The 72089-nt window shown below is 37.9% G+C and overlaps 1 protein-coding gene across 1 annotated transcript; it reads left to right on the top strand.

The window, feature by feature from the left end:
* The first annotated feature begins 44938 nt into the window (after positions 1–44938).
* Positions 44939–69965, top strand: LOC118842137 (ovomucoid-like). Its single transcript, XM_036749762.1, has 6 exons — positions 44939–45013; positions 47912–47948; positions 51771–51894; positions 60337–60379; positions 65664–65773; positions 69920–69965. The coding sequence occupies exons 1-6, from the start codon at positions 44939–44941 to the stop codon at positions 69963–69965; spliced, it is 435 nt and encodes a 144-aa protein (XP_036605657.1).
* Positions 69966–72089: the final 2124 nt, after the last annotated feature.

The following is a 72089-nucleotide window of genomic DNA, read 5'->3' as shown; positions in this document are numbered from 1 at the left end:
CAAAAGTCAAGTAATTGGCTGGGAAAACAAGCAAACAGTGGAAAAAACCTCAAACTATAGAATCTTACTTTGTTGACAAAGAAGATCAAAATATACAACCAGAAGAAGACAACAAAGTCAAAGCTCCTACATCCACAGACTCTAAGAAAAAAAATATGAATTCATTGCTGGCCATTGAAGAGCTCAAAAAAGAGTTTGAAAATCAAGTAAGAGAAGCAGAGGAAAAAACTAGAAGAGAAATGAGAGTGATACAAGAAAATCATGAAAAACAAGTCAACAATTTGCTAAAGGAGACCCCCAAAATGCTGAAGAAAATAACACCTCAAAAATACAATGACCCAAATGGCAAAAGAGGTCCAAAAAGCCAATGAGGAGAAGAATGCCTTAAAAGCAGTATCATCCAAGTAGAAAAAGAGGTCCAAAAGGTCACTGAAGAAAACAATTCCTTAAAAATTAGAATGGAGCAAATGGAAGCTAATGACTTTATGAGAAATCAAGAAATTGTGAAACAGAACCAAAAGAATGAAAAAAAATAGAAGATAATGTGAAATATATCATTGAAAAAAAAAGTTGATCTGAAAAATAAATCCAGGACAGATAATTTAAAAATTATTGAACTAGCTGAAAGATATGATCAAAAAAGAGCCTAGACATGATCTTTCAAGAAATTATCACATAAAACTGGTATTCTAGAACCACAGGGTAAAATAGAAATGGAAAGAATACACCAATCACCTATTGAAAAAGATCCCAGGGTGGAGCCAAGATAGCATCTGGAAAGCAGGGACTTGCTTGAGTTCTCCCCCAAATCCCTCCAAACACCTGTAAAAAATACCTCTGAACAAATTCTAGAGCTGCAGAAACCACAAAATAGCAGAGGGAAACAGGTTCTGGGAGTGGAACGCAGCTCAGCATGTTCTGTGCTAGGACAGACCAGACCCAGAGTCAGCCAGCCGGAACAGGCGTTCAGGCCATGAATCAGTGAGCTGTGTCAGTTAGCAGATTTCTCAACCCACAAACACCAAAGAGCAGGTTAGAGGGAAACTGCAGGATCAAGTTCAGAGCAGGTCAGCCACCAGCCCTGGGGGTGGCAGAGGTGGTGCAGCAGTGGCCGTGGCAGCAGCAGGAAGCTCCTGAGGCTGCTTCCAGAGCTACATCATCAGATGCTTCCCAATCCATGGCTCACACAAAGGGAGGAATCTAGCAGGAGATCAGAGTGGGAATGGAAGGAGCACTTTATGGGCACAAAGGCAGATTCTCTTGCTGTGCCCTGCTTGCATCTGTATTGCAGTCCTTGTTGGTGGTTATTGGAGAAGGAGGATCACCATTTGATAGAGCCTGGGGTGATGGTGGAGTAGAAGCAGCTCTGAAAACAGCAGTTCTTGGAACCTAAAGCTTGGGACAAAGTACTCTCTATTCTACAAGCAGTCATATCCTGACAAAAAGCTCAAGGGACAAGTAGTTGGCTGGGAATGTGAATAGGCAGCAAAAGTGAACTCAGACTCAAGTGTGGACTCAGACTCAAACTCTAGATTCCTTTTTTGGCGACAAAGAAGATCTAAAAATACAGCCAGAAGAAGTCAATAAAGTCAAAGAGCCGATTTCAAAAGCCTCCAAGAAAATATGAATTGCTCTCAGGCCATGGAAGAGCTCAAAAAGAATTTGGAAAAGCAAATAAGAGAAGTGAAGGAAAAACTTGGAAGAGAGAAGAGAGAGATACAAGAAAACCATGAAAAACAAGTCAATGACTTGTTAAAGGAGACCCCAAAAAATAGAAGAAAATAACAGCTTAAAGAATAGACTAACCCAAATGGCAAAAGAGCTTCAAAAAGCCAATAAGGAGAAGAATGCCTTGAAAAGCATAATTAGACAAATAGAAAAGGAGGTCCAAAAGAGCACTAAAGAAAAAATCACCTTAAAAATTATATTGGAACAAGTGGAAACTAGTGACTTTATGAGAAATCAAGATATTATAAAATAGAACCAAAGGAATGAAAAAATGGAAGACAATGTGAAATATCTCACTGGGAAAACCACTGACCTGGAGAATAGATCCAGGACACATAATTTAAAAATTAATGGATTACTTGAAAGCCATGATCAAAAAAAAGAGCCTAGATATTATCTATCAAGAAATTATCAAGGAAAAATGCCCTGATATTCTAGAACTAGAGGGTAAAATACAAATTGAAAGAATCCACCAATTGCCTCCTGAAAAAGAACCTAAAAAGAAAACTCCTAGAAATATTGTTGCCAAATTCCAGAGTTTCCAGGTCAAGGAGAAAATATTGCAATCAGCCAGAAAGAAAAAAATTGAGTATTGTAGAAACACGATCAAAATAATACAAGATCTAGCAGTTTCTACATTAAGGGATCGAAGGACTTGGATTATGATATTCCAAAGGTCAGTGGAGCTAGGATTAAAACCAAGAATCACTTACCCAGCAAAACTGAGTATAATGCTCCAAGACAAAATATGGATTTTCAATAAAACAGAGGACTTTCGAGCTTTCTCAGTGAAAAGACCCTAGCCGAACAGAAAATTTGACTTTCAAAAACAAGACTCAAGAGAAGCATGAAAAGGTAAACAAGAAAGAAAATTCATAAGGGACTTACTAAAGTTGAATTGTTATGTTTACATTCCTACATGGAAAGATGATGTGTGTAATTCATGAGACCTTTCTCAGTATTAGGGGAGTTGAAAGGAATATAGACAGAGGGCACAGGATGAGTTGAATATGAAGGGATGATATCTTAAAAAAAACGAAATAAATTTAAGGGGTGAGAGAGGAATATATTGAGAGAAGGAGAAAGGGAGAGATAGAATGGGGTAAAATATCTCATTTAAAAGTGGCCAGAAAAAGCAGTTCTTTTGGAAGGGAAGAGGGGGCAGGTGAGGGGGAATGAGTGACTCTTACTCTCACCAGATTCAACCTGAGGAAGGAATAGCATACACACTCAATTGGGTATCTTACCCCACATGAAAGAAGGAGGAAGGGGATGAAAGAGAGGGGATGATGGAAGAGAGGGTAGATAGGGACAAGAGGTAATCAAAAGCATGCTCTTTTGAAAAGGGACAGGGTCAAGGGAAAAAATTGAATAAAGGGGGACAGGATAGGATGGAAGGAAATATAGTTAGCTTTTCACAACATGAGCATTGTGGAAGTGTTTTACATAATGATGCATGTGTGATCTATGTTGAATTTCTTGCCTTCCTAGGGACGGTGGGTGGGAAGGGAAGAGGGGAGAGAATTTTGAACTCAAAGTTTTAAAAGCAGATGCTTAAAAACATTGTTTTTTGCATACAACTGGGAAACAAGATATATAGGGAATGGGACATAGAAATCTATCCTGCCCTCCAAAAATTAAGGGGACAGGGGATGGGGGGTGAGGGTGATGAGAGAAGGGAGGGCTGACTGGGGAATGAGGCAATCAGAATATATGTCATCTTGAAATGGGAGGGATGGTAGAAATGGGGAGAAAATTTGTAACTCAAAATCTTGTGGAAATCAATGCTGAAGACTAAAATATTAAATAAAATGATAAAATAAAATAAAGAAAAAATAAAAAAGATCCCAAAAGGAAAACCCTTAGGAATATTCTAGCCAAATTCTAGCATCCCCAGATCAAGGATAAAATATTACAAGCAGCCAGAAAGAAATAATTCGAGTATTGTGGAAAAATAATCAGGATAACACAAGATCTCATGGCTTCTACATTAAGGGATTGTAGGGCTTAGAACATGATATTCTGGAGGTCAAAGGAGCTAAGATTAAAACCAAAAATCACCTACCCAGCAAAAGAGAGTATAATACTTCAGGAGAAAAATGGACATTCAATATTATAGAGGAGGTTCAAGCATTCTTGGTGAAAAGACCAGAGCTGAACAGGAAATTCCACTTTCAAATAGAAGAATCAAGAGAAGCATGAAAAGGTAAACAAGAAAGAGAAGCATGAAAAGGTAAATAAGGGACTTATTAAAATTGAGCTGTTTACATTCCTAAGTGTAAAGATGATATTTGTAACCCACGAGACCTTTCTCAGTATTAGGGTTGTTGAAGGGAATGTATACCAATATCTATATCTATATCTATATCTATATCTATATCTATATCTATATCTATATCTATATCTATATCTATGTCTATGTCTGAGTGTCTGTGTGTCTGTGTGTGTGTATGGACAGAGGGCACAGGGCGAGTTTAATACGAGGGGATGATGTCTAAAAAATAAAATTAAATGATGAGAGAGGAATATCATGGGAGAAGGATAAATGGAGAGATAGAATATGGTAAATTATCTCACATAAAAGAGGCAAGAAAAAAACTGTTACAATGGGACAGAAGAGAGGGGAGGTGAAAAGGAATGAATCAATCTTACTCTCATCAGATTTGCCTTGAGGAGGGAATAACATACACACTCAATTGGGTATCATCTTTCAGGAAAGCAGGGGAGAAGGGGTAAGAGTGGTAGATTATAGAAGGGAGGGCAGATTGGAGTAGGGAGTAGTCAGAAGCAAACACTTTTCAAAATGTACAGGGACAAAGGAGAAAATAGAATAAATAGGGGTGAGGTAAATGAAGAGAAATATAGTTAGTCCTTCACAAGATGACTATTATGGAAATGTTTTGCATAACTATATATCTATGTATATCCTAAATTGAATTGCTTGCCTTCTCAATGAGGGTGGTTGGGAGGGAAGAAGGGAGAGAATCTGGAACTTAAAGTTTTAAAAACAAATGTTGAAAATGGTTTGTACATGCAACTGGGAAATAAGATAGACAGGCAATGGGGTATAGAAATATATCTTGCCCTACAAGAAAGTGAGAAGGAAGGGGATGAGGTGGGGTCGGTGATAGAAGGGAGAGCAAACTGGAGAAAGGGGTAATCAGAATGCATGCCATCTTGGGGTATGGGTAGGGCAGAGATGGGGAGAAATTTTCGAACTCAAAATCTTGTGGAAACGAATGGTGAAAACTAAAAATTAGTTAATTAATTAAGTACAATTTTTTAAAAATGGAAAAAAAAATAAAAAGTGGTGGATCATTGGAATAGGTTAGGTACACAAGATGCAGTAGTCAACAACTATAGCAATCTACCCTATGTTAAACCCAGAGAATCCAGATTCTGGGCTAAGAATTCATTATTTCACAAAAACTGGGCATCAACCAATATCTTACACTGTATACAAAAATAAAGTCAAAATGGGTTCATGATTTAGGAATAAAGACTGATACTGTAAGCAGTTTGGGAGAGCAAGGGATAGTTTACCTATCAGATTTATGGGAAAGGAAAGAATTCATGACACAACAAGAGACAGAGAGCATTACAAAATGCAAAATGGATCATTTTGACTATCTTAAATTGAAAAGTTTTTGTGTAAAAAAGCCAAAGCAGCAAAGACTAGGAGGATAGCAGAAAACTGGGTGAAAATCTTAACTAACGGCATCTCTATTAAAGTGCTCATTTCTAAAATATATAGGGAACTGAGCCAAATTTATAGGAATACAAATCATTCCCCAATTGAGAAATGGTCAAAGGATACAAACAGGCAGTTTTCAGAGGAAGAAATTAGAGATATCTATAGGCATATGAAAAAATGCTCTAAATCACTACTGATTGGAAAAATGCAAATCAAAACATCTCTTAAGTACCACAACTCTCCTGTCAGATTGGCTAACATGACAAAACAGGAAAATGATCAATGCTGGAGAGGATGTGGGAAAATTGGAACACTGTTACATTGTTGGTGGAGTTGTGAACTAATCCAGCTATTCTGGAGAGCAATTTGGATTTATACCCAAAGAGCTATAAAATGTGCATACCCTTTGACCCAGCAATACCATGTCTAGGGCTGTATTCCAAAGAGATCACACAAGTGGAAAAGGGACATGTATGTAGAAAAATATGCAATATGTATAGCAGATCTTTTTGTGGTAGCAAAGAATTGGAAATCAAGAGGATGCCCATCAATTGTGGAATGACTAAACATGCTGTGGTATATGAATGTAATGGAATAGTATTGTGCTATAAGAAATGGGGAAGATGCAGACTTCATAATAAACTGGAAGGACCTACATGATATAATGCTGAGTGAGTGGAGCAGAACCTGGAGAACATTGTACACAACCACAGATTATGTAATGACTAACTTTGATAGACTTGGTTCTTCTCAGCAACACAAGGTTCACAGACAATTCCAAAAGATTCATGATGGAAAGAGCTATTTTCATCCAGAGAAAGAACTATGAAGTCTGAATGCAGATTGAGGCAAACTATTTGCTCTCTTTCTTTTTTCCTCTCTTATTTTTATTTTTTTTTGGTTTTGTTTCTCCTTTTTCATTGTTCATTCTATTTGTCATAATTCTTCTTTACAACTTGACTATTGTGTAAATAAGTTTAATGCAAAGCTATATATAGAAGATATATCAGATTCCATGCCAATTTGGGGGGAAGGGGGAAGGGGAGGGAGGGCAAGAAAATCTGGAACTCAAAAACATGCTGAACTGAGTGTTGTAAACTAAAAATAAAAAATCTTAATTTAAAAAAAAATATTAAAATTGTTTTTACGTGTAACTGGGGAAAAACAAAATACTAAATAAATAAAAATAAATACAAAATATCATTGTGAAGAAAGAAATATTCTGCATGATAGAAAATACACTCAAATGCTACAATCTATATAAATTTAATAACTGAATATTATAGCTAAAATATAAGTTAATTTTTCCTATCACATTGTGAGAACATCTTTTGCTTTTTATACCAGAAAGACCTAAATTTCAACAATAGAAATTGAAAGGAAGGATATATATGTGTATGTACATGTACATATATATGGATAGGTTTATGTACATGTATATGGATATAGACATATAGATATATATCTTTGTGTAAATGTATATCTATATCTATATATCTGTGTATGTGTGTATAGACACACACACATATTTGCAGAATACGATGCAACATTCCACTCGCAACTCACTTTTTTACAAATATTTCTTTGCAAAGAAATGTACATTCTCTCCCATACATACATTAACTGGTGATAGAGAAGAGGAAGTTCAATCTATTTATTCTCTCTGATAAGTGACAGAGCTTCTGTTATGTGCCTCATATAGCTGTATGGGCACCAGCACCAAAGGCTGGAAATGGAAATTTTGGAATTCCAAGTGATAGCAGCAACAGCTAACCAACCATAAAAAAAGATTGACTTAAAATGCCCTTTGATAACTGCATGGCTTTAATGGTTATTTTTTTGGTAGCGAGGAGGAGGGAAGCAATTGGTTTTAAGTGACTTACCCAGGTTCACACAGCTAGTAAGTATCTAAGGTTGGGTTTGAACTCAGGTACTACCTAACTCCAGGGCCACTGCTTTATCCATTGTCCAAGTAGCTTCCCTCTTAGTCCTTTATATGTGTTATTTCCTTTGATCCTCACAACAACCCTGTGAGGTAGGTGCCATTATTATCCTGCCTTTACAGATGAGGAACCTGAGGATAAGAGGTCAAATGCTTCCCAAGATTTGCAACATTTGTAAGTGTTTGAGCAGGATACAAACTTGGGGCTTCCTGACTCCAAACTTGATCCTGTGTCCAGTCACATCTTCTTCGGGTTATCCAATCAGTACCTGGAAGTTAGGCAAAGCAACCATACCATTTATAGCAAGCTTAGGGTCATAGTTATAGTGAGAACCAAGGAAAACTATCATCTAATTCAGTCTGCAAGTTGAGGTTGAGTAAGGTTAAGTGACTTACTTCAAAACCACCTAACTGGTGATTGGAAGAGGTGGGATGTGACCAACACTACTCTGATTCTAGATATAGTTTTTTTTAATTAGTATGATGGAATTATAATTGTGAAAGAACATGTGATGATATTTAGATTAAGTAACCTTGTTTTTTGTTTGTTTGGTTTTTTTTGGAGGGAGGAAGGCAGGGCAATTGGGTTTAAGTGACTTGCCCAAGGTCACACAGCTAGTAAGTGTGTCAAGTGTCTGAGTCCAGATTTGAACTCAGGTCCTCCTGACTCCAGGATCATCACTCTACTCACTGGGCCATCTAGCTGCCACTATAACCTTGTTTTAATTTATTTATTTTGTCAAAAGATTATTTGTGTGCACATTTTAAATCATACAGAGTTTGTTTACTGAGTGATCTGTGGTCATTGTAAGATGAGGTCAACATAAGGGAGATCTATCCTCCTTGCAGAGTTTTTGCCACAAGAGAACCTGAGTAGAAAGGGGCAAGGAATAACCAATTGGGTACTTATGTTAGTAGAATCCCTAAAACAAATATCTAGTGGCAGAGAAAAAAAATGAACAATGCTAACTAAGCAGCAAACATTTGTTGATTGATGGACGGTTTCTCTTAAATAATTTTTCCTTTTGCAGATCCTTCAGTTCTTTTGTTCAATATATACTCTGCATTAATAACTAAATCACAAACATGATGGTCCCAGAGCTTGGGCAAGCACCAAGTTCAGACATGAAGCCCTGCTATTAATGGACTTTTTGTCACTAGACCACCTTGCCTCACTATTACTGTTTTGTTTCGTTGTTGCTGCTGTGCCTCCCCACTGTTCCTACACTACACTGTTTCTTTATCTAGCCACAAAGATAAAGATCAAGGTTTGCCACCACAAAAAGAGCTGTTAAAAATATTTTTGGATGCATGCATACTTTTCCCATTTGTTTGATCTCTTTGGGATAAAAATCTAGAAGTGGAATTGCTGGGTCAAATGGTATGCACAGTTTTATCGCCCTTTGGGCATAGTTTCAAATTGCTCTCCAGACTGATCTGATCAGTTCACAAGTCCACCAACAATGCATTAGTATTCCAGTTTTCTCACATCTTCTCCAGCATTTATCATTTTCATGTTTTGTCATATTAGTAAGTCAGATAGGTGTGATCTGATACATAAGTTATTTTGGTTTGCATTTCTGTAATCAATAGTTGGTTAGCACATTTTTTCACATGGCTATACATAGCTTTAGTTTCTTCATCTGAAAATTGCCTTCTCATATCCCATATCCTTTGACCATTTATAACTTGGGGAATGACTTGTATTCTTACAAATTTGACTCAGTTCTCAATGTTTTAGAAATGAGGCCTTTATCAGAGATGTTGATTGTAAAAATTCTTTCCCAGTTTTCTGCATTCCCCCAATCTTGATTACATTGGCTTTCTTTGTGCAAAAACTTTTCAATATAATGTAATCAAAATTATCCATTTTGCATTTCATAATGTTCTCTGTCTCTTGTTTAGTCATAAATGTTTCTGTTCTCCATAAATCTGACAGGTTAACTATTCCTTGCTCTCCTAGTTTGCTTATATCAGCCTTTATATCTAAATAGCATAGCCATTTTGACTTTATTGTGCTATACAGTGTATGATGTCGATCTGTGTCTAGTTTCTGACATACTATTTTCCTGTTTTCCCAGCAGTTTTTGTCAAATAATGAGTTCTTATCCCAGAAGCTGGGGTCTTTGGTAGACTACTATAGCTACTGACTACTGTGTCTTGTGTACCTAATTTATTCCACTGGTCCAGCACTCTATTTCTTAGGCAGTACCAAGTAGTTTTGATGATTGTTGCTTTATGATATAATTTAAGATCTGATATGGCTAAGCCACTGTAATGCCAAGCAGGAGGTGGGGGGTGGGACTTTTTGCTGTTTTTGTTTGAGTTCTTCTCAGCACGAAGGCCATCAAGTATTTTTGATTGAGCCTTGCCTTTGTTTCAGTTGAAAGTCTTTGATTGAATTGGGAGTCTTTGAGAACCTTCTTAAGTCACAAGAAAGCCTAAGTCACATGAGTTTGAGTCACACAATAGTGATGTCCTATGACCCTGAAGATGTGTATATATACTCTGAGGTCAGCATTTTGCTTGGGGCTCTTACTCAGTGGAAGAATGTCATATGATTTGACCAGATGAGATTCTGGGTAGCCATTGTTAAGGATCCCCCTGCTTTGAAAACCAAGATGTTGGTGCCTCTTTCTGGTAACTATGTATGTAATGGCCTGGTCAGACATCTAGAGGCCTGTCTCTTGATTTCTCTGTGTTATTTGCTCTGTTTATGTAATTTCTACTTGTAATTTCTGTTTGTGTTTTCCCTGAGTTTCAGAATCCTGTCTTTTCCCCCTGAACTAAGTGAATGATATATGTATGTTTAAAGAGAGATTGTAAACCCTTTAAAGTTGCTTTCCTTAGAAAAGCAGATCAAAGAACCTGTGCTAGGAGCCCTTCTTGGTGCTGGTGTTATTGTTCTAAACAGCCACAGTAGCTGCAAGTAACATTGTTGTTACAGCAACCTTCCCTTCCATTCCTTTTCATTAATTCCCTTGATATTATGAACATTTTGTTTTCATGGATGAATTTTGTTATTATTTTTGCTAGCTCTATAAAATTCTGCTTTGGTGGTTGTATTAGTATGGCACTGAATAAGTAAATTAATTTAAACAAAATGGTAATTTTTATTATATTAGCTGGGCCTAACCATGAGCAACTGATGTTTTTCCATTTATTTAGATCTGACTTTATTAGTGTGAAAAGTGTTTCATAATTATGTTCATACAGGCCCTGGGTTTGTCTTGGCTGGTAGACTCCAAAATATTTTATAGTATCTACAGTAACTTTAAAAGGAATTTTTCTTTCTTTCTCTTGCTGTTGGGCTTTGTTAGTATGATATAGGAATGCCACAGATTTATGTGGGTTTATTTTATATCCTGCGACTTTGCTAAAGTTATTTATTATTTCAAGTAATTTTTTACTTGATTCTCTAGGATTCTCTAAGTAAATCATCATATCATGTACAAAGAGTGATAACTTAGTTTATTCTTTGTGTATTCTAATGCCTTCAATTTTTTTTCTTCTGTTATTGCTAAAACTAGCATTTTTAGTACTAAATTGAATAATAGGGGTGATAATGTACATCCTTGTTTCACCCTCAATCGTATTAGAAATGCATCTAGCTTATCTCTATTATATATAATGCTTGCTGATGGTTTTAGTTAGATTCTGCTTATTTTAAGGAAGTCTCTGGTTATTCCTATGCTTTCTAGTGTTTTTATTAGGAATGGGCGTTGTATTTTGTCAATAGCTTTTTCTGCATCTATTGAGATAATCATATGGTTTCTGCTAGGTTTGTTGTTGATCTGATCAATTATGCTGATAGTTTTCTGTAGCCAGAATGGACTTCGTTTTCTTTGAATGACTCAGCTTGCCTCGTTGAGCTTCCCTGGACACTGGGGCTTGCTCTTCCAGGGCAGGAGGCCCAGCAACCATGCCAGGGATCGGAGAGCTTCCTGTGTGATGAGTCGTGGGGCTGCCTGAGGGGAGGTGTGTTAACGTGGTCTACGCTAGGGGAAGGGGCCAAGTCAAGAACCAATCGGCCCTGGTCGTTCAGGCAGCGCTTGATGATGTCAAAAACTCTATAAGAGGGGAGAGGACAGCTTGAAGATCCTCTCTTCCTTTTCCAGTTGGAGCCAGAGACGCCTACAGCCGAAGCTGAGCTGCCGGTAGCAGAGCTGACTAGAGGCTAGTGGGTAATCTTCTTACCGTAGAGGGGAAGCATGTATACGATTTTGCCTTATACCATCTCACTTCTCTGTGGCCTCCTGGTTACCCTTGTAAGGCGGACTTATTGGGCCTGGAAGCTTTTGATGAAAATATCAAAATGGGGATGCTGGTTTGTGGGCTTGTTATTGTGGAGTGTAAATATATGCTTTAGTTCTCCTGCCTTCTGCCTGGAGAATTCCTTATATCCTGCAGTTCCGGACCTTTTAGGCACATATGAGATTCTCTTTGAAATCATAAATTCTGCCTTCCTAATATATTTTCCTAATATTGAACCAGCCTTGCATTCCTGGAATAAATTCTACCTGGTCATAGTGTATTATTCTTGAGATAAGTTGCTGTAATCTTTTTGCTACTATTTTATTTAACATTTTTTGCCTCTATATACATTAGGGAAATTGGTCTATAATTTTCTCTGCTTTGGTTCTTCCTGGTGTGGGAATTAGTACCATATTTGTGTCATAAAAATAATTTGGTAGGACTCCTTCTTCACCTATTTTTCCAAATAGTCTATAAAGTATTGGAATTAATTGTTCTTTAAATGTTTGATACAAATTGCTTGGAATTCCATCTGGACCTGGAGATTTTTTCCTAGGGAATTCATTTATGGATTGTTCAATTTCTTTTTTCTGAGATGGGGTTATTTAAGTATTTTACTTCTTCTCCTGCTAATCTTGTAAATTTATATTTTTGTAAATATTCATCCATTTCCCTAAAATTGTCAAATTTATCTGCATACAATTGGACAAAACAGGGGAGTCTGTCAGAGCTATGGGGGACACCAGCACAGACCCTGTGACCACAGGAGCATCTACTCCGGAGGCCTCCAGACCACAGCTTAAAGGTTTGAAGCTTGCCTTCTGGAACTTCCGGGAGCCATAATGGCTAGCTAAATCATCTCTCCCTCCCTCCCTCACCCAGGGAATACTATTTCGAGAGAAACAGAGGAGCCAGAAGTGGCGATTCAGTAGTCTTTTAGTGAGAGAAGCTGGGGGAGAGGACCTTTCTTGTGGCGGTGGAAGGAGACCAGTGTAGGAAGAGAGATGTCCCAGCAGGCCCCACTTCAGCAGGCAAGAGTTACTGAGCTGCAGAGGAGTGGAACTAACAAACATTAACACCAGGACCCCAGATGTGCCTTTGCACAGCCAGGGGAAGTGACAGACACCAGCACAGACAACAGATGAGACCACTCTGCTGTAGAGCAGTCCTGGGTAAGAGGAGACATCTAGCAGCCAGACCACCCCTCCCCCACACCTCAGGAAACCAGAGGCCATAGCACAAAAAGTCAGTGAGCAGGCCCACAGATCCCAACAGAAGAAGCTTGGGACAGAGTCCCCTGAACCCCAGAAGGAGCGATCCACTTTAGAAGACAGGAGTAATAGAAAAAAAATACCATGAAAAAACACACTAAAAAACCAAAGACCATTGATTCCTGTTATGGAGACAGGAAAGGTCAAAATACCAATTCAGAAGAGGACAGCATAGACACTATACCCACATTTGAAACATAAAAAGGGAATGTGATTTGATCTCCAGCCCAAAAAGCATTTCTGGAAAAACTCTAGGAGGACTTTAAAAAACAAATTAGAGAGGTTAAAGAAAATTGAAAAAATGGAAAATAAATTCATTGATGAAAACAAATCTTTAAAAAGTAAAATTGGTGAAATGGTTAAGGACATTCAGAATATAAATAGAGAAAATGCCTCATTAAAAAGTAAAATCAACCTAGTGGAAAGGGAGATAGAGAAGCTAAAGGAAGAAAACAATATATTAAAAATTAGAATTGGGCAAGTAAAAGCTAGTGACTCTACAAGATATCAAGAATCAGTCAAACGAAATCTAAAGAATGAAAAAATTGAAGCAAATGTGAAATATCTGATTGGAAAAACAACTGACTTGGAAAGTAGATCCAGGAAAGACAATCTAAGAAATATTAGTCTACCAGAAAGCCATGATGGAAAAAAAGAGCCTGGATAGTATCTTCCAAGAAATCTCAAGTATAACTGCCCCAAGGTCCTAGAACCAATCACCCCCTGAAAGAGATCCCAAATTGAAAACTCCAAGCAATATTGTAGCCAAATTTGAGAATTATCAGGTCAAGGAGAAAATACTGCAAGCAGCCAGAAAGAAACAATTTAAATATCACAGAACTACAGTCAGGATCACGCAGGATCTTTTGGCTTCTACGTTAAATGAAAGGAGAAATTGAAATATGATATTCTGAAAGTCAAACGAGCTCGGACTACAACCAAGAATCAACTACCAAGCAAATTCAAGCATAATTTTTCAGGCAAGGAGATGGGCATTCAATGAAATAAGAGAATTCCAGACCTTCCTGATGAAAAGGCCAAAACTCAATGGAAAATTTGATCTTCAAATACTAAACTCAAGGGAGACATAAAAAGGAAAACAGGTGGAAAAAAGCCTTGATAATCAATAAGACAAATTGTTTACATCCTTTACAGGATTATATTGTTTTATATATGTTTTATATATCTCAATCTTGTGAATAGTACAGTTATTATGACAATTGAAAAGGATATATACAGACTATGGGTGTCAGTATAAAACAATTGATATAATGATAAAAACATAATTAAGATATATAAAGGGATGGTTCTGGGAGAAGAGATAAAGAGGCAGTTGAAAGGAGTAAATTATATCACATTAAGAGGCACAAAAACATATTATAGTAGAGGGAAAGAAGGGAGGGAAAAGAGCAGTATTTGAGTGCTACTCTCATTGGATTTGGTTCAAGAGAGGAATAAGATACTTTGATAAGTATAGAAATCAAACTTGTCCTTCAGGCAGTAGGAGGAGAAGGAGGAAAGAAAAGGGAAAGGGGTGGTCAGAAAGGAGGGAAGAAGTAGCAAGGGGAAAAAGATAAGATAAAGGAGGGTAATCAAGAGGGAGTGTAAACTGAGAAAGACAGTGGTCAAAAGCAAAATTCTTTTGAGGAGTGAGGGGTGGAAGGGAGAAGGGAGAAATGAAAGCATAAATGTGGGGGGGATAGGATGGAGAAAAGGACACAGATAGTAAGCATAACTGTGAATGTGAATGGGATGAAAATGGAAGCAGATAGCAGAATGGATTAAAAACCATAATCCTATAATATGTTGTTTACAAGAAACACATCTGAAACAGGGGGATCAACACAGGGTAAAGGTAAAAGGCTGGAGTACAATATATTTTGCTTCAGCTAAAGCAAAAAAAAAAGCAGGAGTAGCAATCCTAATTTCAGACAAAGTGAAAGCAAAGATAGACCTCATTAAAAGAGATGAGGAAGGACACAATATCCTGTTAAAAGGCACCGCAAACAATGAAGCAACATCATTATTAGACATATATGCACCAAGTGATATAGCATGCAAATTCTTACAGGAGAAGTTGAGGGAGTTACAGGAAGAAATAGACAATAAAACTATATTAGTTGGGGACCTCAACCTCTGCCTCTCTGAACTTCATGAATCTAACCACAAACTAAATGAGAAAGAAGTTAGAGGTGAATAGAACTTTATAAAAGGTATATATGATAGACCTCTGGAGAAAACTGAATGGGGATAAAAAGGAATATGGATTTTTCTCAGTGGTACATGGCACATACTGAAAAATTGACCATGTACTAGGGCATAAAAACCTTACAGTCCAGTGCAGAAAGGCAGAAGTAGTCAAAGCATCCTTTTCAGATAATGATACAATTTGGCAAAATAATTCCTTATTATTGTTTTAATTTCTTCTTCATTGGAGGTGCATTCACCGTTTTCATTTTTGATACTAGTAATTTGGTTTTCTTCTTTCTTTTTTAATCAAAGTGATGAAAGGTTAATCAATTTGGTTGAGTTTTTCATAAAACCAGCTCTTAATTTTATTTATTAGTTAAATAGTTTTCAGGATTTCAGTTTTATTAATCTTTTCTATGGTTTTCATTATTTTTAATTTGGTATTCAATTGGGGATTGTCAATTTATTCTTTTTCTAGCATTTTCAGTAGCATGCCCAATTATTTGATCTTCTCCTTTATTTTATTCATGTAAGCATTTAAAGATATAAAACTTCCTCTAAGAACAGCTTTTGCCGCATCACATAGGTTTTGGTGTTTTATCTCATTATTGTCATTCTCTTGAATGTAGTTATTGATCGTTTCTATGATTTATTGTTTGACCCGCTCATTCTTTAGTATTGGAGTATTTAGTTTCCAATTGGATTTTAGTCTATCTTTCCATGGCCTTTAATTACAAATAATTTTTATTGCATCGTGATCTGAAAAGGATGCATTGACTATTTCTGCCTTTCTGCCCTGGATTGGGAGGTTTTTTATGCCCTAGTACATGGTCAGTTTTTGTCTATGTGCCATGTACCACTGAGATAAAAAGGTATGTTCCTTTTTATCCCCATTCACTTTTCTCCATAGGTGTCTCATACCTGCCTTTTCGAAAATTCTATTCACTTCCTTGACTTCTCTCTTGTTTATTTTGAGGTTAAATTTATCAAGTTCAGAGAGGGATAGGTTGAGGTCCCTCACTAGTATAGTCTTGATGTCTATTTCTTCTTATAACTCCCTTAACTTCTCCTCTAAGAATTTGCCTGCTATACCACTTGGTGCATAGATGTTAAGTAATGATATTATTTCGTTATCTATGGTGCCTTTTAACAGAATAAAATTTCCTTCCTTATCTCCTTTAATTAAATCTATCTTTGTTTTTGCTTTGTCTGAGATTAGGATTGCTATCCCTACTTCATTTTTACTTCAGCTGAAGCATAATATATTCTACTACAGCCTTTTACTTTTACCCTGTCTGTATCCTCCTGTTTCAAATGTCTTTCTTGTAAACAACATATTGTAGGATTGTGGTTTTTAATCCATTCTGCAATCTGCCTCTTTTATGGGAGAGTTCTTCCCATTCACATTCATAGTTATGATTACTATCTATGTCTTTTTTCCATTCTATTGCCCCACCCACTTCTGCTTTTATTTCTTCCTTCTCCCCCTCCTCAGAAGATTTTTGCTTTTGATCACTGCCTCCCTCCATATTCCTTCCCTTTCACTTCCCCCTTCCTTATCTTACCTTTTTCCCTTACTACTTTTTCCCTCCCTTATTGTCCCCCCTCTCTCTTTTCCCTTTCCCTTCCTATTGCCTGTAGCACAAGTTTGCTTTCTATACTTATCAGAGTATGTTATTCCCTCCTTGAACCAAATCTGATGACAGTAAAGCTCAGAAATTGATCTTCTCCTTCCCTTCTATCCCTCTACTATAGTATGTTTTTGTGCCTCTTCATGTGATATAATTTGCCCTTTTCTACTTCCTCCTTACCTCTTCTCTCAGAAGAATCACTTTGCACCCCTTAATTAATTTCTTTATCATCATATCAGTTAATTTATACTCACACCCTCTATAAATATTTCTTTTAGTTGTCATAACTATACCATTTTCAATATTAACACACAGATATGATATATATAAAAGAATATAATTCCATATAAGGATGTAAACAATTTGCTGTTATTGAATAACCATGTTTTATTTCTCCCTGTTTACCTTTTTATGTCTCTCTTGAGCTTTGTTTTTGAAAATCAAATTTTCCATTGAGCTCTAGTCTTTTCATCAGGAAGGTCTGGAATTCCTTTATTTCATTGAATGTTCATCTCCTTGTCTGAAAAATCACGCTCAATTTTGCTGGGTAATCGATCCTTGGTTGTAATTCAATGCCCTTTGCCTCATGGAATATCTTGTTCCAAACTTTCCAACACTTTAATACAGAAGCTGCAAGGTCCTGTGTCATCCTGACTGTAGTTCCACAATATCTGAATTGTTTCTTTCTGGTCGCTTGCAGTATTTTCTCCTTAACCTGATAATTCCAGAATTTGGAAATAATATTCCTTGGAATTCTCAATTTGGGATCTCTTTCAGGAGGTGATATGCAGATTCTTTTGATGACTATTTTACCCTCTCGTTCTAGGACCTCAGAGTATCTTTCCTTAATGATTTCTTGGAAGATACTATCTTTGGTTTTCTTTTTTCTGAGATTGGAATTGGTATCTTTGCTTTTTTCTTTTTACGTCAGCTGTAGCATAATATATTATACCCCAGCCTTTTCCTTTACCCAGTGTGTATACCCCTGTTTAAAAAAGTGTTTCTTATAAGCAACATATTGTAGGATTATGGTTTTTAATCCATTCTGCCATTCACCTCCATTTTATGGGAGGGTTAATCCTATTCACATTCACAGTTATGATTACTATCTGTGTCTTTTTCTCCATCCTATTTGCCCCCTGTTTATTTTTTTTTATTTCTTCCTCATCTCTTCCACTCCTTAAAAGAGTTTAACTTTGACCACTGCCTCCCTCTATATTCCCTCCCTTTCAGTTCTCTCCCCCTTATCTTACCCTCTTCTCCTTACTATTTCTTCCTTCCCTTCTAACCACCCCCTTTTTTCTTTCCCCTTTCCCCTCCTACTCCCTGTGGAACAAGTTTGATTTCTATACTTATCAAAATGTTATTCCCTCCTTGAGCCAAATACAATGGGAGTAAAGCTCAAATTCTGCTCTTCTCCCTCCCTTCTTTCCCTCTACTATAATATGTTTTTGTGCTTCTTCATGTAATGTAATTTACCCTTTTCTCCTACCTCCCTAACTCTTCTCCTGAAGGAATCCCTTTTTACCCATTAATTATTCTTTTAATCATCACATCAGTTAATTTATACTCACACCCTCTGCTTATGTATATCCCTTTCGATTGTCATAATAACTCTATCATTCTCAAGATTAACATATATATTACATAAGGATGTAAACAATTATTGAATAACAAAGTTTTTTTTCTCTCCCTACTTACCTTTTTATGTCTCTCTTCAGATTTGTATTTGAAGATCAAATTGTCCATTGAGCTCTGGCTGCTTCATCAGGAAGGTCTGGAATTCCTTTATTTCATCAAGTGTCCATCTCCTTGCCTGAAAAATTATGCTCAATTTTGCTGGGTAGTTGATTCTTGTTTGTAGTCCAGTCTGATTTGCCTTATGGAATATCATATTCCAATCCTTTCTCTTTTAATGTAGAAGCTTCCAGGTCCTTTATGATCCCGACTGTAGATTCATGATATTTGAATTGTTACTTTCCGGCTGCTTGCAGTATTTTCTCCTTGACCTGATAATTCTCAAATTTGGCTACAATATTGCTTGGAGTTTTCAATTTGGGATCTCTTTCAGGGGGTGATGGGTGGATTCTTTTGATGACTATTTTACCCTCTGTTTCTAGGAATCTCAAGGCAATTTTCATTGATGATTTCTCAGAAGATAATGTCCAGGCTCTTTTTTCATCATGGCTTTATGGTAGACCAATAATTCTTAGATTGTCTCTCCTGGATCTGTTTTCCAGGTCAGTTGCTTTTCTGATGAGATAACTTACATTTTCTTCTACTTTTTTCATTCTTTAGATTTTATTTGACTGATTTTTGATTCCTTATGTAGTCATTAGCTTTTACTTGGCCAATTCTAATTTTTAATAAATTGTTATGATCATTTATCTTCTGTATCTCCTTTTCCATTTGGTTAATTTTACATTTCAAGGAGTCATTTCCTCCAATTAGTTTTTGGACATTCTTAACCATTTGGCCAATTTTACTTTTTAAAGATTTGTTCTCATCATTGAATTTTTTTCCCATTTTTTTTCTTTTACCTCTCTTATTTGACTTTTAAAATCCTCCTTGAGCTCTTCTAGGAATGCTCTTTGGACTTGAGACCAGTTCTTATTCCCTTTTGAGGTTTCAGATGTGGGTATAGGATCAATGCTACCCTCTTCTGAATTGGTATTTTGATCTTCCCTGTCTCCAGAGTATGGAGTTAATGGATTTTGTTTTTTTAGATTGCTTCTTAATGGTGGTTGTCTCTTTCCTTCCTTTTAAAGTGGATCTCTGCTTCTGAGGCCCTGGGGGCTCTGTGCCTAACTTGCTGTGCTGGGAATTGTGGACCTCATTACTGGCTTTGTCTGCTATGGCCTCTGGTTTCATCAACTAGAGGCTATATAATGCTGCTGCTCACCTGGGGCTGAGGTGGAGCTGGCTGGTGTGTGCCAAGGATCGATTCCTCATGAAGCCTTTCTGAGTTTCCCTGGGGGTCACAGAATGAGGTCTGAATAAGGGGTGGTCTGATTGCTAGTAGTCTCCTCTTCCCCTAGGGCTGTGCTATAGAATGGGTGGTCTCAGCCATTGTCTGGGCTGGTGTCTGCCACTTCCCCTGGCTGTGGAAAGGCACACCTGGGGTCCTGGTGTTGACATTTTCTACTTCCACCCCACTGGGGCTCAGGAACTCCTGTAAGTCTTCTGAGATGGGACCTGCTGGGATGCCTCCCTTCTTGTACTTATCTCCTTCCACCACCACAAGAGGGGTCCATCTCCCCAGCCTCCTGAGCTAAAAAACTACTGAAACCCCACCTGTGTCTCCTCTATTCCAGGGATTTTCCCAGGGCAGTGTTCTCTGGGTTATTCAAGGTGAGGAAAGGAGGGACAAGAGCTCTTAGAGTCTGCTGGGTCATCATGGCTCCTAGAAGTTCAAGAAGGTGAGTTTCAAACCTTCAGACTATAGACTGATAGCTCTAGGAGTGGCTGCTGCTGCTGTCTCAGACTCTGCACTTCTGTGTCATCTAGCTCCAACAGACCCCCATCCTGGGCTCAGAGATTTGAGGATTGCCACCACACCTGGCCATTAAGCTCTGGGCCTGCTCCCACTACCACTCTGGTATGGTTTAATTCTGTGTGCTCAATGCTCTCCAAGCTTACTCTTCGGGCTGGGTTCTGCTGCTGCTTCTGCTCTGGTTTGGTTGGGCACAGTTCTATGTGCCTGGTACTCTCCCAGTCCACAGATCTGTCCCATGAACACTTTGGATGCTCTTATGCTAGAAATCTGCAACACTCAGTCTCCTAGTGGCTTCTATCTCTCTCAAATCTGCTCAGATTCACTTTTTTAGAGGTATTTGACAGAATTTGTAAGAGAGTTCATGTAATTCACTGGTTTCACTATGCCATCTTGGCTCCACCCCAGTTTCCAGACTTCTTAACCCACAAATGCCAAAGACAAGGTGGAGGTCAGTGGGAAATCTCTGTCTGACTGGGTGAGAGAGGTTGTGGCAGCAGCAGTGGCTGCTTCTGGAACTCCAAACCCAGAGAGGGTGGGGGATCAAATAGCTGATTGGAGGGGGACTGAAGGTATCTCTTTGCTGGCACCAAGGTGGGATTCTCTTACCTTGCCCTGCTTGGATCTGGGTATCAGTATTGGGTGGCAGTCCTGGGGTGAGGAGGAGGGCTAGAGTGGCAGAGCTCATGGCGGCTATGGAGAGGGAATCCTTCTCACAGTTCCAAGGCAGAAAAGGGTCCTTGTGATCACTCACAGAACAGAGCACAGGCCAGGAGAGGAGTTAAAATGCTTCCTTTAGTCATACCACCTTAGAAGAACTGAACATTTACAGGTGTCTAGAAGTATCTCTGGCAACACCTATGCAAAATCCCTGAAGCTTGGGGCAGAGCACTTTCCATTCAAGGAAGCAGAGTCCTACCTTGACAAAAAGCTCAAAAGTCACATAATTGTCAGGGAAAATGAGCAAACAGCATTAAAAAAATCAACCTAGAGAATCTTACTTTGGTGATAAAGAAGATCAAAACATAGAACCAGAAGAAGACAACAAAGTCAAAGGTCCTATATCCAAAGCCTCCAAGAAAAACATGAATTGGTTGAAGGCCATGGAGGAGCTAAAAAATGAGTTTGCAAACCAAGTAAGAGAAGTAGAGGAAAAATTGGAAAAAGAAATGAGTGCGATGCAAGAAAATCATGAAAAATGAATCAACACCTCGCTAAAGGAGGACTGTAAAATACTGAAGAAAATAACTCCTTAAAAAATAGACTAACCCAAATGGCAAAAGAGGTCCAAAAAGCCGACTAGGAGAAAAATGCCTTAAAAAGCAGAATTGGCCAAGTGGAAAGGAGGTCCAAAAACTCATTGAAGAAAATAATTCCTTAAAAATGGAGCAAATGGAAGCTAATGACTTTATGAGAATTCAAGAAATTGTAAAACAGAACAAAAGAATGAAAAGAGGACAATATGAAATATCTCATTGGAAAAACCAGAGACCTGAAAAATAGATCCAGGAGAGATTATTTAAAAATTATTGGACTAATTGAAAGCCAGGAACAAAAATGGTAATTAGGAAACAGAAATCATAAGGTACTTATTAACATTTTTTTCTTTTTTTTTTCCTTTTTAAATTTCAATTTTTAAAAAAAATTATTTATTTATTTTTAGTTTACCACACACGGTTCTACATAATTTTGAGTTCCAGATTTTCTCCCCGCCCTCCCCCCTCCCTCCCCAAGACGGCATGGAATCTCATATAACTATCACGTATAACTTCGCATTGAATTAATTTATACACTAGTCAAGTTGTGGAGAAGAATTATGACCAATGGAATGAATCATGAGAAAGAAGAAACAGAACCAAAAAAAAAAAAAAAACAACCCAAAAAACAAAAACAAAAGAGAAGCAAAAAAGGCAAGCATGTAGTGCGCCTCGTTCTGTATTCAAACTTCACAGTTCTTTCTCTGGATGAAGATAGCATTCTCCATCGTGAGTCCCCTGGAGTTGTCCTTGTGCCTTAGGTTGCTGAGAAGAGCAAAGTATGTCAGGGTTGGTCCTCACAGAATCTATATATCTGTGGCTGTGCACAACGTTCTCCTGGCTCTGCTCCTCTCACTCAGCATTATGTCGTGTAGGTTTTCCCAGGTTGTTACGAAGTCTGCATCATCCCCATTTCTTATTTCACAATAGTATTCCATCACCTTCATATACCACAGCTTGTTCAGCCATTCCCCAATTGATGGGCATCCCTTTGCTTTCCAATTCTTGGCTACCACAAAAAAGAGCCGCTATAAATATCCTTCTACATATGGGTCCTTTTCCCGCTTGCGTGATTTCTTTGGGATACAACCCTAGAAGTGGTATTGCTGGGTCAAAGGGTATGAACATTTTTATACCCCTTTGGGCATAGTTCCAAACAGCTCTCCAAAATGGTTGGATCAGCTCACAACTCCACCAGCAATGTAACAATGTTCCAATTTTCCCACATCCTTTCCAGCATTTATCATTTTCCTGTTTTGTTATTTTAGCCAATCTGACAGGAGAGATGTGGTATCTAAGAGTTGTTTTGATTTGCATTTCTCTAATCAGCAGTGATCCAGAGCATTTTTTCATATGCCTATAGATAGCTTTAATTTCTTCCTCTGAAAACTGCCTGTTCATATCTTTTGACCATTTCTCAATTGGGGAATGGCTTGTATTCCTATATATTTGGCTCAGTTCCTTGTATATTTTAGAAATGAGGCCTTTATCAGAGATACTAGTTGCAAAGATTTTCTCCCAATTTTCTGCTTCCCTCCTAATTTTTGTTACATTGGCTGTTTTTGTACAAAAACGTTTCAATTTGACATAATCAAAATTATCCATTTTGCATTTTGTAATGCTCTCTATCTCTTGTTGGGTCATGAATTCTTTACTTTTCCATAAATCTGATAAGTAAACTATTCCTTGCTTTCCCAAATTACTTATAATATTAGCTTTTACTCCTATATCATGAACCCATTTTGACTTTATTTTGGTATATGGTGTAAGATATTGGTCTATGCCCAGTTTTTGCCCTACCATTTTCCAATTTTCCCAACAGTTTTTGTGAAATAGTGAATTATTAGCCCAGAAGCTGGCCTCTTTGGGTTTATCAAAGAGTAGATTGCTAAACTTGTTGATTTCTCCTACTTGTGTACCTATCCTATTCCACTGATTAACACCCCTGTTTCTTAACCAGTACCAGGCAGTTTTGATGACTGCTGCTGTGTAGTACAGTTTAATATCTGGTATGGCTAAGCCACCTTCTCTACCATGTCTTTTCATTAATACCCTAGATATTCTAGACCTCTTGTTTTTCCAGATGAATTTTGTTATTATTTTGTCCAGCTCAGTAAAATAATTTTTTGGTAGTTCGATTGGTATGGCACTGAATAGATAGATTAATTTAGGTAAAATTGTCATTTTTATTATATTAGCTCGGCCTAACCATGAGCAACTGATATTTTTCCATTTATTTAGATACGATTTTATTCGCGTGAAAAGTGTTTCATAGTTATGTTCGTATAGGCCCTGGGTTTGTCTTGGCAAATAGACTCCCAAATATTTTATAATGCCTTCAGTAACTTTGAATGGAATTTCTCTTTCTATCTCTTGCTGTTGGGCTTTGTCAGTAATGTATAGGAATGCTGAGGATTTATGTGGGTTTATTTTATATCCTGCAACTTTGCTAAAGTTGGTTATTATTTCAAGTAGTTTTTTACTTGATTCTCTAGGATTCTCTAAATAAATCATCATATCATCTGCAAAAAGTGATAATTTAGTTTCTTCTTTTCCTATTCTAATTCCTTCAATTTCTTTTTCTTCTCTTATTGCTACAGCTAATGTTTCTAGTACCAAATTGAATAATAGGGGTGATAATGGACATCCTTGTTTCACCCCTGATCTTATTGGGAATACATCTAGTTTATCCCCATTACAAATAATGCTTGTCGATGGTTTTAGGTAGATGCTATTTATAATTTTGAGGAAGGTTCCACTTATTCCTATGCTTTCTAGTGTTTTTAATAGGAATGGGTGTTGTACTTTGTCAAAGGATTTTTTCTGCATCTATTGAGATGATCATATGGTTTCTGCTAGTTTTGTTGTTGATATGGTCAATTATGCTGATAGTTTTCCTAATATTGAACCAACCTTGCATTCCTGGAATAAATCCTACCTGGTCATAGTGTATTATTCTAGTGATGAGTTGCTGCAATCTTTTTGGTAATATTTTATTTAAAATTTTTGCATCAATATTCATTAGAGAAATTGGTCTATAATTTTCTTTCTCTGTATTGACTCTACCTGGTTTGGGTATTAGTACCTTATTTGTGTCATAAAAAGAATGTGGTAGGACTCCTTCTTCACCTATTTTCCCAAATAGTCTACAAAGTATTGGAATTAGTTGTTCTTTAAATGTTTGATAGAATTCACATGTAAAACCATCTGGCCCTGGAGATTTTTTCCCTGGGAGTTCATTGATGGCGTGCTCAATTTCTTTTTCTTAGATGAGGTTATTAAGAAATTTCACTTCCTTTTCTGTTAGCCTGGGCAGTTTATGTTTTTGTAGATAGTCATCCATATCTCTAAGGTTGTCAAATTTATGGGCATACAGTTGGGCAAAATAATTCCTAATTATTGTTTTGATTTCCTCTTCATTAGAGGTGACCTCACCCTTTTCATTTTTGATACTGACAATTTGATTTTCTTCTTTCTTTTTTTTAATCAAATTGGCCAAAGGTTTATCAATTTTATTGGTTTGTTCATAAAACCAGCTCTTTGTTTTATTTATTAATTCAATAGTTTTCTTGGTTTCAATTTTATTAATCTCTCCTTTGATTTTCAGTATTTCTAATTTGGTATTTAATTGGGGGTTTACAATTTGCTCTTTTTCTAGCTTTTTCAGCTATATGCCCAGATTTTTGGTCTCCTTTTTCCCTATTTTATTCATGTAGGCATTTAGGGACATAAAACTTCCCCTAAGAACTGCTTTTGCTGCATCCCATAAGTTTTGGTATGTTGTTTCATTATTGTCATTCTCTTGAATGAAGTTATTAATTGTTTCTCTGATTTGTTCCTTGGGCCACTCATTTTTAGAATTAAATTATTTAGTTTCCAATTAATTTTTAGCTTATTTTTCCATGGTTCTTTATTAAAAATGATTCTTATTGCATCATGATCTGAAAAGGATGCTTCGACTACTTCTGCTTTTCTGCACTGGATTGTGAGGTTTTTATGCCCTAGTACATGGTCAATTTTTGAGTATGTGCCATGTACTTTTGAGAAGAAAGTATATTCCTTTTTATCCCCATTCAGTTTTCTCCAGAGGTCTATCATATATGCCTTTTCTAAAATTCTGTTTACCTCCTTAACTTTTTTCTTATTTATTTTGAGGTTAGATTTTTCAAGTTCAGAAAGGGGGAGGTTGAGGTCTCCCAATATTATAGTTTTGCTGTCTATTTCTTTCTGCAACTCCCTTAACCTCTCCTCTAAGAATTTGTATGCCTTACCACTTGGTGCATATATGTTAAGCAATGATATTGCTTCATTGTTTATGGTGCCTTTTAGCAGGATATAATGTCCTTCCTTATCTCTTTTAATTAAATCTATCTTTACTTTTGCTTTGTCTGAGATTAGGATTGCTACACCTGCTTTTTATACTTTAGCTGATGCCCAATATATTTTACTCCAGACTTTTACCTTTACCCTATGTGTATCCCCCTGTTTCAAATGCGTTTCTTGTAAACAGCATATTGTAGGATTATGGTTTTTAATCCATTCTTCTATCTGCTTCTGTTTTGTAAGAATGTTCATCCCCTGCACGTTCAGGGTTATGATTTCTATCTGTGTCTTTTTCTCCATCCTAATTCCCCTGTTTATGCTTTTATTTCTCCCTTTCCCCTTCTCCTCCTCAACAAAGTTTTGCTTTTGACCACCGCCTTCCTCAGTTAACCCTCCCTCTTTATTCCCCTCCCTTATCTTACCATTTCCCACTTGCTACTTCTCCTCTCCTTTCTGTCCACCCCCTCCCTTTTTCCCCCCTTCCCCTCCTACTTCCCGTAGGACAAGTTAGATTTCTAAACGTATCAGCATATGTTATTCCTTTCTTGAACTAGATCAGATGACAGTAAAGCTCAAATACTGCTCTTCTCCCTCCCTTCTTTCTCTCTACTATAATATGTTTTTGTGCCACTTCATTTGGTGTAATTTACCCTTTTCTACTACCTCCTTTCCGCTTCTCTCATAGCCCTCCCTTTACATCTCTTACTTATATTTTATATCTTTACATTAGTTAATTTATACAGTCATTCACAACCTATGTATATCCCTTTCAATTGTCATAATAGCTGTACCATTATCAAGAATGACATATATATATATATATATATTTATTTACATATATATATATACATATATATATAAAACATAAGTAAGATGATATAATCCCACATAAAGATGTAAACAACCTGCCCTTATTGGTTAATAAGGTTTGTGGGGTTTTTCCCCCTGGTTGCCTTTTTATATCTCTCTTGAGTTTTGTATTTGGAGATCAAATTTTCCATTGAGTTCTGGCCTTTTCATCAGGAAGGTCTGGAATTCCCTTATTTCATTGAATGTCCATTGCCTTGCCTGGAAATGTATGCTTAGTTTTGCTGGGTAGTTGATCCTTGGTTGTAGTCCCAGCTCCTTTGCCCTTCGGACTATCATATTCCAATTTCTCCTGTCTTTTAAGGTGGAAGTTGAGAGATCCTGCGTGATCCTGACTGTAGTTCCACGATATTTGAATTGCTTCTTTTTGGCTGCTTGCAGTATTTTCTCCTTGAGTTTATGGCTCTGAAATTTGGCTATAATATTTCTTGGTGTTTTCAGTTTGGAATCTCTTTCAGGGGGTGATCGGTGCATTCTTTCAATGACTATTTTGCCCTCTGGTTCTAGGACCTCTGGGCAGTTGTCTTTGATAATTTCTTCGAAGATACTCTCAAGGCTCTTTTTTTCATCGTGGATTTCAGGTAGACCAATAACTCTTAAATTGTCTCTCCTGGATCTATTTTCGAGGTCAGTTGTTTTGCCAATCAGATATTTCACATTTTTTTCTATTTTTTCATTCTTTACGCTTTGTTTTTACTACTTCTTGGTGTCTCATAGATTAATTAGCTTCCACTTGCTCAAGTCTAATTTTTAATGAGTTAGTGTTTTCATTTTGCTTTTGAGTCTCCTTTTCCAATTGGTTGATTTTGCCTCTCAGGGTGTCATTTTCTCTCTCTAGATTCTGAATCTCCATAGCCATTTCACCAATCTTATTCTTTAGGGACTTGATTTCATCAGTGGATTTTTTTCCATTTTTTCCATATTTTCTTTTAGCTCCCTAATTTGGTTTTTAAAATCCTCCTTTAGCTCTTGCAGCAGTGCTTTTTGGGCTGGAGACCAGTTCATATTACCTTCTGCAGTATCTGATGTATCTACAGTATCATTACTTCTCGCTTCCATATTGGTATTTTGATCCTGCCTGTCTCCATAAAAAGAATCTATTGTCCTCGGTTTTTTTGTGTTCTTCTTCATGTTGGTTTGCCTTTTGCTGGCTTTACAACGAATTTCTACCTTTGGGCCTCAGGGCTTTCTGTCCCAGCTTTCTTATTCTGGGGGTTGTGAGTCTAGAATTATAGCGTTCAGTTTCCTGAGGTGTGGGGGAGGGGTCTGGCTCCCTGGCGTCTCACTCCGTATGGGTGCTCTCCAGCACTTGCTTTTCAGCAATGGTCTCAGCTGTTTGTTGTTTGAGCTGATGTCTGGCACTTCCCCTGGAGGAGCAAGGTTACGTCTGGGCTCCTGGCGTTGACCCCTGCTGACTCTGCCCCTTTGTGACTGATGAACTTTTACTCTTTGACCACTGAAGCCCCACAACTTTCTGCTCAGTTCCAGCATTTTTTTTTTTCCGAGGGATTCTCTGGGTGGGGAGGGGAGGGATTAGAGCTGTTTACCTGGCCATCGTGCCTCCTGGAAGTTCAAGAACCTGAGTTTCATACGTTTGGGCTGCAAGCCTCAGGACTTGGTGTTTCACGGCCGGTGGCGTTGAGCTGCGTCTCTTCACTTCCACAGACTGCCATCCTGTGTTGGGAGGCCTGGGGATCAACTCCGGTTTCGGGCGCCCAGCTTTCTCCCAGCCCCTACTTATTTTCATTTAACTACTTATATTCCTACATGGAAAGATGATATTTGTAACTCATGAGACCTTTCTCAGTATTAGCGTAGTTGACCGGAATACACACACACACACACACACACACACACACACACACACACACACACATAATATATACATATATGGAAATGTAAATGTGTGTATGTGTATGTATATGTATATTTATAAATATGTGTATGTATACGCATATGTTTATGTATATATATAAATGTGTGTATGTGTATATATATGTATATATGTGTATACACACACACATATACGTATATATGTGTATGTGTGTGTATAGACAGAGGGCACAGGGTGAGTTGAATATGAAGGGATGATTTCTAAAAATAAAATTAAAGGGTGAGAGAGGAACATATTGGGAGAAGGAAAAAGGGAGTGATAGAATAGGGTAAATTATCTCGCATAAAAGAAGCAAGAAAAAGCTGTTCCAGTGGAGAGGAAGAGGGGGAAGGTAAAAGGGAATGAGTCAATCTCACTCTCATAGGATTTGGCTTAATAAGGGAATAACATATAGTCAGTTGGGTATCTTACACTACAGAAAAGTAGGGGAGAAAGGGATAAGAGGAGGGGATGATAGAAGGGAGTGCAGATTGGGGAGGGGATAGTCAGAAGCAAACACTTTTGAAAAGTGAGAAGGTCAAAGGAGAAAATAGAATAAATGGGGGGGAGTGGGGTAGGATGGAGGGAAATGTAGTCTTTCACAATATAACCATTATGGAAATGTTTTGCACAACTACATATGTATAACCTGTATTGAATTGCTTGCCCCTTCAATGAGTGTTTGAGGGGAGGGAAGAGGGGAGAGAATCTGGAACGGCAAGTTCCGAAAAGCAAATGTTAAAAACTGTTTTTCCATGCAACTGGGAAATAAGATATACAGGCAATGGGGTATAGAAATCTATCTTGCCCTACAAGAAAATAAAGGGAATGGGATAAGAGGTGTTGGGTGGGGTGATAGAAGGAAGGGCAGACTGGGGGAAGGGGTAATCAGAATGCATGTAATGTTGGGTTAGGGAGTAGGGGAGAGATGGGGAGACAATTTGTAACTCAAAATCTTGTGGAAATGAATGCTAAAAGCTAAAAATAAAATGATTTATTTAAAAATATACATATGTACACACACATATCATGGATAAACTGCATATAAACAAGAACGACATCAACATTAAGCTGAATGAGGAGTCTCTTTTTGTTCCTACTGTTCTCAACTTCCTCAAAAGTTGAATGTATGGCCAGTGTCAGTTAATGACCTATCTGGTTGGTGCTAAAAAATATCTCAAAGAAGTAATAATGTGAATTCTTGCCATTATCAACACAAGAATGATTCAGCCATGTTTCTGGGCTTCTCATTGTTCATAGTCTTTTAAGGAAATGTTGTTCCACAAATGCCATTGTCAAGTTAACCTGAAAATAAACACGCATGAAACTAGCCACAAAAATGTTTGTCCAGTCTTTTGGCAACAGTGCAGTTTGGAGCTTTGACAATCAGCTGGGAAACCTTAAGTTACCCCATTCTGTGCTGGATACTCTTTCTTCTACGCCAAGTTGTTCCTGTGTGCCCTTAGCAAATGATTCCATGTTCTTTGTCTGAATTGTTTTTTTTTTCTCCCATAATGTACAGTTTGTTTCACTATGTGAGAGTCCCTTAGCATCATGCTCCTTAAAGCAAAGAATGTACTTCTCCTACAAGCTCCCACCACAGGACTGCTGGGAAGGTAATATGAAGTAATCAAAATACCCAAGGGTATATGAAAATTCTTAAAACCTATTTGGGTTTTTCATCTATTCCATTGGTATACCAAGTTGGTACTACATATCTCAAAGGGTACATTAGACATTCATTTCGGGGACAGAAAGAAAATATAACTAAAAGACCTCCTCAGGATGTTTCCACTCTTTGCAGTCTGGTTTCTGGCAGTAGCAATACTTTTTTTTTTTCAAAGCACCAATATTAGTGTGATAAGTTGCTATGTCTCCTCTCCTCTACTTCCCTCCAAGAACTGGACAGTAGTAGAAGCAGGAAAAATTGCAGACTGAGTGAGGGACTATAGTGGCTTGATCAGCATCAGGACCTGCTGGGTGTCATGTAAACACATTTCAACAAGGATCCATAAGGTGGTTTTGATATTCAGGGCCCAATGAGGTGGTTACCGGGAATAACCAGGCCAGGATGCTAGGGTTAGTGAGATGGTGGAAGATAAAAGCAATCAATGAATCAGCAAGCATTTATGAAATATTTCCTGTATGCCAAGCCATATGATAGGCACTGGAACTACAAAGACATACATGAGACTTAGTCCCTGACCTCATGGAGTTTATATTATGCTGGGGGAGAGGGTATGTAGACAAAGTTGGGTTGCAACATTTCCCATGGAGCTTTGTATGCATTTGTGACCCTTCCACTCATATAGATGCTCTGAACCCTTGCTAAAGAAAATCCCTGAAGATGGGATTAAAGTTTAAAATGATGAATGACTGAGTCAAGGGTAGTAGACAACACTATTGTCTGTAATTATAGAAGAGAGAGGCCTTCTAGAATCTTTTTGAAACAGTCTCTTTTTTGGAGAGGGAACACAGACTACTCCAGTTCTCCCTTGGGCTTTCCAGTAGGTAGGGAAGGGGATTTCTCTACCCTTTTCTTCCCCTGCAGAACTTGTGGCTACAGAGGTACAGGCTCTGTACTAAGCTCTGGAGATACAAAGAAAGGTTAAAAAAAATAGTACCTTCAATCAAGGAGCTCACCAAGTACAAAGTGAACAAATGAATATGGGGAAGACATTCTTAGCTGCTCCTATTGGTGAAAGCTCACTCTTCCCTTAAGATACATCACATATTATCTGTGACTTGTTACTGTCTGGTATACAGAATGAGTACCTGGGTGTTAGAGTATATATAAAATATCAGTTAAGCATCAAAAGCTAATCAGGAAAGAGAAATCATAAGAGTTTTAATAAGGTTAAATTGGGGGGTGGAGCTGAGATGGCAGCTGGAAAGCAGGGACTAGCGTGAGCTACCCGCCGAGACCCTCCAAAAATCTATTAAAATGGCTCTGAACCAATTCTAGAACTGCAGAACCCACAAAATAGGAGAAGGAAGCAGGGCTCCAGCCCAGGACAGCCTGGATGGTCTCTGGGTGAGGTCTATCCCACATGGAGCTGGGAGCAGAGCAGAGCGGAGTGGAGCAGAGGCCAGCATGGGTCGCACAGACCAACCAGACCAGGAGCCGGGCAGAGCAGGCCTTAGTGCCCTGAATCAGTGAGATGCAGCAGTTACCAGCCTTCTCAATCCATGAACACCAAAGACAACAGAGAAAGTTAGTGGGAAAAGCTGCTGGGGACAGAGTTTATAAAGGAGTTTGCAGTTCAGCCACCACCCTGGGGCCAAAGGAGGTGGGACAGCTACAGAACTACAGGTGCAGTTGCTTCTGGCCCCAGGCCCACCTGGTGGGAGGAATTAAGTGGTGGATCTGAGCAGGAGTGAAGAGCCTGCTGAAGATCTAAGCCCAGTCCGGGTTGGGGGTTCTTGGGGAAGTAGGAGTGCTGCTGTGGCAGACCTGGTGCACGCCCCCAGGGTTGGAACATAGTTCTCTTAATTCTACAAGCAGTCATATCCCACTGAAAAACTCAAGGGTCAAGTTAGTTGGCTGGGAATATGGCCAGGCAGCGAAAACACACCCAGATTCAGACTCAGACTCTGGAATCTTTCTTTGGTGACAAAAAAGACCAAACCATACAGCCAGAAGAAGTCAACAAAGTCAAAGAGCCTACAACAAAAGCCTCCAAGAAAAACATGAACTGGTCTCAGGCCATGGAAGAGCTCAAAAAGGAGTTGGAAAAGCAAGTTAGAGAACTAGAGGAAAAGTTGGGAAGAGAAATGAGAAGGATACAAGAAAACCATGAAAAACACGTCAATGACTTGCTAAAGGAGACCCAAAAAATACTGAAAAATATACCAAAGAAAACAACACCTTAAAAATAGACTAACTCAAATAGAAAAACAGGTCCAAAAAGCCGATGAGGAGAAGAATGCTTTGAAAGGCAGAATTAGCCAAATGGAAAAGGAGGTCCAAAAGACCACTGAAGAAAATACTACCTTAAAAATTAGATTGGAGCAAGTGGAAGCTAGTGACTTTATGAGAAATCAAGATATTATAAAACAGAACCAAAGGAATGAAAAAATGGAAGACAATGTGAAATATCTCATTGGAAAAACCACTGACCTGGAAAATAGATCCAGGAGAGAGAATTTAAAAATTATTGGACTACCTGAAAGCCATGATCAAAAAAAGAGCCTAGATATCATCTTTCAAGAAATTATCAAGGAGAGCTGCCATGATATTCTAGAGCCAGAGGGCAAAATGGAAATTGAAAGAATCCACCGATCGCCTCCTCAAATAGATCCCAAAAAGAAATCAACTAGGAATATTGTCGCCAAATTCCAGAGCTCCCAGATGAAGGAGAAAATACTGCAAGCAGCCAGAAAGAAACAATTCAAGTATTGTGGAAACCCAATCAGAATAACCCAAGATCTGGCAGCTTCTATATTAAGAGATCGAAGGGCTTGGAATACGATATTCCGGAGGTCAATGGAGCTAGGATTAAAACCAAGAATCACCTACCCAGCAAAACTGAGTATCATGCTCCAAGGCAAAATATGGATTTTCAATAAAATAGAGGACTTTCAAGCTTTCTCAGTGAAAAGACCAGAGCTGAATAGAAAATTTGACTTTCAAACACAAGAATCAAGAGAAGCATGAAAAGATAATCAAGAAAAAGAACAAGAAAAAGAAATTACAAGGGACTTATTAAAGCTGAACTGTTTTGTTTACATTCCTACATGGAAAGATGATGTGTATGATTCATGAAACCTCAGTATTAGGGCACCTGAAGGGAATATGCACATATATATATATATATATATTATATATCTATATATATATATATATATATATATATATATATATATATATATATATATATATATATATATAAATATATATCTTGTGTATACATATATGTATATGTGAGTGTGTATGTATGTAAATATGTATGTGTGTGTGTATATATATATATATATATATATATATATATATATATATAGAGAGAGAGAGAGAGAGAGAGAGAGAGAGAGAGAGAGAGAGAGTGGGCACAGGGTGAGTTGAAGATGAAGGGAAGATATCTAAAAGAAATAAAATCAAATTAAGGGATGAGAGAGGAATATATCGAGAGAAGGAGATAAGGAGAGATAGAATGGGGTGGATTATCTCGCATAAAAGTGGCAAGAAAAAGCAGTTCTGTAGAAAGAGAAGAGAAGGCAGGTGAGGGGGAATGAGTGAATCTTGCTCTCATCAAATTTGACCTGAGGAGGGAATACCATACATACTCATTTGGTTATCTTACCCCACAGGAAAAAAGGAGGAAGAAGATTAAAAAAAAGGGGGGATGATAGAAGGGAGGGCAGATGGGTGTGGAGGTAATCAAAAACAAACTCTTTCGAAAGGGGACAAGGCCAAGGGAGAAAATTCAATAAAGGGGGATAGGTTAGGAAGGAGCAAAATATAGTTGGTCTTTCACAACATGAGTATTGTGGAGGGGTTATATGTAATGACACGCATGTGGCCTATGTTGAATTGCTTGACTTCTTGATGTCTTTCTGATTCCAGGCCCAGTGCTCTATTCCCTGAGATACCAGCTGGCACATGGTGGGCACTTAATAAATGCTAATTGACTGAGTGATTGACTTACTTGGTCCTCTTTTAAACCAGTATAGCTTGGAGAACAAAGACACAAGTAAAAGCCTTTTGTTCTCCTTATTTTCCTTACGAACTTCAGTTTGTTGCAATCTTTAGCATTCCCAATACTATTCTTACAGGTCTGTCCTGTACTTTTGTAATCAACCCATGTTACCTGGGCTTGCTTGCATCTTGTGTATATCTTTTTAAACCTATATTTTTAGATGTCTAAATCTATATTCTAAGGTCAGGCTCCAATGTTCTATATTCTAAGTGCCCTTTCAGTGCTGACATTTTCTGTTCCATATTCTAGCATCCTTCCAGCTCTCACACTCTATGATTCTACTTCCTCTGGAATATGAACTTGTTCAGTGGAAGTGTTAGAACAACTAAGTTCAACCCCTCTACCTTGTGAGTATCAGCCCTTAGTACTGTTAATGAAAGCCATATCAACATTTATATCCTTTTCCTGATAGCTAGTCTTGTCCAAGATGAAATTAGGAAGGAAGAAAAGTTTAATTCATGTTAGGGTTTACTAAAATCAGGAGAATGTGTTTCTGATATGTAGACCAATTAATTCCTTGGAATCTTCTTTTTCTCTCTCAGATGATCAATTAAAAGGACAAAGGTGAGTCAAATATTTTGTTTGACATCAGAGAGTTTGAATAGTTAATTATGTGGGAGGGCCTGGGGGGCCATATCAATACATTAGAAAGGACAAAAAGTTGATGCTAAAAAGTAATTAACTTTTCTTTGGGTATCTGATGTTGATTTACTGTGTGATTTGAGCAAGTCTCTTATCATCTCTGAGTGACAGTTTCATCAATTATAAAAGGAGATGATTGTACTAAAATTCTCTAAAGGGGATTCTTAAGGTCCCTTCTATGTGCTCACATTCCAATTTATGTGTTCTAAGGTCCCCTGTAGCTCCAACATTTCATGAGCCTTATATTTTTTTAAATAGGAAAGTCAAACTTAGAAAAAGTGGAAGTGACTAGTTCAAGGTCAGAAGACTTGAGCTCTGAGGTCAGGGACATCCCACTTAAGTATAAATATTGTAAGAGCTAAAGATGATGGTCCTAAGACTCCAATGGAATTGAACAATCAGTGTCTGACTATTGGCTACTACAAATATCCTGGTACAAGCAAGGCTATATCATGCCTGAATGTCCTCAAACCAAGCTGTGGCATAGATCAGAAAATTTCTATGAATAAATAAATGTGCACTCTGTGACACTAACATGTGAGTACTGAATGTGAAATACTTTCCTCGTTATCTTCTAATTTATGTCTCCAGAGAAACCTCATGACCACTGGGTTCTATAGCCAAGGAAATGGATATACTCAGAATCAAAAGATGAGTCTTCCTGACTCCAGGTCTGCTGCTCTATCCACTGGGCCAGCTAGTTAAGTGGCCTCAAACTATCCTTCTAGACTCATTGTCTCTTACCACCTCTCTCCAATACATAGAGATCTAATCAAACTGTTCTCTCTGTTCCTCACATAAGATAATCCATTTACTGCCTTTTTTAAGGAAAGATACACCAATAGCCATATTTTGAAAGAAAAGCTTCACATGCTTCTTTATTGCACAGTGATGCTTTTCATTGACGATTTAGCTTTATTGGAAGGTTATGGCATTTTGATTTGTTGCTTGGGCTCATTTTGTATTGGCCATCCCCTTCCTTCCTTTAAGACACAGTTCAAATATTATTTTGTACAAGGAGCTTTTCCTGATCCTTACAACTGATAGTGCTAACTCTACTTCAACAACCTTTTATTTGAGTTGTTTTCTTTATATTTTTGTGTAAGTTTGCAGTTTCACTCCAACTCAATTAAACACAGAAGGTCCAGGCTTTTTGATTAATCAATTGATCAAATGTGTGAAATAAGTACAAAAAAGTCCTTAATTAGTTTGGGAATACTGAAATACTTTTATCATTAAGCAAAAGCAAACAATTCAACAAAAGAAGTGTATTAGAACTGGCTAGAAGCATTAGTCACACCTCTAGAGCAATTTAAATCATAACAAACCAGTTGGGAACTTGCCCCAGAAGGATTTTCTAGCAGCAGGTCAGTCTCAAGGTGCTTGAGGAAACTGTCCTTGGGGCTTTGAGGAAGAGTCGAATTTTCTCTTCCACTATCCGCATTAATTTTGTGAATTTTGAAAAGTCAAAAAATTTAGAATTCCCATTAGTGAGAGTAGCAGTGTCCTAGAAGAGCTGATGGTAATGTCTTCATTGGAGCTGAAAGATAGTCCAAAGACAAACTAGACAAAGTAAAGAGAGGCAACTTCAGAACTCTATGAGGGCCTGACCCTCAGAGCTCAGTAGAGAGGTGAATCTAAGGCAAACTTAAGCAGGACTATGCAGAGAGACAAAAAGATGTCTAAACTAAGGAATGTGAGTTTTTTGCTACATATGCTCTCAAGTTTGAGCTCCCTTTCCCTATACATCTTGCATATAATCATGAGAAGGTGTGTCCCCAGACATTTTTGGGTAGAAGAGGCAGAGTATTTTTTTTTGTAGTGCTCTCTCTCTCTCTCTCTCTCTCTCTCTCTCTCTCTCTCTCTCTCTCATATCAAATTAGTTAATACCATTTTCTAAAAGCTAATTAATTCTGGCTTACATGAGGAAACATTGAATGGGACTTGTGAGTGATAGTACTAGAAACACTACCCCTCAAACTTAGCCCTAGCATCATGAGAGGAGAAAAAGTAATTCCCTTTGGGGATCCTAGCCCACCAATGGGAGTAGGAGTAGAGGAAATAGCCCTGGGGGTGATAAGTCAACTTAGATATGTACTTACTGTCATCCATGTTAGAATTCAAGTTCCTTAAGAACAAGAACAGTTTTATACTTTGTGTTTATGTCACAGCACCTGGCATAGTACCTGACACATTTTTGTTGCTTAATATATACTTGTTGATTGACTAACGTAAATTTTATAATTCTATTTATTTGATATACATCATCAGATGAATTAACATGTAAAGTGCTTTGTAAACCTTAAGGAGATATACAATGCTAGCTATTAGCTCTTATTATTATCTGTAACAATTGTCTGTTACTATGCTATATACTAATTAATACATATTTATATGTGTCTATGGATTTCCTTGGACTTCTAGCGAGATTCATATGAACTGCACTTTTTTTTAAACTGTGAGGAAGATGTAGTTATCATGACTGATCTTAGCTGTAACCTATGTCAGGGGGAGAGAAAGTTTCATTAATCATGAAAAATTCTGTGTACTACATTTCCCAGAAGGACATATTGTGAGGCCATAGCTTGGTGATGTCACTAGCCGTAAAGTGTTGGAAAGAATTTCTCTACAAGGCAGGAAAATTGAAAAACAAAACAGCTAGCTGTATAGATCCAGCACAAACTAGAATGTGATTAGACAGGGAAGCAAAAGGAGTGGATACCAGAGAGCAAATATGTGGAACTGGATATTGAATGTGTGGTACCAGAGGAGGACCACATGGAAGGGCTGGTGGACTCATGACTCCACAGGTCAAATAGCATTTCTGGGAGAGAAGCTCCAAGAAGCAGACAACATTATACTCTCCTTGTTTGTCACTGATTCTATGAATTTTAAAGTTATTGTGTATTTCCACCATACTCGAGGACTAGAAGGATTCAAAGGGAGTAAGATTATAGGTCACTTAGTAGCATAGGTTTTCTAAAATGGAATTCTATAAGGTTTCACAAAGATTTAGTAGCTTACTACTGCACTAAGACTTTTGGAGAGCCCTGCGTTATTACTGCCTTTTATGGGTTGATTGTCTCCCTTTGTATAAGGGTACAAAAATTTTTTATTATTTGATTTCCATTTTTGTTATTTTCTTTGTATCATGTCTTAACTGAATTTATTGATAATTTTATGTGACTATGGTTTAGTCTAGCAAAAGTATAGAAGGAGGCAGCCTGTGAATCATATAAATGATGACCTCAGGGGACCACAGTGAACACGGGAGTAAAGGGGTTCTACATTCAAGTGAAGAAGCTGAGGTTCAAAGTCACATAGTGAATTAGTACAAAAAAGATAGCCAAACTTAGAACTCAATTTTTTTTAAAACCATATCCAGACATCATTTTTCTATACCCTGACGTTACTGTAGTATTATGTCCCAATTTCCTCCTTCTATAGTTCTATAGCTTCTTTTTGTTATTGAGCACTTCAGGAAGGAGATTATTTTGGAACTGTTTTAGGACATTACTCCATGTATTTGCATTCATTTGATTAAACTCTCCTCCCCCACCAAAAAAAAAGTTTTCCTTATCCCTTAAGACAAGGTTTAGTCTCTAATTTCTGAGGCTTTTCAAAGGACATTTCATTATTATGGAAGACTACTACATCAAGTCTGTTTATTGGGAAGCAAGTCCAGGGGAGCGGGGATAGCTCTTTTACTTGTCTTCCTATGTTTTAACCTTCAAAGATTGTTACCATCAAGACCTGGGGCAGACACCACCACCATGAGGACATCAACATCCCTGGTCTTCCCTGCCCTTGAAGCCTCTAAGATGTGGCCTATCTTTGCCTTTTGTAAGTTGAGTTCCCTCTGTGAAAATTAAGGCTGTGTAGACAAATTAATAATGAAAGGAAAGGATTACAGGATAAGAACCTTAGAATATAAAATATAGATGATTCAGGGAAGCATAATCCCAGAATCAATAGAGACTTTAAACTGTATTCCCATTATTACATACTAATACACACTTGGCAAGTTATCCTGTAGCTGTTACTGCAAGGCTTCCCAAGAGGGAACACCTGCTATGTCCCTAAACATTTCCTTCCTTTAGAAAAAGTATTAATTATTCAGATATTCTTCATAACTTCAAGCTTAAATCTGCTTCTTTGTAACTTCCACGTATAGCTATTAATTCTTCCCTCTGAGGCCAAGCAGAATACCTTTAATTCCCCTTCTAAGTGACTGCTTTCTAATACTTGAAGCATCTATCATTCCTCTTGTCTATTTTATTCTTCAAGCTATATGAACTCAATAATTTCTTAAAATAATCTTCATATTTGATTGTACACTCAATGCAGCCTCTGAAGCTGAGATCCAAAAGGTATGAATTGATTCTCTGCTGCTTGTGCTAATTTTTGCCTAACAATTAAACCACGAAAACTTAGGTGCTCCACCAGCCAGCACCACACTGTCTATATGTGGCACCATCGGTTACAGCAAATGGAGAAATTTTGACTACCATGGACAAGTTTACTTACCTTGACTATGATTTCCAGGGATATACACGTGGATAATAAGGTTGATGCACACATTGCCTGAGGTAGCTCATTGTTTGGGAGGCTCTGAAGGAAAGTGTGAGAGGGAAGAGGTATTAGACTGCCTACCAAACTGAAGATATACAGAGATGTTGTGCTGACCTCATTGTTGTATGCCTGTGAAACCTGGACAGTCTACAAGTACCACAGCATGAAACTGAATCATTTCCATTTGAATTGTCTTCGGAAGATTTTGAAGATCATCTGTTGAGATAAGATACCAGACACTGAGGTCTTCTCTTGAACTAAACTGCCAAGCATTGAAACTCTACTGCAGAGTGCAACTCCAATGGGATGGCCATGTTGTTCGAATTCCAAAGATATGCTTGCCTAAAAGACCATTTCATGGAGAACTCACACAAGGCAAGTGCTCACATGTTGATTAGAAGAAATGATACAAGAACATTCTAAAGGCTTCTTTTAAGAAACTGGGAATTGGTTATGAGACACAGGAGACACTCACACAAAACCAGCCAACATGGCATGCCCTCATAAAAGAATATGATGTGTTTTATGTACAAAGCACCCTGTCAAAATTAGGAAATGAGGTTAGACAATGACCAGATGGTTAATCCATTCTGGCTCAAAGTCAAACTCACTATTCCATAGTTGGCCCTTCACATGTGCTTGGAAAATCAAGAAATTTGGTCATTTCCATTCCTGCAGGGTGTCTATTGTTCTACATTTCCCCAAGATCACTGACTGGGTCAGCAGTCATATCTACCCATTCAATTAAGTACAACAAGCATTTATTAATCCATTATGGCTTGCAACATCCTGTGCTGGGATCTATGCATACAGAAACAAAGTAAATATATGTAGTTCCTGACAGTCAAGGAACTTACATTTTCCTGAATATCTTTGTATCTTAATGAGTCAATAGAAGACAACATAGTCCATCAAGACCTGGTAACTTGAAATCAATGTGGTTAGTTTGAAAGAAATTTGATTTGTACACAGTCTGCCCCCAAGGCCTTACTCCTACCTTGAGCTCACCAAGATCCTGGCCACCCTCCTAACGACAAGGTGTTTCAGTATTCTGCTAACCTCTCAGGGCCCAGGACCTTCTCCAATGTTCCAGAGACTATTCATCAGCAATGCTATGCACCTCTTTAAGGATGTGCTATAACAATCTCTAACTAGCTAGTGTGAGCATTTACGCATAAGAAATTGATAAAGACCCCAAATCAGGGCTTGATTTTTTTTTAATTTTTAGACTCAAGAAAATGATGGCAAAAATGTTAGTAAAGCAGACAAAACTTACAAATGTATGGTGATTTCCCCAGAGAGCCAATTATTAAATATTTACCAACACATTACTGTGGATTCTCCTATTTCACAAGATGGCCACATCTCCCTGGAACATCCTACCTCTCGAGGGGTTACTGGTTGCTTCTGCCTCTGTGAGGAAATCTGAAAAGACTGAACATCACCACCTAACTCAAAGGCCTTAAGCAGTCTGATAATCACCTGTCTCCCTCAGCAAACCTCTCTTCAACAACTAACGCTTTACCTAGACTCATTTTTCAACGGTTAACACACTCTCACCCTCTTATAATCTTCCAATACCAACAATTCTGTCAGTGTATACTCTGTATACTGTATACTCTGTATACTCTGATCCCACCCCTAACTGCTACTCCCTCATTCTCATTCTCATTCTTCTTAACCATATTCTTTTAATGCTCCACTCCAGATCTAACTGCCTCGTAGATTAAAATTTCTGGAATGTTCTGCTCCATAACTAATAAACCTTGTTTCATTTTTTATCTTTTCCTTTATCAGTCCTTCCATTTTCTGGCACTCACCAGACTCTAGACCTGGCTTCATCCTAATGACATTGACAATAAACATTCTTGCCAATATTAGTTGCACTTTCATTCATATCCATCATTGGTGTTCCCCAAGGCTCTGTCCTGGGCCTTCCCTTTTCCCACTGTGCAATCTCCGTTAGTAACCTCATTAGCCCCTATGAGTTAAATTATCATTTCTAGGCAGACAATTCACAGATCTATATATCTACCCCAAACCTCCCTCCTTCCCTCCCTCCCTCTCTCTCTCTCTCTCTCTCTCTCTCTCTCTCTCTCTCTCTCTCTCTTTGTCTCTCTTTTTCTCTGTCTCTCTGTCTCTGTCTCCTGTCTCTCTGTCTCTCTCTCTCTTTTAGACACACAGAACTTGTCTCTTGGCCAATTTAAGCTAAATGTCCTAAATGCATTTCAAACTCAGAATATCTAAAATGAAACTCATTATATTTTCCTTCAAATCCTCCCCTCTTCCCAATTTTCTCATTACTGAAGGCACCACCAGGCCCCCAGTCATCTAGGCTCACCACCTCAGTGTCAACCTTAACTCATTACTCACACATGCTCCACATTTTTAACTAGCTTCCAAGTCTTTCTGATTCACCCTCCACAATATCACTCACATTTACCCTTCACATTCCCACAGTGGCTCCCTAAATTTAGGCCTCTATCACTGTAGATCTGGACTTTTGCCTGCTGGTTAGTCTCCCTGCTTCAAGTCTCCCCCAGCTCCCGTCCACCCTCCACTCAAATGCAAAGGAATTTTCCTAACATGTGGGTCTGACAAATTACCCCTCCCTGCTTTCCAATTCAATAAATTTCTGTGGTTCTATAAAACTCCACAATGAAATATCAAACCTTTGTTTTTTACTCTGGTCCTTTCCTGTCTTTCCAGTCTTCTTATACTTCCCTGCCCTCTAGGAGAGAGAGAGAGTGAGAGAGAGAGAGAGAGAGAGAGAGAGAGAGAGAGAGAGAGAGAGGGAGGGAGAGAGAGAGAGAGAGAGAGGGAGGGATGGAGAGAGAGAGAGAGAGAGAGAGAGAGAGAGAGAGAGAGAGAGAGAGAGATCACTCTGTACACTATATATATATATAGTACAGAGTGATTTGTATGCTGTCGTCTCCAGTGCTCCTTGAGAATAGATCCTATTATTTTGTCTTTGTTTTATAGCCCCATCAATTATTATAGTGCCATATAGTGTTTAATAACTCTTGGTTAACTTTGCTAACTCTCCTTATTCTCCGCATGAATTCCTGATGAATAAATTTTATTCTGCCCCTTTAAAATCCAAAAGTCATTTTCCTTGTCAGAAAATTAAGAATTAGGTTACTTTTGCTTCTCTTTTGTCAACTCTTATTCTCCTACCTTCTCTAAGCAGAGATTGTATTATGCCTTTTTTAATCCTCCTATTTTTTCCAATGTAGTTTTTAAAATCTTGTTTTGTTGTCCTTAGATTTCCTTGTTCACCTCATGTAATTATGAGCTTTGGGATTGCAAGTGACACTATTAAAGTGTCATATCATGCTTTTGTAGTCTTCCTCAATCACATCTGCCTTTGGCATCTTCAGTATACACACACAATCTAAGTTGATAGAAATTGAAATCTATGTTCCAAGGTTCCTTCCAAGTTCTGAGATTCTATGTCCTATTTTTAATGATAACATTACTTCACTGATAACATTATTATGTCACAATAAAATTCTCAATCTTTCTCCAATTGGTTCACTCCGCACTTTGACATTCAGGCCAGTTTCCCAGTTTTGTCCCTCCACCCTATAGCTATAAAGAAAGCTTGGAAGGGAGTGCCCAGTTTTACAGATTCCCACCATTGTTCCAATATATTCAAAGATTAAATGAAAAATATTTAAGCCCTGAAACCTGGGTTGTTGTTTCAACAATCCAGCTAGCAGCTGTTGTGGGGGTGTAAAACCAACAAAAACCAGCTCACAGAAAACTGCAAGTCCAAGTCCTTTTGATCTGCTTTACTAAGGAAAGCAACATTAAGGGGTTAACAATCTCATGTTAATCCAGCATACAAATATCATTCACTTAGTTCAGGGGAAAATGCCAGCACCCCGAACTTCGGAGCAAATGCAAACAAGTTACAAACATACATTTATAAACAGACAAAATACAAGTCATAGTTACCAACATCTGAGTTCAACTGGGAGCTCGACAACAGCTGGCTCAGAGCTTTACTGTATACTGTATACTCTGCTGCATTACTACTGCTGCAGCTCAGAGCTCTGAAAAAAGAAAGCCAACCCCTGGTTTTATATATCTTGTCAAGGGTCAAAGGTGAGTCACACATGCAACTCACCCACATGACCTAAAATTGTCACAAAAATACAACTTAAACCTCTGTGGTCTAAAAGCCTCTGATATCACATATATATCACTCAAACCCATGTAAATTAGGCTTCCCTTGAGGCAAGGAGGCCATCAAAGACTCCTAATTTAATCAAGGAAACAAAGGCCAAACTCTTCAAGGGCCCTTCATTGAATAAGTGCTAAGAGCCCATCTTGATGCCCAATACAGTCCTCATTCTCAATTTCTATCTCTTTTACCTCTACAAAGGCATCCCATGGCTGGAAGGGTAGTGTTTCAGCTCAACTTTTATGATGCTCATTTTCTGGCTTTCTAATTGGTATCTTTCCATTATTAGACCTTACAATCTTAAGGAAAACTTATGTCTGTCCTGGATTTTCACCATACGGTAGTATAAAGTCAAATTTTCCTGGACAGTTTTCTGAGGAATGCCTTGAGTCCTGGTTCTCTTCCTCACTGCCTCTATTCCTTTTATTCCCCATGACAGGCAGAAAATATATTGCAAATCTAAAGAAAATATTTTAAGCCCAGAATGCCAGGAACCTCCCAAGAATAAACATTTAGCCTGCATCTCTCTGAGAGAACTTAAAAAAATGCATTCCTTCCTCAAACCTTGATCAATATTCACAAAACTCACATCTCCAACTTAATTCCCCAACCTGTGTTCTTTTCTTGCCCCTTCTGTCTTTCAAAAGGGGACTGAAGCAGAAGAAATGGCATTTGAACCACAGATACTGCAGATCTGGTAAAATTCAATTTGCACAGATTCTACCAAAGTTGAGAAATGGAACACAGATCCAATGCAAGTAAGCTTTGTTGTTGTTCAGTCATTTTAGTTGTGTTTGACCTTTTGTGATCCAATTTGGGGTTTTCTTGGCAAAGATACTGGAGAGGTTTGCCATTTACTTCTCCAGCTCATTTTACAGATGAGGAAATGGAGGCAAACAGAGTCAAATGACTTGCCCAGGGTCATACAGCTAGTAAGTATCTGGGGCCAAATTTGAACTCAGGAGGGTGAGTCTTCTTCACTCTAGGCCCAGCCCTCTATTCACTGTACCACCTGGCTGCAAGTAAGCTACATTGTGATTATTGTTTTTCAAGCTTTATGTTAGGAGAACTGGAAGACACTTCAGAGGTCTAGTCCAAACACTCCCCCCTCCCATTTTGTAGATGAGAAAACTGAGGGTCAGAGATGATAAGTGATTTGTTTAAGTCACACAGGTAATAAGTAGAAGTACCTCAATTCAAACTCAGGTCCTCTGACTCCAAATCCATTGCTCTTTTCACTATACTATGCTGGTTTGGGACTGTATTGTCTGTTGGCCAGGAGAATGGAGAATGATAGGCTTGACCTGGGTATGAATGATGACTTCAAAAACTAAGTATAGACAATGTGAGGTTGACTGGATCTTCAGGGACTTCTGGTTTGTGGGTGTGTTGGTAAAAATAAATCTAGATCTTCATTTTAACTACCTTTCACAAAAACTATTCCACGTGCAACCAAATCTTGGGGAACCCACCATCTATTCATCAAACACAGGCACGGGGAACAATACTCTGCCAAACCTTACTAAGGCTAAAGAAATGTAAGAGAACCCAAAGTTGGTGACTTTCCAACATGTATCAAAATAACAATTCCTTGATCAGGACTGTCATGCCATGAATGGACATAAACAATTAGTAGGAAAGGTTGACCATAGCATAATAAGAAATTCTGTAACTGGAGTCATGGGAGGGGGGAGGCAGAGCCAAGATGGAGGCTAGAAAGCAGAGACTTTCTTAAGCTATCCCCAAAATCCCTCCAAACACCTGTAAAAATGGGTCTGAACAAATTCTAGAGCTGTGGAACCCATGGAATAGCAGAGGGAAACAGGTCTCCAGCCCAGGAGAGCCTGGATGGTCACTGGGAAGGGTCTATCACATAGTGCTGGGAGTAGAGCGCAACCCAGTGAGGGCCATGCCAGGACAGACCAGACCTGAAGTCAACCAGCCAGAAAAGGCCTTGGGACCATGAATCAGTGAGCTGGGGCTCTTACCAGACTTCTCAACCCACAAATGCCAAAGAGCAGATTAGAGGGAAACTGTAATCGAGTTCAGAGCAGTCTGATCACCAGCCCTAGGGGTGGCAGAGGTGGTGCAGTGGTGGCGGCAACAGCATGAAACTCCTGAGGCTGCTTCCAGAGCTACAGCATCAGCTGTTTCCTGAGTCCCTGGCTCACAAGGTGAGAGGAATCTAGCAGCAGATCAGAGAGGGAGCACAAGAAGTGCTTTGTGGGCACAAAGGCAGATTCTCTTGCTGTGCCCTGCTGGGATCTGTATTGCAGTCCTGGTTGGCGGTTCTTGGAGGAGGAGGAGCACTGCTGTGCCTGGGCTGACGGTGGAGTAGAAGTAGCTCTGAAAACAGCAGTGCTTGGACCCTAAAGCTTGGAACAAAGTACTCTCTACTCTACAAACAGTCATATACTGACAAAAAGCTCAAGGGTCAAGCGGTTGGCTGGGAACATGAACAGGCAGCAAAAACAAACTCAGACTCAAGCTCAGACTCAAACTCAAACTCTAGATTCCTTTTTTGGTGACAAAGAAGATCTAAACATACAGCCATAAGAAGTCAACAAAGTCATAGAGCCTACATGAAAAGCCTCCAAGAAAAATATGAATTGGTATCAGGCCATGAAGAGCTCAAAAAGGATTAGGAAAAGCAAGTAAGAGAAGTAGAGGAAAAACTGGGAAGAGAAATGAGAGTGCTGCAATAAAACCATGAAAAAAAAGTCAACGACTTGCTAAAGGAGAACCCAAAAATTACTGAAGAGAATAACACCATAAAGAACAGACAATCCCAAATGGCAAAAGAGCTCCAAAAAGCCAATGAGGAGAAGAATGCCTTGAAAGGCAGAATTAGCCAAATGGAGAAGGAGGTCCAAAAGACTACTGAAGAAAATACTACCTTTAAAATTAGATTGGAGCAAGCGGAAGTTAGTGAGTTTATGAAAAAATCAAGATATAAAACAGAACAAAAGGAATGAAAAAATGGAAGACAATGTGAAATATCTCATTGGAAAAACCACTGACCTGGAAAATAGATCCAGGAGAGAAAATTTAAAAATTATTGGACTACCTGAAAGACATGATCTAAAAAAGAGCCTAGATATCATCTTTCAAGAAATTATCAAGGAGAACTGACCTGACATTCTAGAATCAGAGGGTAAAATAGAAATTGAAAGAATCCACCTATCACCCTTGAAAAAGATCCCAAAAAGAAAACTACTAGGAATATTGTTGCCAAATTCCAGAGTTTCTAGCTCAAGGAGAAAATAATGCAAGCAGTCAGAAAGAAACAATTTGAATATTGTGGAAACACAATCAGAATAACACAATGTCTAGCAGCTTCTACATTAAGGGGTTGAAGGATTTGGAATATGATACTCTGGAGGTCAAAGAGCTGGGATTAAAACCAATAATCATCTACCCAGCAAAATATACATTTTCAATAAAATAGAGGACTTTCAAGCTTTCTCAATGAAAAGACCAGAGCTGAATAGAAAATTTGACTTTCAAATACAAGAATCAAGAGAAGCATGAAAAGGTAAACAAGAAAGAGAATTCATAGGGGACTTACTAAAGTTGAACTGTTATGTTTACATTCCTACATGGAAAGATGATGTGTATAATTCATGAGACCTTTCTCAGTATTAGAGGAGTTAAAGGCAATATAGACAGAGGGTACAGGATGAGTTGAATATGAAGGGATGATATCATAAAAATTCAATAAATTTAAGGGGTGAGAGAAGAATATATTGGGAGGGGGAGAAAGGGAGAGATAGAATGGGGTAAATTATCTCACATAAAAGTGGCAAGAAAAAGCAGTTCTGTTGGAAGGGAAGAGGGGGCAGGTGAGGGGGAATGAGTGACTCTTACTCTCATCAGATTCAACTTGAGGAGGGAATAACATACTCACTCAATTGGGTATCTTACTCCACAGGAAAGTAAAGGAAAGGTGATAAAAAGGAGGGAGATGATAGAAGGGTGCAGATGGGGAAAGAGGAAATCAAAAGCAAACACTTTTGAAAAGGGACAGGGTCAAAGGAGAAAATTGAATAATGGGGGACAGGATAGGATGGAAGGAAATATAGTTAGCCCTTCACAACATCAGCATTGTGGATGTGTTTTCTATAATGATACATGTGTGATCTATGCTGAATTGCTTGCCTTCCTATGGAGGTTGGGTGGGAAGGGAAGAGGGGAGATAATTTGGAACTCAACGTTTTAAACGCAGATGCTTAAAAAAAGTTGTTTTTTGTGTACAGCTGAGAAACAGGATATATAGTGAATGGGGCATAGAAATCTATCCTGCCTTACAAGAAAGTAAGGGGAAAAGGGATGGGGGAGGGGAGTGGGGTGAAAGAAGGGAGGGCTGACTGGGGAACGAGGCAATCAGAATATATACCATCTTGGAATGGGGGGAGGGTAGAAATGGGGAGAAAATTTGTAACTCGAAATCTTGTGGAAATCAATGTTGAAAACTGAAATATTAAATAAAAATGATAAAATTAAAAAATAAAAACAAAAAAAAGAAATTCTGCAACTCACCCTATTATTAAGTACTCAACAGTAACCCTGGAGACATCACTACAATACTTTTGTTCATAAAGTTCATATTCTCCAGACCAGATTGTTTACATGTGATGGGGTCATATCTGCAGAATAAATCACTGATTGCTATGAGTTGGCTGACACTGTGAATGAGTTTCAAAGTAATCATTCTTTTATCCCTTTTAACTAATTTCAGTTGTAAAGATGTCACAAAGGGCTACAAGGGTGTGGGGGAATAGTTTAAAGAACAAACTGAACCTAGCTTTGCAGGGGATTCACAACACATGAATTAGAAATCCTTGGTCCCAACCCTTTCTATACTCACTGATTATAGTCCAGCACTGACAAGCTCTAGGATCTTTGGAATAGGTTATATATTCATTTTTTATCACCATGAATTAATCAAGGTAATTAATATGAACAATGATACAGGTCACACTCTGGCCTTGTCAATTAGTACTAAGCAAGATGGTGTTTTGGGGGATAGAGAAGGCATCTAACAGAGGTCATCATTCATGGTTCCAGTCCAATTATTGATTCCTTAAAAGTATCTTCTCCTTTCCTGGAAGTAAGGGTAGTTCTTCATAGGTCATCAGAGCCAAGGGTCATGGACTCCCTCATTATCACAAAACATTGGGCTCTGTAAATTCTAATGATCAGAGACCTTACTCCAGTCCTCTGAAGAAGAGAAAATATTCCAAGAGATTCTGCGACAGAGGGGTCCAGACAGTAGTCTTCTGACACCAAAGCCTCTGTGTTCTCTGGTAAAAGCAAGGGTGTAAAGATTTTCTTGCAAGAGTGAAGAATGGGGATAAGGACCACATTAGGCCTGTAATGTCATTGGTGTAGAGAACTTATAAGTGAGAAATCCCTCTCTACCAATGTAGGTCAGCAGCTTCTCTGAAGCTTATAGACACAGAGCTACTGGCACAGGGTCATGCAGCCAGGATATGAGAGAGGCAGGGCTGGAATTCAGTTCTTCCTGAATCCAAGGTCCACTCTCTAAACCACAATACACTCAGACTCTCAAAAACCGGTGAGGCTATAGGAAGAGTTTACAATATATTTCTAGGTTATAGAACTCTATGTATAATTTCAGTTGATCAATGCAGACAGCATAAAGTTCTTCATTCAGACTTTTGTGGCTGTCACTACAGACTTATAATGTCTCCTAGATGAGATCCACAGACATATCAGCTTGGGTGATGTTGTGTAGTTATGATGGGGGATATAGATGAGAGACCCCGACAGCTCTCACAGAAGAGTGACAAGCTAGATGCATTGTACTTTATATGGCATATTGCCAAAATGGTACAGAGCAAAATTGGGATTCTTAGAGGTTGACAGTAATTGTGGAACACTGAAGGTGGTGTACATAAGAAGGTTAGGCCTGTCACTCATAGCCAGATGACTGGTACTGAAAGATGCTAGTTTTACTGGTTCATAGGTAGTTCTATTTCATTTTTAATATTTTATTTTTTCCCAATTACATGTTAAACCAATTTTGACATTTCTTTTAAAGTTTTGGGCTCCAAATTCTATCTCTCCTTTCCTCCCTCTTCTCTCCCCATCCTGAGAAGGTAAGCAATTTTCTATATGTTATACATGTGCAATTATGTAAAACATTTCCATAATAATCATTTTGCACAAGAAGACTGAAAGAAAAAAAGAAGAAAGAAAGGAAGAAAGAAAGAAAGAAAGAAAGAAAGAAAGAAAGAAAGAAAGAAAGAAAGAAAGAAAGAAAGAAAGAAGGAAAAAATAGTAAACCAGTTCGGATATCAGTTCTTTCTCTGGTGGCAGATAGCATATTTCATTATGAGTCCTTTGGTATTGTCTTGGATCACTGTATTTCTGAGAATAGTTAAGTCATTCAGAGTTCTTCATTGTACAATACTACTGTTAATGTGTACAATGTTCTCCTGGTTCTACTCACTTCAATTTGCATCAGTTCATGTAAGTCTTTCCAGATTTCATACTTAGTTTTAAAATTATCATTCCCATCTGAATCAAACACTTGATATTCCATTTTATTTGTCTAAAGTCAACTCTCAAACTAGCATGGCAAAAATGGAAAGAAAACTGGATTGAGCATCAGAAGCCCTGAGTTCATATCCTCGATCTTTCATAACCTCTCTGAGTTCCAGTTTCTTCATATGTAACATAAGTCTTTTAGTCCCTTTCTAGTTATAATATTTTATGTGGTATAGTAGAGTCTTTTCTTTTGTGCCATAGAGCATGAAGGGCCCAGTGGAGACAACAGACTATAGTGAATGTGCGGAAAATATGGCATCAACCAATAGTCATGACTTCAAAAGACATAAGGAGTAACTTTTTTTTATTACAAGAGAAAGAAAAAGGCCATGCATGTCGCAGTTCCTTATACTGAACACAAAGGAGCCTGGCAATGTAGGCAGAGATTTGGGTATTTAAAGGTTACACAAAAAGGTGAAATCTTATAGGAGGGGAAAAGACCAATCTTCTCCCTGAGGTGAGGAAAAAGGGCAGAGAAAGAGAGGGAGGACAAGAGGGGATAGAAGGGCAGGAGCAACACCAGCACCATTTTCTCTTTTCCTTGGGAACTGCCAGACCATGAAGATAGTATGATTTGCTTATCCAAAAGCATTCCAGCTGCACAAATAGTTGCCTCTCTTGGTTTGGCTCTCAAGGGCACACTGAGAGTTGTTAGGGTTGAAAGTAACACCTTATGTCAGCGAAGAGGGGGCTTCATTCTTGACTTGTTTTAGGCCTCCTGCATACTCTGGGTCCAATGTTTCTGGAAAACAGGGCAACTAAGAAGACAGGTTAAGTTGACATCAGGGTCATAATGGTAACATAAAGATGTTATCATTGGTAGGGACTAGTTGGATGAATGACTTACATGGGCATCTGAGGGTCAGCATGTGGGATGGCATAGGGTGAGCAAGTCTTGGGGACTGGTCAATGATGTCATGGGGATTTGGGCTGTTGTGCATGGGAGCAATGATATCACAGGGTGGGCAGGACTTAAGTTTAATGGATCATTATGGGCAGGGTTTCTAATCTTGATAAATAAAAGATCTCATGAATACTCATTTTCAGTGGACATGTCAAAACGTATTAGGAGTCTAATTGACTGCTAGTGCAAATTCCAGCTTTCTTCTGGAATAAAACAGGTCTTACACACAACTGTGACTTTTTCCTTCCTTTCTGGTCTTAACCTTGCCCGGGAAGGGTTAGGAAGGAAAGAGAAACCTTTTTTTCCCTACATTTTTAGGATTTAATAAGATTAGGAAGTGCATTTCAATTGTTAAATACAATCTGTTCAATTTCTAATTCTTTATAATCATTTTCTCCTTCTTTCCCTTAGGAGATGATGCAAAAGGCCAGAATGTGAGTACATTATTCTGTGACTGTTATGAGATCAATGAAAAGTTCGGATTTTATGGTGACTGTAGTTTCCAGGGACAGCATAATGCATTATAAAGAGCCCTAACCTGGAGGTCAGAAGACAAAGACTTTTTAGTTCTGACTTTGCTACTTATTGTAGCCCCCTAGGTCTCTCTGAAAGATCTGAAAAATAAGTTTCTAAGAGCACAAGAGTACCATCTCTATCCTGTCTTTTATCTGCAGGTTGATTGCTCTAGATACCCCAGCACCAGCAAGGGTATAATATGCCCTGATTCCTTCAAACCAATCTGTGGTACTGATAAGAAAACTTATGCGAATGAATGTGCACTCTGTGCTACTAATGCGTGAGTACAAAATTAAAATAGCTAGCTTAAGCACACCCAGTTTATAACCTAAAGGGAGCTACTTCCTCAAGCCAATAATAAGCATTTATTAAGTACTTGCTATTTTCCAGACACTTTATTAATAATTGGGGATATAAAGAAAAATGCATATAGTCCCTGACCTCAAAGAACTTACATTAGTCATACAAGAGGTATAGTGGATAGTGATCTGGACATGGAGTCAAGAAGACTGAGTGCAAGTACTTCCTCACATAGTTACTAGCCTTGTGGCTCTAGGCAAGTCATTTAGCCTTGGTTTGCCTCTATTTCTTCCTCTGTAAAATGGGGGTAATAATAGTCCCTATTTCTCAGTATTGTGAGGATGAAATGAAATATTTGTAAAGCACTTTGAAAATCTTAAACTATCTAAGTGATAGCTATCATCATCACCACGACTATCACAACCACTGTCATCACCATCACTTTCACCACCATTACTACCATTATCATTACATTAGAATGGGGAAGAAACCATGTACACATGTAGGTATACACACAATGAATACAAAGAAAACACAAAGCAACACAGGAGGGGAAGGCCCTAGCAATTTGGTGGAACAGGAAAGGCTTCATCAAGAACATGGTACTTAAGCTAAGTCGTGAAAGAAGCCAAGGATTTTAAGAGGTGGAGACAGAGATCATTCCAGGAATGGCCAACAGTCAGTACAATTACGTGGGGCAAGAGATGGAGAATTGTATGTGAGCAAGAAGTAGGTCTGTGTCACTGGTTCATGACATGTGGAGAAGGGTAGTAATTTGTTAGAAGTCTAACAATATAAAAGGGAGCAAGTTGTGAAGAATTCTAAATGACAAACAGATGAGTCAAAATTTGATCCTAGAGATAATACGGAACAAATGGAGTTTCGTGAGTAGAGGGTGCCAGGGTCAGACTTGAGTAATAGGAAAAATCACTTGGGCAATGGTATGGAAGACGGATTGAAGTGGGGAGAGACATGAGGTAGGGAGGATAACAAGGTTTCTAACCTAGAGTTAGAAACCTCTTCAAGCCATCCCTTGCAACCCTGTCATCCCATCTTTCTTTGGGCACTTCCAGGAGTTCGCTACCTCTGGAAGCACCTTATTCCATTGCTCTGCCACTCGAGTTTGTATGAAGTTCTTTCTCACATTGGGATGATAGCTGCCTTTTTATTTTTGTTTGTTTTTTTGTTTTGTTTTTTGGCAGGGCAATTGGGGTTAAGTGACTTACCCAAGGTCACCCAGCTAGTACCTGTGTCAAGTGTCTAAGGCCAGATTTGAACTCAGGTCCTTCTGACTCCAGGGCCAGTGCTCTACTCACTGCACCACCTAGCTGTCCCTGTATCTGCTGTTTTTTTTTCCTTTATTTATTTTTAGTTTACCACACACGGTTCTACATAGTTTTGAGTTCCAGTTTTTCTCCCCTCCCTCCCCCCTCCCTCCCCAAGACGGCATGAAGTCTCATATAACTGTCATGTATAACTTCGCATTGAATTAATTTATGCTCTAGTCAAGTTGTGGAGAAGAATTTTGACCAATGGGATGAATCATGAGAAAGAAGAAACAGAACCAAAAAAACAAAACAAAACAAAAAAAAAACCCCAAAACCAAAAACAAAAGAGAAGCAGAAAAGGCGAGCATGTAGTGTGCCTCAGTCTGTATTCAAACTTCGCAGTTCTTTCTCTGAATGAAGATAGCATTCTCCATCGTGAGTCCCCTGGAGTTGTCCTTGCCCCTTTAGGTTGCTGAGAGAAGCGCAGTATGTCAGGGTTGGTCCTTACGGAATCCACATATCTGTGGCTGTGCACAACGTTCTCCTGGCTCTGCTCCGCTCACTCAGCATTATGTCATGTAGGTATTTCCAGGTTGTTATGAAGTCTGCATCATCCCCATTTCTTATGGCACAATAGTATTCCATCACCTTCATATACCACAGCTTGTTCAGCCATTCCCCAATTGATGGGCATCCCTTTGCTTTCCAATTCTTGGCTACCACAAAGAGAGCTGCTATAAATATTCTTGTACATATGGGTCCTTTTCCCGCTTGCGTGATTTCTTTGGGATACAACCCTAGAAGTGGTATTACTGGGTCAAAGGGTATGAACATTTCTATAGCCCTTTGGGCATAGTTCCACACCGCCCTCCAAAATGGCTGGATCAGCTCGCAACTCCACCAGCAATGCAACAATGTTCCAATTTCCCCACATCCTTTCCAGCATTTATCATTCTCCTGATTTGTTATTTTAGCCAATCTGACAGGAGAGATGTGGTATCTAAGAGTTGTTTTGATTTGCATTTCTCTAATCAGCAGCGATCCAGAGCATTTTTCCATATGCCTGTAGATAGCTTTAATTTCTTCCTCTGAAAACTGCCTGTTCATATCCTTTGACCATTTCTCAATTGGGGAATGGCTTGTATTCCTATATATTTGGCTTAGCTCCCAGTATATTTTAGAAATGAGGCCTTTATCAGAGATACTAGTTGCAAAGATTTTCTCCCAATTTTCTGCTTCCCTCCTAATTCTTGTTGCATTGGCTTTTTTTGTACAAAAACATTTCAATTTGACATAATCAAAATTATCCATTTTGCATTTTGTAATGCTCTCTATCTCTTGTTGGGTCATGAATTCTTTACTTTTCCACAAATCTGATAAGTAAACTATTCCTTGCTTTCCCAAATTACTTAGAGTATCAACTTTTACTCCTAAATCATGAACCCATTTTGACTTTATTTTGGTATATGGTGTAAGATATTGGTCTATGCCCAGTTTTTGCCCTACCATTTTCCAATTTTCCCAACAGTTTTTGTGAAATAGTGAATTATTAGCCCAGAAACTGGCTTCTTTGGGTTTATCAAAGAGTAGATTGCTAAACTTGTTGATTTCACCTACTTGTGTACCTATCCTATTCCACTGATCCACACCCCTGTTTCTTAACCAGTACCAGGCAGTTTTGATGACTGCTGCTGTGTAGTACAGTTTAATATCTGGTGTGGCTAAACCACCATCCCTAGCATGTCTTTTCATTAATATCCTAGATACTCTAGACCTCTTGTTTTTCCAAATGAATTTTGTTATTATTTTGTCCAGCTCAGTAAAAAAAAATTTTGGTAGTTCGATTGGTATGGCACTGAATAGATAGATTAATTTAGGTAGAATTGTCATTTTTATTATATTAGCTCGGCCTAACCACGAGCAACTGATATTTCTCCATTTATTTAGATCTGATTTTATTCGCGTCAAAAGTGTTTCATAGTTATGTTCATATAGGCCCTGGGTTTGTCTTGGCAAATAGACTCCCAAATATTTTATAGTGCCTTCAGTAACTTTGAATGGAATTTCTCTTTCTATCTCTTGCTGTTGGGCTTTGTCAGTAATGTATAGGAATGCTGAGGATTTATGTGGGTTTATTTTATATCCTGCAACTTTGCTAAAGTTGTTTATTATTTCAAGTAGTTTTTTACTTGATTCTCTAGGATTCTCTAGATAAATCATCATATCATCTGCAAAAAGTGATAATTTAGTTTCTTCTTTTCCTATTCTAATTCCTTCAATTTCTTTTTCTTCTCTTATTGCTACAGCTAATGTTTCTAGAACCAAATTGAATAATAGGGGTGATAATGGACATCCTTGTTTCACCCCTGATCTTATTGGGAATGCATCTAGTTTATCCCCATTACAAATAATGCTTGTTGATGGTTTTAGGTAGATGCTATTTATAATTTTGAGGAAGGTTCCCCTTATTCCTATGCTTTCTAGTGTTTTTAATAGGAATGGGTGTTGTACTTTGTCAAAGGCTTTTTCTGCGTCTATTGAGATGATCATATGGTTTTTGCTAGTTTTGTTGTTGATATGGTCAATTATGCTAATAGTTTTCCTAATATTGAACCAGCCTTGCATTCCTGGAATAAATCCTACCTGGTCATGGTGTATTATTCTCGTAATGAGTTGCTGCAATCTTTTTGCTAATATTTTATTTAAAATTTTTGCATCAATATTCATTAGAGAAATTGGTCTATAATTTTCTTTCTCTGTTTTAACTCTACCTGGTTTAGGTATTAGTACCATGTTTGTGTCATAAAAAGAATTTTACTATTTTCCTATTTCCTATTTCCTATTTTCCCAAATAGTCTGCAAAGTATTGGAATTAGTTGTTCTTTAAATGTTTGATAGAATTCACATGTAAAACCATCTGGCCCTGGAGATTTTTTCCTAGGGAGTTCGTTGATGGCCTGCTCAATTTCTTTTTCTGATATGGGGTCATTAAGAAATTTCACTTCCTTCTCTGTTAGTCTGGGCAGTTTATGTTTTTGTAGATATTCATCCATATCTCTAAGGTTGTCAAATTTATGGGCATACAGTTGGGCAAAATAATTCCTAATTATTGTTTTGATTTCCTCTTCATTAGAGGTGACCTCACCCTTTTCATTTTTTATACTGGTAATTTGATTTTCTTCTTTCTTTTTTTTAATCAAATTGGCCAAAGGTTTGTCAATTTTATTGGTTTTTTCATAAAACCAGCTCTTTGTTTTATTTATTAATTCAATAGTTTTCTTGGTTTCAATTTTATTAATCTCTCCTTTGATTTTCAGTATTTCTAATTTGGTATTTAATTGGGGGTTTTCAATTTGCTCTTTTTCTAGCTTTTTCAGCTGTATGCCCAGATCATTGATCTCCTCTTTCCCTATTTTATTCATGTAGGCATTTAGAGATATAAAACTTCCCCTAAGAACTGCTTTTGCTGCATCCCATAAGTTTTGGTATGTTGTTTCATTATTGTCATTCTCTTGAATGAAATTATTGATTGTTTCTCTGATTTGATCTTTGGCCCACTCACTCTTTAGAATTAAATTATTTAGTTTCCAATTAGTTTTTAGCTTATTTTTCCATGGTACTTTATTAAAAATGATTCTTATTGCATCATGATCTGAAAAGGATGCATTGACTACTTCTGCTTTTCTGCACTGGATTGTGAGGTTTTTATGCCCTAGTACATGGTCAATTTTTGAGTATGTGCCATGTACTTTTGAGAAGAAAGTATATTCCTTTTTATCCCCATTCAGTTTTCTCCAGAGGTCTATCATATGTGCCTTTTCTAAAATTCTGTTTACCTCCTTAACTTTTTTCTTATTTATTTTGAGGTTAGATTTATCAAGTTCAGAAAGGGGGAGGTTGAGGTCTCCCAATATTATAGTTTTGCTGTCTATTTCTTCCTGTAACTCCCTTAACCTCTCCTCTAAGAATTTGTATGCCTTACCACTTGGTGCATATATGTTAAGCAATGATATTGCTTCATTGTTTATGGTGCCTTTTAGCAGGATATAATGTCCTTCCTTATCTCTTCTAATTAGATCTATCTTTACTTTTGCTTTGTCTGAGATTAGGATTGCTACACCTGCTTTTTTTACTTTAGCTGAGGCACAATATATTTTACTCCAGCCCCCCTGTTTCAGATGTGTTTCTTGTAAACAGCATATTGTAGGATTATGGTTTTTAATCCATTCTGCTATCTGCTTCTGTTTTGTGAGAATGTTCATCCCCTGCACGTTCAGGGTTATGATTTCTATCTGTGTCTTTTTCTCCATCCTAATTCCCCCTGTTTATGCTTTTATTTCTCCCTTTCCCCTTCTCCTCCCCAACAAAGTTTTGCTTTTGACCGCCGCTTTCCTCAGTTAACCCTCCCTCTTTATTCCCCTCCCTTATCTAACCGTTACCCACTTGCTACTTCTCCTCTTCCTTCTGCCCTCCCCCCTCCCTTTTTCCCCCCTTTCCCTCCCACTTCCCGTAGGACAAGTTAGATTTCTAAACTTATCAGAGTATGTTATTCCCTTCTTGAACTAGATCAGATGACAGTAAAGCTCAAATACTGCTCTTCTCCCTCCCTTCTTTCCCTCTACTATAATATGTTTTTTTGCCACTTCCTTTGGTGTAATTTACCCTTTTCTACAACCTTCTTACCACTTCCCTCATAGCCCTCCCTTTATATCTCTTATTTATATTTTATATCTTTACATCAGTTAATTTATACAGGCATTCACAACCTATGTATATCCCTTTCATTTGTCACAATAGTTGTACCATTCACAAGAATGACTTATATATGTATATGTATATATGTATATATATACATAAAAAACATACATAAGATGATATAATCCCACATAAAGATGTAAACAACCTAAGCTTATTGGTTAATGAAGTTTGTGGGGTTTTTCCCCCGGTTACCTTTTTATGTCTCTCTTGAGGTTTGTATTTGGAGATCAAATTTTCCATTGAGTTCTGGCCTTTTCATAGGAAGGTCTGGAATTCCCTTATTTCATTGAATGTCCATCGCCTTGCCTGGAAAATTATGCTTAGTTTTGCTGGGTAGTTGATCCTTGGTTGTAGTCCCAGCTCCTTTGCCCTTCGGAATATCATATTCCAATTTCTCCTGTCTTTTAATGTGGAAGCTGAGAGATCCTGCGTGATCCTGACTGTAGTTCCACGATATTTGAATTGCTTCTTTTTGGCTGCTTGCAGTATTTTCTCCTTAAGTTTATAGCTCTGAAATTTGGCTATAATATTTCTTGGTGTTTTCAGTTTGGGATCTCTTTCAGGGGGTGATCGGTGAATTCTTTCAATGACTATTTTGCCCTCTGGTTCTAGGACCTCTGGGCAGTTGTCTTTGATAATTTCTTCGAAGATACTGTCAAGGCTCCTTTTTTCATCGTGGATTTCTGGTAGACCAATAACTCTCAAATTGTCTCTCCTGGATCTATTTTCCAGGTCAGTTGTTTTGCCAATCAGATATTTCACATTTTTTTCTATTTTTTCATTCTTTACATTTTGTTTTATTACTTCTTGATGCCTCATAGATTCATTAGCTTCCACTTGCTCAAGTCTAATTTTAAATGAGTTAGTGTTTACATTTTGCTTTTGAGCCTCCATTTTCAATTGGTTGATTTCACCTCTCAGGGTGTCCTTTTCTCTCTCTAGATTCTGAATCTCCATAGCCATTTCGCCAATCTTATTCTTTAGGGACTTGATTTCGTCAGTGGATTTTTTCTCCCTTTTTTCCATTTTTTCCATATTTTCTTTTAGCTCCCTAATTTGATTTTTAAAATCCTCTTTTAGCTCTTCCAGCAGTGCTTTTTGGGCTGGAGACCAGATCATATTAGCTTTTGAGGTATCTGATGTATCTACCGTGTCATTGCTATCTTCTTCTACGTCGATATTTTGATCCTGCCTGTCTCCATAAAAAGAATCTATTGTCCTCGGTTTTTTTGTGTTCTTCTTCATGTTGGATTGCCTTTTGCTGGCGTTAGAACGAATTTCTATCTGTGAGTCTCAGGGCTTTCTGTCCCAGCTTTCTTATTCTGGGGGTTGTGAGTCTAAAATTATAACCTTCAGTTTCCTGAGGTGTGGGGGAGGGGTCTGGCTCCCTGGCGTCTCACTCCCTGTGGGTGCTCTCCAGCCCTTGCTTTTCAGCAATGGTCTCAGCTGTTTGTTGTTTGAGCTGATGACTGGCGCTTCCCCTGGGGGAGCAAGGTTACGTCTGGGCTCCTGGCTTGGCCCCCTGCCGACTCTTCCCCTCTGGGACTAATGAGCTTCTAGTATTTGTCCTGTGAAGCCCCGCTACTCTCTCCTCTGTTTCAGTTCTCTTTTTTTTTTTTTTCCCGAGGAATTCTCTGGGTGAGGGGGGGAGGGGTTAGAGCCGCTTACCTAGCCATTGAGTCTTCTGGAAGTTCAAGAGGCCGAGATCCTGAGTTTTGCAAGCGTCAGGAGTGGGTGTTTTCGCGGCTGGTGGCGTTGCGCTGCCTCTCGTCGCTCCCAGAGACTGCCGTCCTGTGTTGGGAGGCCTGGGGATCTCTGCCGATTTTGGGCGCCCAGCTTTCTCCCAGCCCGTCTCCCACGTGGATTTCCCGGCCGGCCGCTTCCGCCTTGGTCTGGAGCAGCCCCGCACCGAGCACTCTCCGCGCCTGCAGGTTCGTTCCTCTGGCCTTTCAGACTCTCCTGGCTCGGAAATTTGCCCCACGCAGACTGCTCCCGGTTTCTGACTCTCTCAAATCTGCTCAAATTCACTTTTTTATGGGAATCTGACAGACCTTGTGAGAGAGCTCCGGTAAGAGGCTGCCTTCATGCGGCCATCTTGGCTCCGCCCCTGTATCTGCTGTTTTAAAGCTAGCAGCCAAAGCAGTAGAAATAAAACTGTTCAGGGAATCAAGAGATTAGGGTTGGAACTCAGGCCATAATGCTAATATTATAGATGCCTTTGGGACCATTACTTGAAAACATGGAAGTAGATGATCTTTCCCAATTTTGATGATCAACCAGGATATTCTATATGCCCAAACACCCCATTTCTCAGATCTGTGGGACAAAATAGAATCAACTGCGTTAGTACTTAACCTCTTACAAGGTTTACTGATCCTAAACTTCCTCTCTTCCAGAGAAAAAGGGCTGAACATTAAGAAACTGCATAATGGGGAATGTGTAAGTACATGCATTATTAGTTTTAGGAATTAAACTGGGCATAGTTGATTTATTTCTTGTCTGAAGGTCACTACACTGCAATATCTGCCATCTAGGATTCACAAAACAAAACAAATACAACAGAAAAATGCAAAGATAATCTCTGAGAACCTGAAACAGTATACCCATCCTTAGCCTAGTTACTTTGACTTTCAATACAACTGTAAGAAGCAGTGTGATATAATGGAAATACAATACCACAATGACTAATAGAGTCAAGATCTTAAAATAGGTCAATAGGATGGATGAGCCAAACCTAAGAAGGTCAAATTTTAACAGCGATAAATGCAAAATTGGGTACTTGCCTTCAGCTTCCCAAGTACAGGATGGAGAAGCATGATTGGCCAATAGCTGATTACCAGAAACTTCTCTAACTCAAAAACATTGCCAAAAAGAATTATGCCATTCATAAAGTAAACTAAAGCTGAATCAATGAAACAAGAGGACAGAAATAATATAAATATAAAAATCTCATTAAATGATATTGGAGAGCTTAAATACTTTGAGCTCTCATTCAGGGTTATGAGACATGTCACAAGATGGTGAACTCTGTGCAAATAATCTTACCAAATAAAATACACCCTTAAACATCCAGAGTTGAGCTGGGGGTGAATTTCCTGCCTGTTCCCCTTATAGAAGTGACATAGCCTGAAACCTATCCCTTTGTCCTCCTCCCCTGCTTTTCCCTTCACCTTATCAGTCATCAATAAGATGTAGCACACTCTGGTTCTGCCAAGCCACATGAAGAAAAGAGAAAGAAACTAGGGGATAAAAAATGTGGGTGGCATAGAGTTTGGCCTGGCATTGGGAAAAGGGAAAAGGACTTCTGAATATACATGAAAGAATCTGGCCAGTTCTCCCCTCTCAGATTTTACTTTGTACAGGAACTTTGCTGCCTGGGCAAGGTAAAAATCTGTGAAGCAGTGATTGGGAGAGGAGTTAAAGGGTAAAGAGGGAAACCAAAGATGAGTTCTTAGGACTCCAAGAAAAAAGATTTTTAAAAATAAGCCAAAGGAGAAATATTGAATATGAAATTGTAAGCAAATTAAAAAGAAACAGAAAGATTAATACATAGAGAAAGTTAATAAAAATACAGAGACTTGAACACCATAAAAATGCAATATACTATGAAAGAAATTGAACCAAGATGTCCCAAATGAAAAAGAGAATTCTTCAGACTCCCCAAATATCACAGAACAGCAAGAAACCACTGGATAGTTCAAGAGGGAAATAACTCTTTTAAAGAATATATTTAGTAGTGAAATTAGGTCAAGAACAAGAGCTTCCAACACCAAATTCAAAAAGAAAATAAAAGGAATACACAGTGGAGAATCTCTTCAAAGCAGCAGTAATTCTGAAACAGATGATGGCACAAAAATTCAGAAATGGAAGAAAATCTGAGATGAGAAATAAGCAAAAATCTGAATATTAAAAGTACAAATGAACTGATTACAAACCAAAGCAACTGAACTCGAACAGTGCACACAATAGGCTTCCTAGAAAAAACAGGAAACCTAAAACCAAGACAAATCAAACACCAACTAACAACCAACCAAACAAAAACAAAACCTTGCATACTGTAGAGCAGGAAATACTATAAACAAAGTATTTAAATATTTTGCATAGAAACAGAAAAATACCAATTGATTATATACAAAAATTGTTACCAGGGTAAAACCCCGCCCTTAAAATTCTAAGCCTTGTAGAGGTTTTCTTTCCAAAAGTAGACAAATTTTACAAAAAATCCAGAACAAATCCTTCAGCTATCAAGAAATAACCTATTCTTAAAGGCAAAGGCAACCTAAAGTACCATTCTGCAAGGCTGAACCTGAACATAAACCCCCCAAAACTGAGGTAAGCAGAATGTTTGATTCTTGATAATTAAAGACAAGGACAAAAGAAAGCTAGATAAGTACAATTATTAAGAAAATAGTAAGGGAACTTCAGGATAGCACACAGACCAAGATGGCGTTGACCTTGCAGCCGCTGCCACAGCTGTCTCAGCTCCTATCCCAGGCTGCTCCAGCAATGTACTTTGGTCCAGTCAGCATTTTACTGTTGGGACAATCAAAATGATAAATACAACTGGCTAAAAATTATAGTAACCTTGGGCACTACTGCAGGCCTGTGGGCCTTTCTCCTCCAAAAACATAAAGAAGATATTTTAGAGTATGAAAGAAGAAAAGGGCTGAAATAAATTGTTTGAATCTCCTTCTTTCCTGATGACAGCCTAAATTGTGTTAGGATTTCTGTGCAGCATCATAGAATGTGCAAATAAAAATTCATCTGAAAAAGGATACCTGCCCATTTTCCAGGTTAAATATATCCCCTCAACTTGTAGGAAAGCCAGTTTGGAACCAGTATTTAATCCATGTGTGCAGATTAGTGAGACCTTAATTAACAGCTGAAAGGCACTAACATAGATGAGCAAATTAAGAATAAAAGTTAAATTAATAAAAATTAAAAATTCATTGCCAGAAATTGAACACTGGTAGTTAACATTTTAAGGCATGTATCTTCTATCATCAGATATAACACTGCCATGACAATGGTAATTCAGAAGTTGGTGAGAGTTTTCTTTTAGTTGGTTGTTTCAATATCATTCTGCCAAGCTGACTTTTTCTTTATGTGAAGTTTTATTTCAGATTCAGAATGTTCGTTATTTAATAGTTTAGAAAATTGGAAAGATTGAGATGCTTCTAGTAAATCAGAAAATATTATTCTCTTCATTTCTTCTAGTATAGCTATTTGGGGGTTAGAAAAAAATGTGGAACTGGGTACCTAATCTAGCATCCTATCTCTGCTCCATGGAAGTTTAATGATTTACCTGTGAGTTCCTATCCTTTCTTCACTATGGCAGGTGCTTAATATAACCTGCTTGCACTTCTTATTGGTCTGTTTCATAGCCTACGATACTTGGTAGATAAATTTTTAGAGGTTGAGGGTATACAGAAATGGTTAAGATGATCCTTATACTTGAGGAGTTTACCATCCACTAGGGGAGGCAAGGCTTACCTAAGTAATTATGACACCAACTAGAATGTAAAGTTTCCTGGGAAATAACAAGGGAAGTGCTCTGAGAAGTCACAAGAAAGAAAGATATAAAGAAAAGGGAGGACCCAGAAAAGCACGAGCTAATCAGTGAAAATGTTTCAAACCTGGTTTGTTCTGAGGCCCCTTACTTGTAGCTAGATTTTAAATTCTACTTGTAAAAAAAACCAGAAAACTGAATAATAAAATTAATTGTCTCATGAAAACAAGCTCTAGAAAAAAGTAAAAACTATTGTTCAGAGGGCAAAAGAAAGAAAAAATGTTTTTATCAAAGGATCAAAAGGACTTGAACAACTAAAAATTTAAGGGGATCTTAAGGTATACATAGGAAGGAGGCAAAGATGCATTTATTGTTGAATATGTTATTTTTCCCAATTACATGTAAAAATATTTTTAACATCCTTTTTTAAAAATTTTGAATTTTAAGTTCTCCCTCCCCTTCACTCCTCTCTCCCTGAAACAGCAAGTGATTTGATATAGGTTATATATGTACAGTCATATAAAACATATTTACACATTAGTCATGTTGTGAAAGGAAAAAATAACACAAAAACAGAGAATATTAAAAAAAATGGGATGCTTTCTATCAGCATTCAGACTTCATTCTCTAAGGTCCCATCCAATTGACAGAACGTGTGCTCACGGATGCAGGTCCCCGTCATGAATGTGCAACAGTATGATGGAGTAGAAAAGGCCTTGGAGAATAAAATAAATAAAATATTAAAAGAAAAAAAAAGAAAAGTAAAAATCCCTGGTGGTACCTGATCAGAATTACCTGCATTCAAATTCTGGCTCAGATAATTATTTGGTTGTTAACTTTGGGAAGTCACCTCACCTGAAATTTTTGAGTTTCATTTTCCTTAACTGTAAAATAGGAATGATAACTGGATTCTTTAATCCACAGGGTGCTTTCATTTATTTGTGTATCTGTTTTTTACTATCTATTTAATTTTTTTAAAGGATCCTAGAAATGAAATGAGAAAGCTTAGCTCTAGAAAAGTTGGTTACTTGCCCAAATAACCCTGGAAGTAAATAGCAAACAACAGCACTTTTTCATCCTTAATATACTTAATGAATGTAAGAAGTTTCTGTTGCTGCTCTGTTTTTGCTGTTATTCTTCAGTGCCTCATTATACCACCCAGATGGGCCCATATAAGATCTTGCAAGTAGTGCTAATCTGTAAGGAGTAGAGTACAATGAGTATGAACCAGAGATAAATGTAAGCCTGTCACCTGAGAATCAGCCGGATTTATTTAACAGAAGATTATATCACAGAGTAAGTAAGTTGTGGAACAGTTAAAGTAGAACTCGAAATCAGGTCCTAAGACATCTGAAAGAATGGGAGATATTTAGCCTAGAGAAGAGACGACTTATTTGATACATTATGATTGTCCTCATAACATTTAAAAAACTTTCATACAGAAGAAAGAGGCAATGGACCTGGTATCAGGAAGACCTGAGTTCAAATACTGTCTTAGACACTTACTAGCAGTGTGACCCTGGACTTAACCTTTGTTTGCCTCAGTTTCTTCATCTATAAAATAAAAGATACTAACCAGACCTATCAGTCAGTGATTCTATGAGGATAGAATGATAATGCACTTTGAAAACCTTGAAGTGCTACAAAAATACTTCTTGTTACAGTGAGGTGACATAGTGAGTAGGTTGCCAGGCCTGGAGTCAGGAAGACCTAAGTTTGAATCTGGCCTTGGACCCTTACTAATTTGTGACCTTGGAGAAGTTACCTGATCTGTGTTTACCTTAGTTTCTTAATCTTTGAAATAGGCATAATAATAGTACCTACCTGTCAGGGTTGTTGTGAGGATCAAATGAGGTAATATTTATGAAGTGCTTGGCATAATGCCTCGTAATAGTAAGAACTACACTGGTGCTTTCTCAAGTTGGTCACCAAGGGCAAAACTTAGAAGTTACAGGGATTCAGATTCTGGCTCAACACAACGAGGAGAGTGCTAATAACTTAAGCTATTCAGTAATGGAGCTAGATGCCTTGAGGTATAGTTAGCCTGCAGTCACTAGAGTGGTTAAGCAGAATGTGAATGACCACGTGTTGAGGATCCTATAAAGTTAATTCCTTTGGTGGGTGGTTGATCTCTAATATACTTTGATGTCCCTTTTAATTTATATGTCTATGATTCTCTAATGTATATATTTTTTTGTGGGGAGGGACATGCAGATTGAGTGCCCAACAGAAGAACAAACTGCCTGTACCATGGAATATATGCCCCACTGTGGATCTGATAACCGTACTTATGCAAACAAATGTGCCTTCTGCAATGCTGTTGTGTGAGTACCAAGATGAACAAATTGTTAATAGTAAGATACCTTATTATAGGGCTTTGCACTGGGCTAGGGCTGGGCCACCTGTTTCCCTCCCCAATTTGAGAGGAAGATGATTAAATGCTGGCTTTCCCGTCATGGGCTCTCACTATGTGTCCCCTATGAGGTTCACCATCTTTGTATCTGTTCCTTGAGCAGAGTCATGAAAAATAAACTCCATTATTAGTCATGTTCAAAAAAGAAAAAAAAAGAAAAGAAAGAAAGAAGAAAATATGTTTTAATCTTCACTTGAATCCATTAGTTTTATTTCTGGTGGTAGAAAGCGTGTATTATCATGAGTCCTTTTGAACTGTGATTGGTCATTGTGTTATATTTAGAGTTATTAAGTCTTTCACAGTTGATTATCATCACAATATTGCTATTACTATAAAAAAATTTCTTTTCATTCGGCTTATTTCACTTTACCTCAGTTCATATGTCTTCCTGTGTTCTTCTGAAACCATTTCCTTTATCCTTTCTTAATATTACAGTAGAATTCTATCACATGTACATTCCTCAATTATTGGGCATCCCATCTGTTTCCAATTCTTCACCACCATAAAAAGATACATATAAATTTACATATATATTTTACATCTGGCTTATTTTCCTTTTTGCTTTGATGACTTTTAGTTATAGACCTAATAGCCACATTCCTGGGTCAAGAGGTTTGCACATTTTAATTGCTTTTTGGTCATGGTTCCACATTGCTTTCCAGAATGGGTGGATTAGTTCACAGCTCCACAAACAGTGTATCAGTTTACCTATTTCCATACATCATCTCCAACACTTGTCATTTTCCATTTTTGTCACTTTATCCAATATGATGATTGTGAGGTGGGACCTCAGAGTTGTTTTAATTTGGACTTCTAAAATTATTAGTGGTTTATAGCATTTCTTCTTATGTCTATTGATAGCTTGGATTTCTTCCTCTGGAAAGCTTCCTATTTGTATCTTTTGGCCATTTATCAATTGGAGAATGGTTCTTTTTTCTTATAGGTTTGGCTCAGTTCTCTATATATCTTCAAAATGATGCCTTTATCAGAGAAATTTTTTACCTAGTTTCTTGCTTTTATCTTAATTTTAGTTTCATTTGTTTTATTTGTACAAAAACTTGTCAATTTTGTGTAATTATATTTATCCATCTTACCTCTTGTTAACATCTATCCCTCTATTGTTTAGTCATAAACTCTTTCCCTATCCATAGTTAAAAGGTAATTTCTTTTATACTCTACTATCGGGTTACTTTTTGTATTTATATCATGTGTCCATTTAGAACTTCTCTTGGTATAGGGCATGAGATGTTGGTCTAGGCCTAGTTTCTGCCAGACTACTTTCCAGTTTTCTCAGTAGTTTTTGTCAACTAGTGTGTTCTTGCATAATAGGTGGGACCTTTGGGCTTATCAAATACTGTGCTATTGTGCTCACTTGCTTCTGGGTATTGTGTATATAATGTATTCCTTTGATCATTGACTATTTTTCTAATTTTTAATTTATTATCCAATGCCAAAGGTGGTGTAGTGGATAGAGTGCCTGGCTTAGGGTCATAAAGACCTAAGTTCAAATCTGACCTCAGATACTAGCTATGTAAGCAAGTTATTTAATCCTGTTTGCCTCAGTTTTCTCATCTTTAAAATAAGCTGGAGAAGAAAATGGCAAATCACTTCACTATCTTTGCCAAGAAAACCCCAAATCAGGTCACAAAGAGTAAGACGTGACTGAAAAAAATGACTGAAGAACAACAACTAAACAGCCAAATTGTCTTAAAAATATAGTTTTGTAGTATAAGTTGAAGTCTGGTACTGGTAGGCCACCTCTTACATTGCTTTTCATTGGTTCCTTCGATATTCTAATTTTTGCCAGAGAAGAAAGTGAGACTGGTAGTTTTGCACAGCTTTCCCTCACTTAACTCCAATTCACTTGCAAGTCATGGCATCACCTTCCTGATGCCATGGTCCCCATTGAGAACAAAGGATAAACAACATTTTGGAATCTCTTTCAGGAGGTGATAGGTGGAAAGGGAATTGTTTCTTGATGTCTCATGGAATCCTCATCTTCTAGTTACCCAACTTTAGTTTTTAAGGAATTCTTTACTTCAGTGACGTTTTATACCTCCTTTTCCATTTGGACAATTCTGCTTTTGAAATTATTCTTTTCTTCAGTGAAATTTTGTACCTCTTTTTTCATATGGCCAATTCCACTTTTTAAGTCATTCTTCTCTTCAGTGGATTTTTGTTCCTCTTACAATTTGACCTATTTTATTCTTTAAGTTTTTATTTTCTTCCGAATTATTTGTGCCTTTCTTTATCAAGCTGTTGACTCCCTTTTCCATGATTTTCTTGCACCACTGTAATTTTTTCCCAATTTGTCCTCTTATTTGAGCTTTAAAATCGTTTTTGAACTCTAACAGGAATTCTTTTTGGCCCTAAAACCAATTCACATTTTTCTTTGAGGCTCTGGCTGTAGCAGTTTTGACTTTGTTGTCTTCCAAGTTTGTTGATCTTCCTTGTCACATAGCAACTTTCGATAGCCAGATTTTTTTTTGTTGTTGTTGTTGTTTGCTCATTTTTTCCAGACTATTTTTTTAAACTTTAACTTTTTGTTAAAGTTTGGCTCTACTCTCAGGGTGGAGGGGTTACTGTCCCAAATTTCAGGGTTTTTGTGCTTCTATTTTCAGGGCTAGTTATGGAGCTCTATAAGTTTTCAGTTCTTCCAACCTGGTTTGAATTAAGGAGAGGTGCTCTCCTGGCCTGTGCTATAGTCTGTGAACAACCACAAGCACTCTTTTCTGCCCTAAAATTATGACTGTGGTCCTTGCTCCCCTATGGCCACATACTCTAGTGTTCTGGTGCTTCTTCTTGCTCTGAGACTGCAAATGGAACCCTATAGGGAAACTGAAACAGAGTCCTACAGCTAGTGCCAGCAAAGTGTCCCTATCCTTCCCCTATCTGTGGGCTGAGAGCTCTGGAAGTTGCCCCCAAGGCCTGTTGCTGGCTTGCCAGGCAGAGATTGTGTTGGACTGAGCCCCATTCTCACCCCAGTAAGATCAATGTCCTTTCAAGTTGTTTTGGACTCAAAAATTGTTTCATCTCATCCTTTTGTTGGCTGTAACACTCCAGAATTCATTTTTGAGGCATTATTTAAAAATCATTTGGAGGGGAATTTGAGAGAACTCAGGTAGGTACCTACCTTTACTTTGCCATCTTGGCTCTGCCTTGACTCTTTTTTTGTATCCCTAGCAATTAGCACTGTGCTTGGCACATAGCAGGCACTTAATAAATGCTTATTGATTGATTTATTGATTGGATGAATGAATGGATGGACACTTTGTTCCTTAACTACAAGTCTTTAATTTTCTCTAGACTTATTCAAAGATTCTTGATTTTCCTTCCTAATCCAGGGTTGACTTCTCATTACCTTGATGTTAAGCTGTTGGTCTCTTTTAAAATCTAAACCATATCTCAGGCCAATTAAGAATGGTCACTATTTGCTTATTTATTTCATGAGTGACTAAAAACTTGCTTATAATAAAAATATATGGTACTACAATTACTCTGTTCCTCTGACTATAGACAATCCTTTAATAGAAAACACTTTCCTGAGCATATAGTTTTGAACATAAAATAAATATAGGTATATACCTAAAACAGCACTCATTATAAACTGTGATCAACTGTTATATAAGCTTTCCTTGGGCTGTTTGAGGGGAAGTGCAACTTATTTGGTTTAATATGGTATTTTACTAAAGCGCAATAATTTTTTTTCTTGCTTTATTTTCTATTTTGTTTTTTTCCCCCCGCTACATGTAAAAACAACAGTGTAATAATTCTTAATAGACATTATGTTCTACATTTGGGCAATATGGTAAAGGAGAATGTCTTTTTTCTCTTATCATATTTATTTATATTTGCACCGACATGGTAACAAGAAACATGTTCAATTTCTGACAAAACTGGTAGCATAGAATGTAGTCTATAACTGTGCACATACGATAATATAGACAATTTCTCATTACCCTCCTACCACCCCTACAATTACAAAAAATATCCCAATTTTTTCCACAAATAACATGTTTTTAAGTATTTCTTCACTAATCACATGCTTCTCTTGCAGGAGGAGCCATAATTCTCTGACCTTAAAGCATATTGGCAAATGCTGAATCCCTGCTCGGGACAATAGCAGCAGACTTCCTTCTGCAATCATTTTCTCAGCATAGAACTGGTATACACACCACGAGTTGCCCTCTAGCATTACACTAAGCTAAAAACAATGGTAACCTGAGATCTGCTTGTTGATTTTCTTCCTCAATAAATAATTCTCTGCAGGAGTTCTCAGGGTTGTATGTTTTCCTTCTATCCATGTGCTTAGTACTTAAAATTCATAATTTTCTCATTTTCAAGAGATGAACAGGTAATAATAATAATAATAATAATATCATCATCATCATCATCTCAGGTAATAATCACAAAAATCCAAAAAAAGTTGTTGAACTCTTCACTGGCACCAAGTGCTTTTCGATCATGACTGAAGGGTACTGGATTTGGAATCAGGACCTGGTTTCAAATGCTGATTCTTTCACTTATTCATGTATAAAACTCACTCTCTAGGTATCATGTATGAAACTTCTCTCATATGTAAAAGAAAGGGTTAGATTAGATAATAGGATTATGGAGGTTAGAAGAAAAGGACCTAAGAAATCATTTACTCCAACTCTCTCATTTTATATTCTCTGAAGTCTCTTGTAAGTCTACATCCCCATAAGCATTTTAAAGGATTGTTGAATCATAGAATTTGACAAGAAAGGGATATTTAAAAAAAATAGTTCTATGAAGTTAGAACTTTATAAGCTTTATTAAATCTGTTTCAGAGAGAAGGAAACAGAGGTCCTGAAAGAGGAAATGTCTAACTCAAGGTCACAAAACAGGTAAATGACAGCATTAGGATTAAAACACGACTCTTCTGACAATAACTCCACTATTCTTTCTAGCACATGTGAGACCCATACATGAACATGTATTGTGATACCCTATTAATGAATCACAGGATATTTAATTAGCTGGAGTCTTAGACATCCATTGATGGGACTCCATTTTACATGTAACCAGCAGGTGTCACTATGGAACAAAGATGGTCAGTGGGTCACTCTAAATTTTCTTCTCTCAATAGAAAAAGAGTGGGTAGTTTTCTCTTAGGCTGCCTCTCTCCTTGTAATGGGCTCAGCTTAGATATGTGCCCTTGCCTTTCCTCCACTTCACTCACATTCAGGGCAGAAGATCACCTAGGCTGCCCATATTTAAAGTAATCTGCTAAAGTGGATCTGCTGTAAAGAACTTGATTTTAGCCTAGGGAAAATGGCCCACAGGTCTACATCATTTTCTGCTATTTTGGGAAATCTGTTAGACAAAAGTGACTAATAAGTCATTATATCTGCAGGAAATTGGCACTCAAAGACACAATTACCTCTGAGATCATATTGTGCCTTCGTGTACAGCATTCTGTTTTAGGAGAAGGGGAATCAGAGCTTCTTGAAGAAAAAGGTATCATAAGGGAGAGCAGATTTCATAGCAAATCATGGGGAGGAAAGGAGGCAGAAATGGTTTGTATAATGAGACCCTAAAAAATTTTGCCATGAAGCAGTATATCTATCATGTATATCTCCTGCAGGAACTGATATTACTAAGAAAGAGGCACGACAAAACAGGGAGGATGTAAGCTCTACAAGGCAATGATGTAGACATTGTTTAGAAGAAGAAACTGAAAACTTGAGAAGCTATGAATCCGTGAGGAACACAGAGAGTGAAGACATAATAAGTGAGCATTAGGACTAAAGAATTAATGAATGAAAGTTAAGAATAGAATGAAGAGGATGAGGTAAAGTCTGTAGAAAAAAAATTTTAAAAATAGCATTTTCAGAAAATACTTTGAAAATTAAAAAAAAAGATGAGGGAGAAGAGAGGAAGGCCATTTTAACTTAACTGAGACTAAAAAGAGGGGAAGAATTGGAAAAAAGGAATGAATGACACTTCAAAATTGAAGAAAGGGATAAAATGGGGTAAGAAGGTGGACTGAAGAATGAAAGGAAGAGAGCATAAAGGAATAGGGTTGTCTTAAAGCAGATTAACAAAAATTAACTAAAGAGACAAAATACTGTCTTCATGGAGAAAGAAGACAAAATATTCTTTTTTTAATTAAGACCTTTTTCAATTTTAGTTTACAACATTCAGTTCCACATGATTTTGAGTTCCAAATTTTCTATCCCCCCGCCCTGCCTCCCTCCCCATGA

Source organism: Trichosurus vulpecula, chromosome 3 (genome assembly GCF_011100635.1).
Source record: "Trichosurus vulpecula isolate mTriVul1 chromosome 3, mTriVul1.pri, whole genome shotgun sequence".
Lineage (NCBI taxonomy): Eukaryota > Metazoa > Chordata > Mammalia > Diprotodontia > Phalangeridae > Trichosurus > Trichosurus vulpecula.
Note: the sequence above shows the minus strand (reverse complement) of the source record. Positions and strands in the feature narration are given on the sequence as shown.

Coding starts and splice junctions, on each gene's coding strand:
- LOC118842137 (XM_036749762.1), top strand. CDS start 44,939: ATGACTTCAAAAACTAAGTATAGACAATGTGAGGTTGACTGGATCTTC. Junction 51,895..60,336: donor GCACTCTGTGCTACTAATGC/GTGAGTACAAAA, acceptor CCTCTCTTCCAG/AGAAAAAGGGCTGAACATTA. Junction 65,774..69,919: donor GCCTTCTGCAATGCTGTTGT/GTGAGTACCAAG, acceptor CTTCTCTTGCAG/GAGGAGCCATAATTCTCTGA.